This window comes from Telopea speciosissima, chromosome 5 (assembly GCF_018873765.1).
Source record: "Telopea speciosissima isolate NSW1024214 ecotype Mountain lineage chromosome 5, Tspe_v1, whole genome shotgun sequence".
Taxonomy (NCBI): domain Eukaryota; kingdom Viridiplantae; phylum Streptophyta; class Magnoliopsida; order Proteales; family Proteaceae; genus Telopea; species Telopea speciosissima.
This window is the reverse complement of record NC_057920.1, coordinates 64,736,546-64,808,634: the sequence shown is the minus strand read 5'-3', so window position 1 is coordinate 64,808,634 and position 72,089 is coordinate 64,736,546. Positions and strand designations below refer to the sequence as shown.

At 39.1% G+C, this 72,089-nt stretch overlaps 3 protein-coding genes across 3 annotated transcripts in view; 1 reads left to right on the top strand and 2 right to left on the bottom strand.

The window, feature by feature from the left end:
• Window positions 1–33,580: 33,580 nt before the first annotated feature.
• Window positions 33,581–45,964, bottom strand: LOC122663271. The gene is made up of 2 exons (XM_043858955.1): window positions 45,818–45,964; window positions 33,581–34,468 (listed from the first exon to the last, which is right to left on the bottom strand). The coding sequence occupies exon 2, from the start codon at window positions 34,463–34,465 to the stop codon at window positions 33,581–33,583; it is 885 nt and encodes a 294-aa protein (XP_043714890.1). The 5' UTR covers window positions 34,466–34,468; window positions 45,818–45,964.
• Window positions 39,011–39,406, top strand: LOC122663270. Its single transcript, XM_043858954.1, has one exon. It carries the CDS (start codon window positions 39,011–39,013, stop codon window positions 39,404–39,406), a length of 396 nt encoding a protein of 131 aa, XP_043714889.1.
• A 22,834-nt stretch (window positions 45,965–68,798) lies between the features above and the next one.
• Window positions 68,799–72,089, bottom strand: part of LOC122663268 — a 75,003-nt gene continuing 71,712 nt past the window's right edge. The window contains exon 7 of the mRNA XM_043858953.1: window positions 68,799–69,316. Within this exon, the coding sequence (XP_043714888.1) occupies window positions 68,799–69,316 (518 nt within the window). The remainder of the gene's footprint in view (window positions 69,317–72,089) is intronic.

Genomic DNA, 72,089 nt, shown 5'->3' with positions numbered 1-72,089 from the left:
AAAACAAAAAAATATAGCTTGTTAATAGACAATCATACACCCATGCATAAATACTGATAGAATAAGCATTCGACCAATATGTATACAATGTCGCTTATCTCTATCAACAATCGATTTGACCAACAAATACGGTCACTTGGCTTTACTTACCAATAGTTGGATTTATCATAATCCAATCAAAATAAATGCCTATTAATTGTGATCAACCAAGCATTCAATGATAATATATGACGATTATGGAAATATCTTAAACCTTACATCATAAACATGTGTTTAAAACATGTAGCACCATTCATATAAAATATGAAAATATGATGTAAATAATCCACAAATAAAATCATCAAAGCATTGAAACAAGATGTACAAAAAAGAGAAAAGAATATTAAATTCTTAACGTAGAGATTCTTAATTCTCTACACTTAAAAGTATTTGAATAAAATATCGACATCACATGCATTTTGCTTAACAAACCAATCACCAAAAAAACAATTCTGATGTTTGAAATAAGTTGCTAGATACTTTCAAGACCATTGCCACTCATGATCCAAAAACTCATTTAGTGATAGACATAAACAATTAAAAAGATTCACAACATCCCATATATATTCGGCCAGATCCAATGTATGCATCAAGACAAATATGCCAAAAATAAAAGAAAATAGTAAGCAACCCACAATCCCATTCATTCAAAAGAATCAAAAACACTGGACACATTTCTTCTGAATGGATTGCTATTCAAAGCACTTTAAGTATAATTAAAAGTATCCATCCCTGGCTATCCTTGGGAATTGTGTCTTTCAAGAGGCACAAAATCAAGATCGAAAAACACCAAAAGAAACCCAATGGTCATGATGAAAAGTCATGAAGAAAGTAGTCGTTCATGATATGCCATATGCCATGTGCCCCTTGCAAACTACATTGGACGGGTACGAGTATGCAACCCCCGGCACCTTGTGTATGCAAGCCCCGATGCCTTTCAAGTGTTGATCTAGTACACTTTTCTACTTTCAATGTAGAAATAGCAAGTGAACAATGTAGAATAAAAATTGAAATCCCATATGGTTTCATGGCAACCACTTAAGGCATCAGTCACTATTTCAAGAATAAAATGAAATCTCATGCGATGTATAATATTATAATACACCCATTACAAACATGCTTTGTGATCATGAAAAGTTGAGTCGGTCTTGAATGGATGCCGTTTCACATGAAAATGGAGGTCACCCTTTCAAACCGTTTCACATACCATGTTCTCACTCTCCATTACCACAACCAACAATGACTCGAATGTTGTTGTTGCTTCAGGCATAAAAGTATCCCTCACCATGCCTTGAGTGATTTTGACCCCTCTCACGGTAACTTGATCACATTATACGGGAACTTTCAAAGTCGTCCTCTGGTTTGTTATTGTGTGACCCAACCACTTGGTACTCATAATGTGAATTTTGCCTCTTCGTATCCCCATTTCCAGGCACATGATTTTGCTTGCTGCTATTGGGTTCTGGCCTGCACAAGGTGATTCCTGCTCCCTGTTAAAGCGACCATGGTGGTCTGCACAATCCAGAAGAGAACAGTCGCTCATGCTGAGTATCAACATTTACAGAACTGATTTCACTATTGTGAATAGAGACTTGGTTTGGGAAGACTGCATGCTCTTTGAATGAATCTACACCCTTCTTTTCTTTACTCATACTCAGCAGATAAATACTTGTTCCTAGTTCTGACATACTTTCAATAGGTTTGTCGTAATAATCAGAATTGCAAATAAAAGACAACTCGATAGTCTTATACTCAAATCTAAAAACCTTAAGATTGTAAGCGTAAAATATCATGGGCAGCAAGTATAAGACTAGAAATATTATAAACAAATAGTAAATACAAGACTTATCTGATTGGTATGGCAGATAATATCGCACCACATCAACAATACACGTCCTCTTGTGTAACTCGAACAATAATTGGTAGAGTTGAGTCGCATCAAACGATGCTCTCCTTAAGGTTTTTAGATGCCCCAATTCTGCAATCCAGGTTGACCATGCATCTATACCCCCAAGATAAAACAACTCTCTAATCACATAGATTGCAGTTCCAAATGTGATAACAAAGGGCGTCCAAAGGCTATATTCACTAACTCATCGACACTGATCGACTGTGGTGGGAAAGAAAACATAATATAAAATTGCTTCTAATTATGTTTTTCAAAACAATTGTTAGAGAATGAGCAAGACATCTCCTCTCTTTATATAGGAAAAGAAGAGACACCACTATGGGATGTCTCCAAAAGAAATGCTCCAAAACATGTGTCTTTTCCCATAAGGCTTGTTCATTGGCTATTTAGGTGTCTATAAGGAAAGACATAACCCTCCAACACATCCATCAAAAATGTGTTTTGAATCTTTAATTTTAAATACAATTAAAAATCCAACATATTGTTACTTTTTAATGATTGGGTAAGTTAAATAATCTTTAAATAACATTGAAATATTCAATTCGATTTGTTTTACCAAAAAAAAAAAAAAAATCCATTCGATTTGATTCAACCAAAATTAATTTTACACTAGCTGATCAAGTCTGGTTAGGTAAATATTTTTAATATAATAAAAATAGATAAAAACACCTGGAAGATAGTGTGGTCCCTGCACTCAAACACAAAGGGGCACGAAAATGTGCGTCCTACCCCATGAAAGGTGGAAATCCCACCCCTATTGATGCTTCTGCTAACATTCAAATGGCCCTCGAGCTAGGCAGGGGCCACGCTACCTTTCAAAGAACCCTCACCCTATCATAAATTACTGCTAAAAATTTAATTTCGTAAGAATTATGTGTATATATGGATTATTTTATATTATATAAGGGTATTGATTTTTAATATTCTAATCAGTGAGTGAAAATTTCATATTTTTTGATAAATGTTATTAATCAAAATTATAATGATTGTATCGTACAAACATTATAATTTTGAATTAGTAAAATTATATTATTATGAAAAATGCTCATATTGTGTGGAAATCCTTGATCTCCTCTTGTAATCCGTAGATGAATGGTTTAACTTGATTTTTGGTGAAATTTTACATGAAATAGCATTTGGTTAATGCAAAAATAGTATATTTTTTTAATTTCAATAATAATTAAAACTAGAATAAGATATAATTATATGAAAAATGTTTGCATTAAAATAGATTTTTTAATAAATACTTTAATCTATAATTATAATTTATTTCTCAAAATTAATTTTATGAAAATCATGTGTGCTTATGGATAATTTTATGGGAAAGTGTACTCTGAACATGAGGTGAAGGAAAGCCTATATTCACATGACATTTTTTTATTCATTTTTATGAGGAGAAAAAAAAATCTCATGTGAGTAGGCATTTCTTATACCTCATGTTCAATGTTCAATCTTGGTGTTAAGTTCTCGTATAAGTTCATCATCGTTCTCATCCTTGCACCAACTGCCGTCTTGGAGTCTCTCTTACCTTCACTTCTATCGTTCCTTCTTCTCACTTACGGAAAGCACGGACCAAAGCATTGGTGCCTTAACTCTCGGTTGAGACAAGAAGAGTTGCTCCTCGGCTCAAATTTCCGACTGGAAGAGAACAGGCCGCTTAATCTAGAAACTAAACCCACTTCATAGAAACTGTCACAACTAGTAATGGGTGGCCCAAAAGAAATTTTTTTAAGGACAAAGTTTTCAAAAATAAACTAGAACCTTTTCAACCATCATTTAATAAACAAATTCTCATTATTGGAGATTTTAACAAAAATAATTGAAGAGGGTGATAAATTTGAGGGTATTACAATCATTATTTCTTGACAAACTTTATCTCGAAAGAGGGATGGGCTCAAATTCATGGATGCTTATTTTCTCAAAGGCATCGACTTAGGTTCCCTCACCAAGTGGATCTGATCACAATCCCATCAATTCATTCCTTTAAAAAACTGAACCATTTCAAAGCTCATGAAATACTTACATAGATTTCTATTTTTTTTTTTCAAAAAATAAATGATTTTGCTATGTCTGGTTTTAAGTAATATCACATTGTTTCTTAGAAAATGAAATAAAACAGTATTTGTGCAACACTTGAAAAGAAATATTACTAATGTTATCAGTGTGGTGCTAGTATTTATATGCTTCAACCTAAAAGTTTTTTAACAAAAAACAAAAAGCACCTAAATGCCTTGTGATATCATTCATGGTATACTTGTTTTTGCTTTTAAAATATATATAATATCCCTAAATTTAATTGATCAAAGATTAGTTAAATAAATTATTGTAAGCACCGTGATCCTTCGGGACGAAGGTCATCCTCGGCCATTTTTGTTGGTCTATTGGTGACATAGGGTTTTGGGAGATACATGTGTGTGTGTATGGATGTGGATAACATTGTCAATATATGATAAATAGGGGATTGGGATCATGCATTAAAATATGTTAACCTAATGAGAAGTCGCCACCTAGGGTTAGGGCCTAGGACCCATTAAGTGTAGCCCTACCCGTGGTGAGCGGAATCGGGCTACGTGACTCCATATGGTCCAACCAAAGGTTCGGGTAAGGGGTCAGGTTACGAGTGTGGGAAGGTGTTAGGCACCCACCTCACCCGGCCGAAGCCGGTCTCTCTGTGTTAGATGCTACATAAGGACGAATGTTGTTTCTCTCTTATTTCGGGGATGGGGGATATTATGAACTACATTCAGATGCTATGAATTAAACTAAAGTATAATAAACTACATTATAAATGTGAAAAATGCAGATTAAAGCGGTAAAATATGAAAGGACTACATTGGATCAACAAAAATGCAATAATTATACCTGTATGGTTGTATGCCCCTGGCTCAGGGGAGATGGACTTATGGACCGACGCTGCTTCTTTCTCGGCAGAGTAACGGCTCTTTCGAGTGATTTGGAAAAGAGTAACCAGACAGAATAACGTCTGTAGCAAAGGAGTTTCGATGGTTATCCGTGCACGGACGGGATACCAAAGCCAAGGAGCCAAAACGCTCTATACTCAGAGGGACAATCGAAGGATCTGTCCGCCACAAGAAAACTTCAAGCACTCACACACTCATGAGAGAAGGAAGGGAAATGAGGGTGAAAAAGGGGAAAAAGATGCTAGGAATCACTTGGGGAGGGTCTCTCCACCCAAAATTCCTTGGGAAATGTGGGAGGGGACCCTCCTATTTATAGGGAGGGACCTTTTCTCTCTCCTGGCCAAAAAAGTCCTCCACGGCGCCATGGGTGACGTCAGCAGGCTGATGTCACACCCCCTCATGGCGCCGTGGAAATCTGGTACACATCCCCACGGTGCCGTGGGAAGGCGTCCACGGCGCCGTGGGAAGAGTCCATGGCGCCGTGGGCGCGCAATGCTATTTTTCCTTTTTTTTGGCCTAAAATGGATCATTTTGTGCTCAGCATGGTTCTTGGTCCCATGGGTCAGGTATCTTTGGATCTGAAAAGAGGGAGGGTGCGTCGTCCATCGTCCATGTCCTGTTGTCATCATCGCCAATTAGGGGGTGACAAAAAATCAGCGTCTACAGTTTGCCCCTCTTTGGCCGAGGCCTGTGCCAACAGCCGAAGGGTAAAGACAAAAAACCAACTAATTTTGTCACCAAGAGCATGTACTGCTGACGCTTTGCTCAAAGGCGGCAGAGTTGCTAAAAATAGGCGGTTAATCGCGATGAAATCTTTCGATAATCCTCAAAAGAAAAACTCGGAAGAACCAAATCTTTATCTTGTGAGCATTGCTCAAACAATTTTTGAGGGTGATAAGGCACCGCTCGACCAAAGACCTAGGTAAGGCACCACTTGGCCCACCAGATCGAGTATGAGGGACTCCACTGGGATAAAATTTTAAGGGTGATAAGGCACCACTCAACCGAAAATCTAAATAAGGCACCACTCGGCCCGAAGATCCGATTTGAGGGTGATAAGGCACCACTCGACCAAAAGTCAAACTTGGAGGGTTATAAGGTTCCACTCGACTGAAACCATCAAGTTTGGAGGGTGATAAGGCACCACTCGACCGCAGATCTAGATAAGGCACCACTCGGCCCGAAGATCCAATTTGAGGGTGATAAGGCACCACTCAACCAAAAGTCAGACTTGGATGGTTATAAGGTTCTACTCGACCGAAACCATTAAGTCTGGAGGGTGATAAGGCACCACTCGACCGAAGATCTAGATAAGGCACCACTCGGCCCGAAGATCCAATTTGAGGGTGATAAGGCACCACTCGACCAAAAGTCAGGCTTGGATGGTTATAAGGTTCCACTCGACCGAAACCATCAAGTCTGGAGGGTGATAAGGCACCACTCAATCAAAAGTCAAACTTGGGTGGTTATAAGGTGCCACTCGACCGAAACCATCAAGTTTGGAGGGTGACAAGGCACCACTCGATCGAAAGTTAGTATTGAGGGATTTCACTGGGGATTTTTTTTTTTTTTGGTCCACGGCACCGTGTGCGGGTCCGCACAGCCCCGTGTATGGGCGGCACCGTGCTTGCACGACCCCGTGTGCACGGCTCCATGCCAGACTTCACGGCTCCGTGGGCAATCCTCCACGACGCCGTGAGCCGCTGTTCCACGGGACCGTGGAGAATTCCACGGCGCCGTGGGCGCGATAGAGAATTTATAAATAGAGGGCTCCCTCCCTCATTCCTTCACTCTCATTTCTGCTGCGAAGCTCTACTGTTTTTGATTTTTGACTTCAAACCCTTTTTATTTGCTCACGCCATGTCTTTTCGTCGACGAGGACGCTAGTCTCACAGGGAGCCACTACTCGGTACCACTGCTCGCGATGCACGGGCTGCATGGTATCTTTCAGGGGTCATCCTGGCCGACACGGCTCGCCATGGTTGCCGCTCCATATGGGGCCAGGTCAGTATTCTTACTCTTTCCCTTTCAATTTATGCATTTATTTATATTAGCTTCATACCTCACCACATAGATTAGAGGTAATGCCCCTAGATTCTGCCCCAAGCTCCTAATGGCACGCAAAGGTAGGTAATGCCCCCAGATATCATCCTAGGCACCTAGTAGCACACAAATTTAAGCGAGGCCATCAGACAATACCCTAAGTGTCTTTTGGCATGCAAATCTAGGTAATGCCTCTAGATACCCTCCTAGGAACCCAGTGGCACGCAAATCAAAGCGAGACCATCAGACACCACCTTAAGTGTCCTTTGGCACGCAAGTCTAGGTAACGCCTCTAGATACCCTCCTAGGCACCTAGTGGCATGCAAATCAAAGCGAGGCCATCAGACACTACCCTAAGTGTCCTTTGGCACACGAATCTAGGTAACGCCTCTAGATACCCTCCTAGGCACCTAGTGGCACGCAAATCAAAGCGAGGCCATCAGACACTACCCTAAGTGTCCTTTGGCACGTGGATCTAGGTAACGCCTCTAGATACCCTCCTAGACACCTAGTGGCACGTAAATTAAAGTGAGGCCATCAAACACTACCTTAAGTGTCCTTTAGCACGCAAATCAAGGTAACGCCTTTAGATACCCTCCTAGGCACCTAGTGGCATGCAAATCAAAGCGAGGCCATCAGACTCCACCTTAAGTGTCATTTGGCACGCAAATCAAGGTAATGCCTCTAGATACCCTCCTAGGCACTTAGTGGCACACAAATCAAAGCGAGGCCATCAGATACTTTCCTAAGTATCTTTTGTCACGTAAATCTAGGTAACGCCTCTAGATACCCTCCTAGGCACCTAGTGGCATGCAAATCAAAGCGAGGCCATCAGACACCACCTTAAGTGTCCTTTGGCACGCAAATCAAAGTAATGCCTCTAGATACCCTCCTAGGCACCTAGTGGCACGCAAATTAAAGCGAGGCCATCAGACTCCACCTTAAGTGTTATTTGGCACACAAATCAAGGTAACGCCTCTAGATACCCTCCTAGGCACCTAGTGGCACGCAAATTAAAGTGAGGCCATCAGATACTTCCCTAAGTATCTTTTGTCACACAAATCTAGGTAACGCCTCTAGATACCCTCCTAGGCACCTAGTGGCACACAAATCAAAGCGAGGCCATCAGACACCACCTTAAGTGTCCTTTGGCACGTAAATTAAGGTAACACCTCTAGATACCCTCCTAGGCACCTAGTGACACGTAAATCAAAGCAAGGCCATCAGACTCCACCTTAAGTGTCATTTGGCACGTAAATCAAGGTAATGCCTCTAGATACCCTCCTAGGCACCTAGTGGCATGCAAATCAAAGCGAGGCCATCAGACACCACCTTAAGTGTCATTTGGCACGTAAATCTAGGTGACGCCCCCTTTTACAGCCTCTCCCTCTCTCTCTTTTTTTCTTCCTCTTTTTTCTTTTATTTTATTTTTATTTTTATTTTATTATTTTTTTTATTTGTTTAATTGTTGTCCTCATTATCTCGGCTAACCATTTGCCTTATTTTTCTTTGCAGGGCAACTCCCTTCCTTCGCCCAAGAAATATTGCGGGCTGGAGGATGTTTCAGAGTGGTACCGCACACTTTGCCTAGCGGTACAGTCGCGGGTTGTTCGAACTGGGCTGGGGCACATCGCCTCGTCCCTGGCTCGCGAGTTGGACAGTCCGACTGCGAGGGTTCTGATAGAGAGGTGGTGGCCGAGCACCCATACATTTCACCTTCCCTTCGGTGAGGCGACAGTCACCCCCCTAGATTTCTATATGATCACGGGACTGCCCTTTGGTGGATTACCCGTGACACTGACTCCGGAGGAGAGGATTATAGCCTCGGCAGAGCCATCAGAGCGCCTGGAGTACTACAGGCAGCAGTTGGGGATTGCCGTTACAGGGAGAGAGATCCCCGCGTCGGTCCTGAGGGGTAGCTGGGATGAGAAGGTCGTTACAGACCAGTCGCCGTCCGTCCTTCAGGATCAGCAGGCTCGATGCTTCCTCCTATTCTTACTGGCGGAGGTGATCTTCAGCGATATGACGGGTACGATGACAGCCGACGCCGCATATTTTCGTTTCTTTGAGCATTTTGACGTGGCCACGGGCTATGATTGGGGGGGCTAGGCGTACGCCTACTTCCTGGATATGTTAGATTATCTGGTTGTGGGGTCACCCAACCTAATCAGATGTTGCTATGTCTTATGGGTGAGTTCTCTCAACTTTGCCTTTTTCTCTTTTCCTTTTTTTGTTTTTATTTTATTCTTATTTTTTTGAGCTCATTTATGATTGCCTATTGCAGACGTGGAGCTATGAGATCCTTCGGTTTCGGGTCCCTACTTTCAGACCTGGGGATGACCCCGGAACCACCTTTCCTCGGACTACGCGATGGCGTAAGTCCTGCTTGCTCAGGAGCGGTCGCCATAAGGACCTTGGGTCCATTCGCGGCCTCCTGAACGAGCTACAGCCGACCGAGGTAAATTTAAAGTGGTTGTTTATCTTATTTTCTCTTTTCTTCTCTTCCTTTTTATTTTTGCATTGATCTTGACTCTTTCTTGACAGGCTTCTCTCCGTCCTTATTTGGGGGAGGTGATTTTAGAGCCGGACATGTTTGACAGGGCCTCAGCTCTCTCCACTCGTAGGGTCCTTTTTGAGGGCCCATGGGGGTTTGCTTTTTACTTGGGAGAGCGAGTGTCCCTGCAGTGGTCTGAGGCTCGCTTGGTGCCCTGCCCTCCTCCTGCTCGGGTCCATCAGCCAGCCTTAATGGATCGGGATGAAATCAGGCACTGGAGGGTTGGTGATCCCGCGATTGGGCTGGTGCTAGCCGAGACGGACTATACCGACTTCCTTCTTCGAGAGACAGTCTGCGTCCCCCTCACCCACGAGGGTCCTCAAGTAAGATTTCCTCCATTTTCCCCTCTTCTCCTTAGATTGTTAATCTATCTTTTATTCTGATGTGTTTCTCCTCTTGACAGTTTCCAGGTCGCCCCATGATTCCAGGGGTCTATGGTGGTGGGAGTTCTTCTCGCGCCTCCCGAGTAGGGGAGGTGGAGTCAGGTGTTGGGCCTTCTGGAGAGGTTCCAGCCTTGCGGATTGCTGGTCCAGACGACCACATCCCAGGGTATCGTTTGTGGTTCATTCGCCACCACGAGCCTGGGATGGTTGAGGTCATCTTACCACCCCCTCAGGCTGCAGATACGGACCTAGGCCTCCCTCTTCCTTATGACGGGGTAAGCACATCCGACTTTCCTAACTTCATCCATTATTTTTCAAACTCTTGACATCTTGGGTGGTTATCATGTTTAGGTGGATGCGAGCTGATACGCCGATATGAGGCGCATGATGGCGAGCATGGATGAGATGATCATCTCGTGTGTGGACGCGGGCCATAGTATGGTAATGCTTCGTCTCTTCCCCCCCCCCCCCCCTTCTTCTTTCTTTTTTTTTCTTTTTTTTTTTATTTCAATTTTTATTATTGTTATTTCTTGCTTATCTTTTGATTTTCCTCTCTCTCTCTTTCTCTCTCCTTTTTTAGAGGGTTGAGCTCGACCATTGTCGGAGAGAGATTGAGAGACTCAGGTTTGCAAATGATCAGCTGTAGTTCAACCTTACGCGGGCTGAGGTCGAGAAGGATGCCTTGATAGCATCCCAAAGCGGAGAGGGGGGAGGCTTGGATGTTGACGATTACTCCCCTGAGTCATGGCCGCTCCTCTTTTTTTTTTTTTTTTTTATTTGGAAATATTGTTACACTTATGTACATTTAATTTCCTTCCCTTCTCTTTTTTGTTTATACACTTTGGTATGGATACTGGTGCAATTTTTATGTACACGTTTCTCCTTCTTCTTTTTTTTTGTACACAAACGAATTGTCTATGAATTCATTGGATATTTCTTTCTTTGAAATGCACATGAGACTCCATCCCTTTCCTTAGAAGCACAGATTCCATTGGTAAATGGTCTATTACATGAGCAAGGACAGAGAAATTGAGAAAAGAAAGACAAACAAGTAAAGATAGGAACATCCAATTGATATCACTTATTTGTAACATTTTTCGGATAATAGCATCACCACTTCTTGTGTCACCTCTCTGAGGTTCTGAAATTTTCCATCTTAGGTTGTTCCTGCCTCGGAGATACTAAGGAAGTGATATAAAAACTGATGTGAGTTAAACCCATGAATCTCACATAATTGTTCCCTGATGTTTCTGATTTTTCTCTCTCGGCCTTCATCCAAGGGTAGTTCCACTGGATTTCTTGGACATCTCTCCTCCAAATATTTCTTCCAGTCTTGGACCTTGTGGAATTCTGACTTTTTCCTTTGTATTTGATAATGCATAGGCCGGAGGTGAGGACACGGAATTGGTGTGACCAATTTTAGTTTTTCCATCAACCACATTTGGAATACCGCCAGAGATCCATGAAGGAAATCTGTACCATATTTCTGAGACTGACTCATGGTATCAAACCCTTTGAATGTTTCTGCTAAAACGGTAGGAGCAATGTCGCATCCTTCTTCAATTTGCCTCACCACTTCTGCAATTATTGGGGACATGCCTTTTCCTGGAGATGCTAACAAGTACCTCCCAATCATACAGAATAAGTATGCCCACCTTCTGCGTCAGATCTGTCTTTCTTCTTCAAATCCATTGTTGTTGAAGATCTTCACAACTTTTAACGCATCCACCTTGTCATAATTGAGAACTTGCTTTAACTCCTTCTTATTCATGGCAAAGAAATCTCCCAAATTTTTGAAGAGCTGTTCTTTCTTCATAGTTGGGAGGAACGACTTTCCTCGAGGGGGTGATATCATGCAAGCCCGGAATTCTTCAATAGTCGGAGCCAACCAGACTTTTCCGAAGTGAAACGCGTGCAATTGGGGGTTCCAGCACTTCGACACTTCCCTTAGTAAATCATGATGGAGCTTGAAACAATCAATCCTTCCCAATACTATCAGATGGTGATCCTCTAGGAGTGTAGGCTCGTCCACATTCATCTGGAGAGTCCACTGACGCAACTGTTCGTCGAGTCCTTCTTTCTTTAATCCTCTCATGCTACCTGTATCAAGAATTGGGTTAGCATTTTGCGACACAGAATGAATAAATCCTTTGTTAATAACCAGCTCTAGATGACTTTCACTTATAAGCTAGGTTAAGGAATGGAAGGACAAATGGCGAGATTTATCCATATGTGCAAGGGACGCCGGTTGGCGAAATTTATAGGAGGAAACCGATACAATGCCTTCTCTTTTTTTTTTTTCTTCTCTCTTTTTTTCTTTTTTTTTTGAGACCGTACCCGAATACATCGAGTTGCCTACGTATCCCTTTGGAGGAATCAGGTCGAACGTAGTTCAAATTGCTTCACATATCTCAAACAAAATACTTCTTTAGCTGGTCCATATTGACCAGACCCCGAAGATCTTCTCCGTCAAGATCAAAGAGTTGGACCGTCTGTCCTGGCAATATGGTCTTGACTTTGTAGGGTCCACTCCAATTGGGTTGAAATTTTCCTCTTGGGTCGTGAATTGGAGCTCGCTGCTCTCTAAGGACCAAATCTCCTTCCTCAATGCTCCGAGTGCAGACACCTTTATTGAATGCCCTAGCCATTCTTTGCTGATATTTCTTGAGATTATCGATGGCCTTCATCCTTTTCTCATCCAAGAGATTGAGCTCTTCGTACCTGGCCCTTACCCATTCTCCTTCTGGCAATTGACTATCGAGTAAGACTCAAAGAGAAGGGACCTGAATTTCTACCGATAATACGGCTTCCATCCCATATACCAAAGAATACAGGGTAGCTCTGGTAGAGGTTTGGATAGATGTCCGATATGCCCATAAAGCTAGTGGAAGTTTCTCTGCCCAGTCATTGTGTGTTTCTGCCATCTTTTGCAATATGACCTTCATATTCTTGTTGGCTGCTTCTACTGCTCCATTAGTCTGTGGCCGGTAAGTAGTAGACTTATGCCTCTTAATGCCCAATTGGTTGCAGAGTTCTTCCACTTTTCCCCTAAAATGCAGGCCTTGATCTGAAATCAACTGTTGCGGCACACCATATCTGCAGATGAGATTCTCTTTTATGAACTTTGTCACCTTGGCGGAAGTTAGGACTGCATAAGATTGAGCCTCTACCCATTTTGAGAAATAGTCGATGGCGACTAACACGAATTGATGTCCATTTGAAGCCTTTGGAGTTATTTTTCCAACTACATCAATTCCCCAGGTAGAAAATGGCCAAGGGGCATTTAATGAGTGCAACTCTGTCGAAGGAACATGAATGATGTTGGCAAATATCTGGCATTTATGACATCGCCTTACGAAGGTGGCACACTCAGCTTCTATAGTGGCCCAATAGTATCCCATCCTAAGAATTTTCTTGGTCAACGTCCTTGCATTCATGTGTGGTCCACATATTCCTTGATGGATTTCTTCCATAATGATTTGAGCCTGATCCTCATCCACACATAATAGTTGGATACCATCATAAGACCTCTTATACAACAAGTTTCCTTGGAGGATGAATTGAGTGGTATATTTTTGTCAATGCCTCTTCTCTCTTTCTGAAAACTCTTCAGGATATCTTCTTTCCTTGATGTAGTCGACCACTGGAGCATGCCAAGGTCTTCTATCCTCGGTGAGCGTATTGACTGGTTCTCCATATGCTGGGCAAATCCTTCTTTCTATTAGGAAGGGCTGGATCTTGTCTCGAGTATCACATTCTACCATGGATGCCAAAGTGGCTAAAGCATCGGCAAACCAATTGCTATCCCTGGGCAGATACTCAAAAGAAACTTCCTTGAAGCATTACGTTAGTTGTTCCAGATAGACTTGGTAGGGCTTCAACTTCTCATCCTTAGTCTTCCACTTTCCTTGTGTTTGACAGATCACCACAGAGGAATCTCTGTAAATTTTAATTTTGTCAACTCCTACAGACAGAGCCATTTCTAACCCAATAGCACAAGCTTCATACTCTGCTATGTTATTGGTACAACTAAATTCCAATCTGAAGGTCATTGGCAAGTAAAAGTCCTCTGGGGTTATCAATAACACCCCTGCGCCAAATCCTTTTTGATTGGCGGCTCCATCAAAGTACAGTTGCCACCCCTTAGTTGGTCCGGCTTCTATGGAGTGCAAATCTTCATCTGGGAAGAGGTCCTCTATCACTTGGGAATCATCCTCAGTGGGAAATGCTGCTAGATGGTCAGAGATTGCTCGCCCTTTCACAAACTTTTGACTGACATAAGTTATGTCAAATTCTGATAATAGCAACAACCACCTAGCCATCCTCCCTGTCAATGCTGGTTTCTCAAAGAGGTACTTGATTGGATCCATACGAGAGATCAACCTGACGGGATGTGACACCATGTAGTGCCTCAGGCGCTTAGTTACCCAAACCAGAGATGTACATGTCTTTTCTACTGGGGCATATCGAGTTTCATATTCGATGAATTTCCTGCTCACATAGTAGATTGCATGCTCTTCTCCATCCGCCTTGCCAACTTGGGCCATCATTGATCCGACCGCTGTTTCTCCTACTGACAAATATAGGAGCAAAGGTTCACCGGACACTGGAGGGACAAGTATGGGAGGAGAAAGTAGATACTCTTTGATCTTCATAAAGGCATCTTGACATTTCTCGTTCCATTCTTTCGGCTCTTTCGTCCTTAGGAGTTTGAAGATAGGTTCACAAGTGGATGTCAATCGAGATATGAATCTGCTGATGTACTGGATGCATCCTAAAAACCCTCGTACCTCTTTTTCTATCCGAGGTGGTGGCATTTCCGTGATGGCTTTTATTTTGTCAGGGTCCACTTCTATCCCTCTTTCGCTGACAAGAAATCCCAGTAATTTTCCTGCTTTGGCCCCAAACACACACGTCTGAGGGTTCAGCCTTAGCTTGTATTCTTTGATTCTTTCAAAAAACTTTCTAAGAGCTGCAAAATGGCCTTGTCGGTCAATAGAGTTGACTATCATATCATCGACATATATCTCTACTTCTTTGTGTATCATGTCGTGTAGGATAACCGTGGCCGCTCTTTGATATGTTGCCCCAGCATTTTTCAACCCAAAAGGCATTACTTTGTAACAAAACGTGCCCCAGGGTGTGGTGAAGGTAGTTTTCTCCCTATCCTCCGGGCACATACTAATTTGGTTATATCCTGAGAAATCGTCCATGAAGGACAGTAGAGCGTGGCCTGCAGTATTGTCTACCAAAATGTCAATGTGGGGTAACGAAAAATCATCCTTCGGGCTGACCCTGTTTAGGTCACGAAAATCCACATACATTCTGACCTTCCCATCTTTCTTAGGGACTGGGACAATATTGGACAACCATTGAGGGTACTGGGTTACTTGAAGAAATCCTGCATTCCATTGCTTGATTACTTCTTCCCTGATCTTCTCACTCCATTCCGGTCGCATCCTTCTTAACTTCTGCTTGACTGGGCGAGCCTCCAGATATGTTGGTAATTAATGTTGCACAATCTTTGGATCGATGCCGGGCATATCCTTGTAGGACCAGGCGAAGACTTCCTCAAATTCCTTGAGGAGAGAGATCATTTGGGATGTTTCGTTATTGTTAAGAGAAGCACCAATTTTGATTATTCGAGGGCATTGATCGGTCCCTATATTTACGGGGTGGGTATCCTCTTGGACGGGTTGAGCTCTTCTTTGCTCCAATTGTTCTAACAGATTATGATGTTCTAAGACATTATCATCATCAGAAGAATAGGAAGAAGAAGAAGAAACATACTTAGAATCAGTAATTTCATTCATGATAAGGGGAAGAGTACAGACAGACCCAATGGACTAGACATTTCCACCGGACTCAGATACAGACTTAGATACAGACTTAGACAGGACTATGCTAGAGCTGGTTACAACTTCAGATTCATCAATATGGAAATCCTCCATCATTCTTGCCCAATTCGCTACGGATCCTTGGAGAGGTTGTATGAGAAGATGTGGTGCCGGTCCTTCTTCTTCTTCTTCAATGATCACTGCTACTTCGAACAGTTTGTCGATCCCTTGATCCCCTGTGACTTCCTTCTTGCTGGCTTGATCCAATTCCATGGCTATCCAGTCTACTTCGTTCTTAAAGAATATTTCAAGTCCTGGTAGACGTTCGCCCTGTTCTTGATCGAACCATGGTTCTGGATTTCCACAGTAAGGGAAGTCTTCTCCCTCTTTCACAAAGTACCCGTTCAGGGTCTTGAAATATGGCTCACCATTTGCCGTACTATTCATCTGTCCTGTGACTTTCTTCCTTGGGTTCTTCAGGTTAAACCCTAATCCACAACGGTTGGCATTGGCTGGTATCTCCAGGAACGCCGGTATCCCCTATTGGTTTTTACCCAATCCTAATCCAGGGAAATATTTCATCTTTCTCATAATCTTTACAGAGGCCTCGCTCCACATTGTCAGGAATTTCCCTAGACTCTGATCTTCTTCACTTGCAGAGGTAGTACAAATGTGGCCGATTTCAAATCCACCCAGCTGCACTTCTTGCGAGGATGAACAGCCTACTTCAATGTTGGCCAAAGTGTGTACCATTTTCGGGTCTCCAAAAATGGTAATCACTTTCTGATCATATATGAACTTCAGCTTTTGATGACGACTTGATGCTAGGGCTCCCGTTGAATGTAACCATGGTCTTCCAAGCAACATATTGAAGGATGCTTGAATGTCGATGACTTGGAAGTTTATGGTAAAGCAGGCTGGTCCAATCTTGACACTGGTGGTAAGAATCCCAATCACCTCCCTTCTGGAATTGTCGTATGCCCTGATGGTTTGACTGGACGACTTCATTTTGTCTAGAGATAAACCCATGCATCTGGCTGCTTTGAGGGGCATCACATTGAGGGCGAACCCATTGTCTATCAGAACCTGGGGGACCTGATTCTTATTACATTCCACTGTAATGTAAAGTGCCCGGTTGTGATTCTTTCCTCCTGGGGGTAAATCCTCTTCTGAGAAAAGAGTGACTGAATGGCATAAGTGGCCCCCACTATGTGAGATAATTCCTCAGGCCCCATTCCTATGGGCACTTGAACCTTGGTAAGAGCTTTCAGGACAGCTTCTCGGTGGGTTGGTGATGCCATTAATAAACCCCAGATTGAGATGTTGGCTTGGGCTTTCTTCAATTGGTCTAGTACTCGGTTTTCTGGCTCAACAACTGCCGTGGACTGGCTAGACCGATATTTTTCCACTGTCAACTCTCTATTCTTGAAGTTTTGGCCACTCCTGGTTTCCGCCACCTCTGACTCTCTTTCTTTAATGACCAACTGGACTGGGCAAAAGTCCCCATCTTCTTCGTCACTATCAGTGATGATAAGAGGACCCTTGGGATAAATTCGGGTTTTACCTCCTTCATCAGACAAGGCCACGATAGACTTCCGGGCTTGATTTAGGATTCCTGACAGGGTTTCTCGCTTTTCAACAACCTGCTGGACTGTATGGGGTTCTTCTGGTATCAATTGGCCAATGGCATGAAAGGCTTCCGAAGCCGCTTGGTACATCTTCCTTGCTTCCGCCAATGACTTATAGAAGCTGCGATCCTTCTTTTCTCCTTGAGAAACTGAACTTTCGAACCTCTTTTCTGGGGTTGAAATAACTGGGTGGATATTCCCTGTTGGGTCATTTACTGCTTCTCCCTCATTGACATGACACATATAGAAATCATCATGTGCTCTTGCCCATGTGCGGTATTCTCTGTTACCCTGATACGGAGACGGGGGAGGAGTCCCACACAGGTCTTGTGTCAAGGCCAAAGTTAACTTTACAGAGTTTTCCAAATGGCGAATTGCTTGAGGGAGCGCCCACTGTTGTCTAACAGATTCCAGCTGTTGAAGCTCCTCCTGGTACTTATCATCCAAGACCACCGTCCTCATGAGTGTTTCTTGGATTTTATCTACATCCCGGTGGATCTTGTTCACCCGGAATGATAATTCCCATGGTGCGGGTCCACAAATGTTCTCATACTTCTCCAGACGTGTCCTTGGTTGCCAAGGTTCCTCATCCTCCGTTTCTTCTTCCCCTTCAAACACTTTAACATTGGATTCCTCTGATGCAGATTCTTGCTTACTTTCATCTTCTTCAGATGATTGTTCTTCTTCCAACGGCTCTTCCCCTTCATCATCGATGTCCATAGGAAAGATACCTTTGGTGGGGTCAATCTAAAATTCCCTGAGGTTGATATCATTGATCCATGCGTCCCATGTTTCACTTCTTCGGGGCAGATCTGGATAGGAGAATGAATCTGAATACAAGACCAGGTCTTCTGGAGGAGTTCCGAACAGATCACAGGCCAAAGCATTGACTAACCAAGTCATATTTTTCAGCTCATGGAGGGTTCGAGCGAGTTCATCGCTCTCATTTGGCATCACCAAGCTCTCACAACGTGTTGCGAAGTTACTACACACCAGATCTGGAAATAGAGAAGTAGCCTTGTACAGGATCTCTTGAGTATGGGTGGAAACATCGAGTATATCTGCGACCTGATAGAAGGCGCTCATGTTCCAACGCTCGAAATCTTCTCTGGACACCGTCCAATCGCCTCTGGGAACCTCTGGAGATGATATCTCCTCATCATCTCTGCTTTCATACTCATCTGATGATACGGGTTGAATAAGGCTGGTAGGGTCATTATTATCATCGCTTCCGATGTTATTTACCCAATCCATCGCTTCCACTCCTTCGTCCTCCATCGTTGGACTTTGCTCAACATACTCTATCCATCCCTCGTGGATATCTTGATCGTCTTCCTCATCTGAGCTGTTGTCAATATCTCCCCTTTCATGGGCAAGAGAGACTTCTTTGGTCAGAGCTTGTCCAATAGCTAGTGCTGAGACTGCTTTAAGGAGCTGAGGTGTGACTCTGGTGATTTTAGTCCCTCCTTCTTCAGGAACCAGGTGAGATATTTCGGATGATGAGAAACCATACTTGCACAATGGTGTCATTATCTCAAGACCCTCTAATCCATACTCCAAGAAATCCAACTTTCGAAGCTGGTTGATGGATGTTATACCTCTACCTTGGTCACATGGTTGCCCGCCTGTTCGGATATTCCCGTCACAGTTGGTTCGAGCGCAATAAACGCAAATCTGCACCCTTTCTGCCCGTGCTTGCTGTGACTGCTCATCTCTTCCTGAATACCACGGGATGGGCTGGATCAATGTGGTAGGACCTTGGAATGGTGTCTCTTCCTGCAGCATGTTCACTGATCCTGTAGACGACTCTGGGGAATAGGTCCCCTTTACCAGTGGTTGTGAGATTTTCCATGCAGGTATCTGGTATTCTACCCATGTGGCACCTTCAGACTTTAGATGATAGAAAGGGGAATCGGGCCGATCCACTTCCTGAGACACCTCTTGTCGAATCTGTGGTTCTTTTTCCTCCTTAAGTTTCTTGGTCAACATTGCTATATAGACGTGTGCCTTCATTAGCTTCCTCTTCCTGACTGGATGAATCAAGGTGGTAGGATCTGCTTGCTCGGCATCCTCTTGAAGCATATTTACTCCATGGTTAGGTAGAGGATTTGTGGTGACATTTGGCGGCTACTTCTTCTGAAGTTCAATTTTACCCTCGTTAATCAAGTCCTGGATCGCATGTTTAAGAGCTAGGCATCTATTCGTATGATGGCCTTGTTGGTCGTGGTAATGACAGTACAGATTGGGCTTATACCAGGTAGGTGGATTGTTCAAGTCCACAGGCTTAGGAGGAACAGAATTGATCATTCCCTGTTTCTTGAGCATGGTGAATAACAATGAGGGCATCATTCCTTCAAAGTTGAAATTCCTCCTGGATGCTTCAGATTCAGTTTGGATCATAAGAGGGGTGGATCCTGTGGCTACCACCTGGACTTCTGCCGCCTGGCTGCTTGTCCCTACAGCATTTCCTCCTTTGGCTCCTGGGCTTTTCCTTGTCGAATAGCTTCCTGATGCTTCACGGGTCATACCCTGATTCTGCCTTTCTTTAAAGATCTTATCTTCAATCTTCTTCCCGATTGTCATAAGAGCATCGAATGTTTTGATGTGCTGGTAGTATATCTTCTCACGGTACTCCCCATACAGATTTTCTAACAATATCTCGACCTGCTCCTCCTCAGTAGGGCGGTTCCACATTTTTGCGGCCTTCTCCCTGAACCGCATGATGTAGTTTGAGAACTCTTCACTTGGTTCTTGCCTCAAGGTTTCCAATTCTCTTCGAGTAATATCCATCTCAGTGTTGTATGAATATTGCTTAGTGAAGGATTTAACCACAGAGGCCCATGACTGGGTTTGGGTGTGATCAAGCTGGGTTAACCACCTTAAAGCAAATCCGGCCAAAGAATATAAGAACGCCTGTCCCATTTGGTTTTCAGAAAGTCCCCATGATCTGGCAATGGTGGCAAAAATCTTGAGATGAGCCCTAGGATCTCCCGATCCGTCGAACTTATCCAATTTCCATTGGAAATCTTCGGGGATTTTCCCTTCGGGAAAGAACACCAGGTCTTCTTCATCTTTTTCTTTGACTTTGCCCTTGACAACCACTTCCAACTTTGCTACTTTTTCTCTCATTTTCTTCTCCCTTTCAGTCTCAGGAGGGTCCGTAGGGTGGCTATCTTCCCCTTCTTCTACTGGTATGATGATTGGAGTCTTGAGGGTTGCGGGGTTAGTTTTCTGGACTTCTTGCTCTGCTGGTCTAGCTATGGATCCACCCCTAGATAGTTCATTGACTGACTGAACTAGTTGTGCCATGAGTTGCCGCATTTCGGCCATGTCTACTTGCAGCCTATCCACTCGATCTTCGACGTGACTTTCAGACAAGTGATCCTCCGGAGGATTCATGTTACTCACAAGTGATATCTCAGAAGATGAACTAGAAGGAATCAGGGATCTTGAGGAGAATGGTGGGTTGGCTCGAGTCAACCTTCCGTCGTGTCGGACCCAGATGGATAAGGACGGAATCGTGCTTCTACGAAAGAGAGAAGAATACCTAGTTTAGACCCTAAGAAGGCTAAAGAAGAATTTTATTTTATTTATCTATTTTTTTTTGTTTATGATTTTTTTGTATTTTATAACATTTGTTTCATTTTATTATTTTATTCGACTCAAGTAATCGGAGTGGTCATCAGAGTTTCAGCAGACTCCTTCTGAGGCCAGACTTCGAATGCCGTCATTGCCCAAGCATTTTCGAACACAACAACAAAAAACAAACAAAAGAAAGATCCTAGTTACCGGGTCATTGATGATTATGTCTGGAGTCAAGATGAGATGCCTTCTTTTTTTTTTCTCGAGGGACATGTAAGGTTCCAATATATGGAAGGGAACTTCCATTTTTCTTTGAGGGACCATCGTGGGACTATGGAATTCCTTATCTTTGGTGGTATCTCATATCAAAATCAGGTTAATCGTCAAATGACCCTAAACTCGGTCTTTCTTACAGCTAACAAAGGTTAGTTTGTGTAGTACCCTAATCATATGTGGTCTATTTTCCTACATGATGCATGTAATGGGTAGGCTTTCATAGGACAGAACAAGGCCACCATTGACAGAACCGATATACCTATCGCTCGTGGTCGCGAATTGTAGGCACGTGGCTCTTTTGATATACTTGGAGAATAGGTCACACAAACTCAGAGTAATCGAGCTAGTGCCTTTTTTGAGTGGCAGAGCACTCCACAGCACACTAGTGAATACCCTCGCTGGTGATTCTAAACTCGTATAGTAAATATCAAGGGCTGTAGCTTCGCCGCGAATTACCCATGACTACTCATGGGGTCCAATGACTAATTACGGGGGTAAGAGGAGCTCCCATGCATTGTATGTGTGCAAGAAAGTGGTACAGGAAGCGACTATCATCCGATCTCAGAGTACTTAGCATGACGTGCCTCACCTCCCCAGGGGTAAAGGCACGACAGGGAGTACCCTCGCCGTTTGATTTCACTTCGAGCACTATGCATGATGCAGTTAGTACACACAAGGGTTAGCCAGACAAATGTATTATAGTATTTATTTATTCATTTATTTATTTTTTTGTATTTTGTTTTGTATATTTTTTTTATTATATTCTTTTATTATCATTTTTTTTTCTTTTTTTTTTTTATAAAAGTTTAGAGAGAACATTCTGTCATTTATTGATAGCACCTATTTAGAGAGTTTGACCTCGGGTGGACGTTTGTCCACCTATTCCCCAGTTGAGTCGCCACTGTAAGTACCGCGGTCCTTCGGGACGAAGGTCATCCTCGGCCCTTTTTGTTGGTGTATTGGTGACATAGGGTTTTGGGAGATACATGTGTGTGTGTGTATGGATGTGGATAACATTGTCATTATATGATAAATAGGGGATTGGGATCATGCATTAAAATATGTTAACCTAATGAGAAGTCGCCACCTAGGGTTAGGGCCTAGGACCCATTAAGTGTAGCCCTACCCGTGGTGAGCGGAATCGGGCTACGTGACTCCATATGGTCCAACCAAAGGTTCGGGTAAGGGGTCAGGTTACGAGTGTGGGAAGGTGTTAGGCACCCACCTCGCCCCGCTGAAGTCGGTCTCTCTGTGTTAGATGCTACATAAGGACGAATGTTGTTTCTCTCTTATTTCGGGGATGGGGGATATTATGAACTACATTCAGATGCTATGAATTAAACTAAAGTATAATAAACCACATTATATATGTGAAAAATGCAGACTAAAGCGGTAAAATAGGAAAGGACTACATTGGATCAACAAAAATGCAATAATTATACCTGTATGGTTGTATGCCCCTGGCTCAGGGGAGATGGACTTATGGACCGACGCTGCTTCTTTCTCGGCAGAGTAACGGCTCTTTCGAGTGATTTGGAAAAGAGTAACCAGACAGAATAACGTCTGTAGCAAAGGAGTTTCGATGGTTATCCGTGCACGGACGGGATACCAAAGCCAAAGAGCCAAAACGCTCTATACTTAGAGGGACAATCGAAGGATCTGTCCGCCACAAGAAAACTTCAAGCACTCACACACTCATGAGAGAAAGAAGGGAAATGAGGGTGAAAAAGGAGAAAAAGATGCTAGGAATCACTTGGGGAAGGTCTCTCCACCCAAAATTCCTTGGGAAATGTGGGAGGGGACCCTCCTATTTATAGGGAGGGATATTTTCTCTCTCCTGACCGAAAAAATCCACGGCGCCGTGGGGGACTTTTCCACGGCGCCGTGGGTGACGTCAGCAAGCTGATGTCACACCCCCTCATGGCGCCGTGGAAATTCGGTACACATCCCCACAGTGTCGTGGGAAGAGTCCACGGCGCCGTGGGTGCGCAGTGCTATTTCTCCTTTTTTTTGGCCTAAAATGGATCTTTTTGTGCTCAGCATGGTTCTTGGTCCCATGGGTCAGGTATCTTTGGATCTGAAAAGAGGGAGGGTGCGTCGTCCATCGTCCATGTCCTGTTGTCATCATCGCCAATTAGGGGGTGACAAAAAATCAGCGTCTACAGTTATGTTTAACAATTCCTAGATATGTTCCAAAGCAATTTTAAATCTTGATACGGGCTTAAAATAGTTTGTTGGACAAGCTCAAAGCCAAGGCCAGGACAGGCCTAGGCTGCCCATTTCCTCTTAATACTTGTTTGTATAATGTGTCTGTATACCCATGGTTACCTGGTGGTGTAGGACCCATGAAATCCTCTTTGGGTATCTCCATGAAAGATTCATAGAGATGTTAACAACATCAATGAACAACAACAACAAAAAAAATCACTATTGGAAACCCACTAAATCACAAACAAACTCGTACCTCTTTGGAAGAGAGAATACAATAGTTCAATCAGTCAATTCAAGCAAGTCCCAAATTTAAACTAAAGGCCCTAGTAAATAAATTTCGGAGCTGCCAAATTATCTCTGTAAATCCATGATTTTACTTTCTCTGTTTTTAAAACAAAGGAAGTGGTTGCTAAAGCATCAACATAACAATTGTGCCCTTGTTGGTTTTGTTCGAAGAACACACTGACAAGAGCATTCTTGCGAAAAGTACCAGAGGCTTTTGTTATTTTCCCCATAAAACAGAACTCATTGAACGTGAAAGCACAGTCATTGCCTAGAGCTTCATTCACAATCCAGGTAGGATATTGCTCCCCAAAATTTGGTGTTGCCGGGGGTAAATAAACTTCTCGTTGTACGATATCTGTTGTAGGCGTATTCACATCAAATTGCACCAACTTAAAAGGATCAAACATTCCACCATCCTTATTATAATAACGAACTCTACTATCACGAAAAACCCGTGGTCCTGAAAACTTGGCAGAAATAAAATCAAACTTGAGATATGTCCCATCCTCGTTGATGAAGGTTCGATTCATCCTACGGAAAAACTCGACAAAGTTGGTCCAATCACCCAAGAACCGAGAAGGGGAGAATTTGACATCTTCTAGCATTAAAGGCTCCTCCTCCTTTTCAAATATACACGCACCGTTGGCTTTCACAAACCAAAACCTCCTTTTATCATTAATAAGGTTATGTTTGCTGCCTACATGTAATTTCACGATGATCTCATCCGGCAAGTTAAAATGAACTCTCGTCAAAACACCCTTGAACATCCCCATCGTCGGAATGTTGAAATACCCATAGAAGATGGAATTTCCATCGATGTTATCGATTGATTTCGTACCTATCTCCTTCTGCTTTAGCTCAGCCACACCTACTGCAGAATCCCGAAAGATTACAGGGAGGTCCTCCTCATTCATCAGACGAAAATCCCTGACTATCACACTGCCATCAATAAAGAAGTGGGAATCCATAAAGCCTCTTAAGGTAAGTAGATTCTTTATGAGTTGGGTTGCAGTCGAACTATTCGTTTCCATGCCTATGCTTAAGCCAGTGCGCTTGTCAAATATACTTGCAATCGAGGCAAGTATTCCATTAGCGGATACTAAGAAAGTGGCACCGAATTCTTGATGAAGGATTAGATCATGTAACATCTCGAGAAACTTCAACACAGATTCTGGATCTCCACTTGCCGGTGGCTCAAGACCAAAGTCAACAAACACTCTCTTCATTGAGTTTGTGATTGCAACAATATTCAGTCGGCCGAGCTGTTCAGGATTCCAATCCTGATCAATCTTATGCTTTATTAATTCAGTAAACGCATCATTCTTCTTCGCCAATTCATCCTTCGTACTGTCTAGAAGGCTTTGCAATTCATTAAGTGCATCATTTTTGTTTTCCAACTCCGCCTTGGTATTATTGAAGAGGTTTTGCAATTCATTAAGCTCAACATTCTTCTTCTCCAATTCAGCCTTGGTAGTTTTTTAGGATGCTTTGCGATTCGTTCACAGCTTGAGACTTCAATAATGGTTTTCCAAAAGTGTCCAATGGTACCACTGTTTCAAGAATGAAGGAATCATATTGACAATCAAAGAATTCACCATCGTCGTCACACTTCATTAATTCATTAAGCACATCATTCTTCTTTGCCAATTCAACCTCAGTATTGTCCAGGAGGCTCTGCAATTCATTAGGCTCGTCATTCTTCTTTGTTAATTCAGCTTTGGTATTGTCCAAGAAGCTTTGCAATTTGTTCACCTCTTGCGGCTTCGACAATTGTATGTTTTGGAAACCAAAAGAGCCCAACGGTACCACCATTTCTAGAACGAAGTTGTCATACTCACCTTCAAGGAATTCACCATCATCGTCACGCTTTTGAATGTGCACAATAACCTTTCCCTGACGGTTTACTTGAAAGTTCTTAGACCGCAAGAACCTCTTGAAATGTTCACCCTTCGGCCCGTCGTAGATGACAGCTTTGCATCGTGTCAATTCTAATGGTTCAGAAAAGAGGTCGACTGCAAAGACCTCTAACTTTGAGCTCACAAAAAAATCATCACTTGACGACCAACTCATTTCCTATTAAAAAGTAAACACAATGAGCAAATCACAAAGCAATGGGATTGAGATACTAAAAATAATGCTTAAACAATATGAACCAATGTGCTTTGAAGTGGTGTGGGGAAGGCAACTATCGTGCAAAATAACAGGCCACTTGGTTCAAACCCAAGACCAGGTAATATAAATTATTCTTTTGTAATAGGCACATGGTGCAACAACTTGTGACTCTTACATGGGATTGTTTAAAACAATGAATATGATTTGTGGATGATTAAAACAAATTATTTTCAATTAAATGATTGTTAATGACCTTCACATGATAATTTATGCACTTTCCATGTTTAGATGTTTACAAAGTAAAGAACAACGATCAGAATGGGGAAGAGAACTGAATGTTCAGATCAATCAAGGAAATATATTAATATTGTTAACCAGTAGTAGGGCCAAGTTGACTCATAATTCCATAATATTTCAACAACACACACACACACATATCCAAGATGGAGAATGAGATTAGTGAGATTCATATCATTACAGATCCGGTCGAATGCCTTCATTGTAGACGAGGAACTAGAGAACTTGATGCGGATCTGGGGTTCCGATACCCATTCGGATCGCTTCTGGTCTCACTCAAGTAATTAAGTAATAGATAGCTCAAATCTAAGATGCTGTAGCACAATTGTACATAACTAGAATTTTCAGGGGTTTACTAGGTAAGTTGAGAGAAAGGGATATGATAGGGATTGTTATTTATTGTCTAGAGACGAACTTGGAAGGGTATGCAAAATTAGGATAACCTAGGATAATGGTATTGGTAGATGTGAGGGGTATTAATGGAAATTAAAAGAACAAAATAAGAGTAAAAAAAAAATTTCATGGAGAAAAGGGAAAGAGACTTCCGTCTTCAACCTCTTTAACACCCAAAACCAGAGACGTTAAAAAAAAGGCGGAAAGGTTTAGAAGAAGAACTCCTTCGATCAAGCAGTATTCTACTTAAGATTTCAGTTGAACAATCCTTCGTTCCTTATGTCATGAAGATCCATTGCTATTTACCCAAAAGATTAGGTAACAACAGAGAACCAGCAACCTGAAACTGCAATTGACAGTAACTTGCAGAATCAGTGTGGAACCCTGGTTCGTTATCACAGCAGGGAAACGATTTAGTTCCCAGAATTTGAAATTGATAGGATCAGAAACTAGAGAGTTCCAAGAACAGGGATCGATCAGAGAAGAACAAGAACGAACAGTCCAAGTGACTCAGCTTAGTTCCAGGCTCAACAAGTCTTATCTTAGTGAATTGTAAATATGAGATGTAATTTAAAAATAAACCAACAGAGCCACTTAAACAGAGACATAAACAAAGAAGAGAGATGGAATCGTACCTTTACTGTTCCTGCGTCTGAAACCAAAATCTCCAACCAACTTGTTTGCAGACAACTAGAGAGAGAAGAGCAGGAGATGAGGAAGAGGAGATGACAAGAATAAGAGGCAGAGAGGGTTTGTGCGGGAAGTGTAGGAGTGGAGAGATATTACCAGAGGGAGGACAGAGGAGGGTTTGAAGCGATCGGAGGAGGATTTTGCTTTTCGGTCGATCTTGCGGGAAATGAAACCTTGGAAGGCAAGTAAAGTAATGCCTTTAGTCACATAAAAAAAAAAGTAACGCCTTTAGTGGATAAATATACTTTTAATGAAAATGGAAAAATAAAAGATGGGAAAAAGACATACTTCTGTCCTGTCGTCCCTCGGGAAAGCATTTTGCTGTTACACTTGTAGCAGGAATGAAAAACTACCAGCAAAGGAAATGGAAAACCAATTTCCCTTTGGGTTCATAAATATTCTTCTAGGTTATGGTGTTTTCGAAAATACCTTTTAAGATCTCATTTTCTTGGCTATCAGCCTTGTAGCAAGAACTTTTGGGATAGAACGAAATTTTGCTGCTACACCTGTAGCAAGAATGTTCCTTGGAAAAACAGAAATCCCATCCAGATTGATGCTTATGTGAATGATCTGATTGTTTTATCAGAAAAAAAAAAGGTGAATGTTCTTATTGGCTACTGCATGCATGTAAACTCTAGAGGACTAGGCAGCATTCTCTCGCCCATAAAAGGTCTACAATACTATTGGGGAAAATGTTAATATTGTGTGGAAATCCTTGATCTCCTCTTTTCATATGCAAATGAATGGTTTAACTTGAATTTTGGTGAAATTTTACAATTTAAATTAAATAGTATACTTGTGAATTTATAAAAATAGGATAAGATAATTATATGGAAAAAATGGTTATATTAAAATAGTTTTTGGTAAATATTGCAATCTATAATTATAAATTGTGAGTTGATCGTAGATCAAAGAAGCAACGGTACTCGTAGATCAGCTAGTGTGTTTTTTCATCGCTTGGTTCTTCGCTTGATTTCAATCTCAACAAAGAAATGAAAGCATAACTCTTTGCTTATTGTCCCCTTACTCTTTTAGCCTACCTTATGGAGATCTCTTTGGTGTCTGCAGGAGATACGATCAGTCTCAAGAGAATCTCCGATCTTCCATTAAAAAAAGGTGTCATAACGACCAAATCTCCGGGCTTCCGCTGCTTAAATGATGGTGTCATTGAAATAGAACCTCCTAAGAAACCTGTGGTCACTTCAAATTCGATATGCAGTAGGAGATCAAAATATGACTACTATACATTAATTTTTTATTCATGCGATGGCTGATGTTCATCGACTTGATCACTAAGTGGATACCAACTAGATATATGCGACCTATGGATTAAAATTAGGAGACAAGAAGGTACAATGGAGATTGTGCAACAAAATTATCTTAGGGGTATCAACTGGCTCAAAATGCACTAGCACACATGGGAAGGCCATGTGAAAAGTGCAACAAAATTATTTGTTTGAGGTTTGAGGACTATATGATTTCCACTTTATTCTATAGTATGTATTATCTACTATTATTATATTTATGTATGCAATTTGCTTGAAAATGTAAGTAAATTGATACTTTAATAAATAAAAAAATTTGTCTCTCATGGTGTTATGCAAATATTAGGATAATATGGAACAAAGGACACACTGCTATTTCCATGTAACATTAACTAAATCTCGTAAATCAATTACAATAAAATGGTGTTTAATTCTATAGTGGTCTAACCAACTAATTTTGTGAAATTATGTGACATGGCGAATTTTGGTTATGAAAATGATGGAATACATTGTTATTTGTTATGTGATTGTGTCTGTAGTCACCCACATAATTCTATAGTGCCATTTTCATTTTTGTTTTTTGTTTTTTTTTTGTTTAACAAAAGAAATTTCTAGGGTTTTTCGATTTATTTTAAACATTTCTTGCACTTTAGCTTTAAGTATTTTAATTTGTATTTTAAAAATTTTCTGATATTCAAATACATATTTTTCTGAAATTTTAGGCATTTTTACCAATTTTTTACACAAGTATTGTACTTGGCTTATTAAAATGATAAATGTTTTACAGTTTTTTAGTATTAAAAAATATACTTAATTATTCTTTTGAGTTTATTCAAAAAAAATAATAAATAAATGATTTTCCTATATCTGATTCTAAATAGTGTCACATTGTTACTTTAAAAAATCAAATAAAGTGGTGTCTGAGCAACACTTTTTTTTTTATTGAAGTGAACCAACTCAAGATGTCGGAGACGAATTAGCACAAGTGGAACTGATCGAAACTTAAAAATATGTTAGAAGCAGAAGAAATGTTTTGGATGTAGCAATCTATAGATCAATATATCAGAGAGGGAGGTAGATACACCAGGTTTCAATGGTTAGGTGTACATTAGAAGAAATAGATAAGCAATTGACTCAAAGATCCGAATGGGGGAGGGGGGGGGGTTGTGTTTCTATTTCCAGGTAAAGTTTGTAAAGAAATTGATTCACTACAATCCAAAATTTGGTGGTGTCATACTAGGAAACCATGCATAAGCCTAAAAACAAGGGGGGATTTGGTTTTCAAAAGACCATCATACACGTCAAATCCTTGCCCTTAAGGCTAGGTTGGAGATGAGTCCGGATCCTCTCCAGCGCGCTAGTGAATGCAGGGCGCATCGGACAACTGGAGCTGTCTGGCACATGCCCCAAGGACAGCTCCAACGCTGTCTGGCACATGCCCCAAGGACAGCTCCAACGGTTCGTTGTGCACTGCACTCACTGGTGCGCGAGAGAGAATTCTTTTGAATTGGAGACTGGCTTATAACTCATCTCAGTTATGGGCTCATATTTAAAGCAAAATACTTCCAGAATCATAATTTCATTGATAATTTCAAAATCCAAAGAGATTTTTGGATTTGAAACAATTTGCTTAACTTAAAGGAAACAACATTAGAGAATTACGAAATAAAATTTTGGTAGGATCCATGGATCAATCCCACATTAGAGAATTGCAAAATTCCTAAACAGATTAACCGTAGTCCATGTTTAAAATTTGGTAATGAATTCATTGACAACAATATAGGGGTTGAAATCTGTAACTACTACAAAGTATTGTGCCTCTTGATACTGTTAATAAAATAATTAATTAAAAATTTATTAGTGCACCAAAAATAATTAAATAAAATTATTTGTTACATCTTTTTTAGGACCAAATTAGTTCATTTAATGAAATAATTAAAAATAAATTTATCTGTTACAACTTTTATAGGACGATACCTGGAATGCCAGCTTCTGGCAAGAACACCTAGTTCCTATCCTTGTTCAAAGTTAAGGAGGCTAAAATTAAATTCAAATTTCAACATATTATGGTAGTTGCTTTAAATGAGGTTCTGCCTACTAGAGCTCTTCTTAATGTGTTTATTTGGACTTTGGCTTGGTGAATCCGACACAGTGAGATCTTGAGCTTATCAAGCAACAATGTGCCACTAGATATCCGCACAATCCTTCTTCATTCAAGACTTTCTATGAGTTTCCAAGGCTTTTAGTTGAAAAAGGACTACCATCCCCAAAGTTGAAACATGAAGTCTTTGTCCAAGTTCTTTGATCGGATTCATGGGTAGAGAGTGCAGAACCCACTAAAACACAATCAAATTTATACCTCCTAGGAAGAAACAATACAAATAGTGCGACCAGTCTATTCAAGCTAGCCACAATGTTTACACAATCTAACAAAACTTAAACAGACTAAAATAAAATAAAACATACATAAAAATAAAAAAAAAACTATCCATAGACCCTATTAAATAAATTCCAGAGCCTTCTTTTCACCATTGTTCCAAGACTTTATTTTCTCTGTTTTTAAAACAAAGAAAGTTGTTGCTAGAGCATCGACATAACAATTCTCCTTGTGTTGGTTATTTTCGAAGAATACACTGACCAAAGCATTATTGCGAAAAGTACCGGAGACTTTTGTTGTTGTCCCAATAAACCAGATACCCTTCAATGTGAAAACACAGTTATTACCCGGAGCTTCATTTACAATCCAGGAGGCGTTTTTCTCACTATTATCCGTCCATGAATTATGCATTGAAACCTTCCATTCTACAATATTGGTTGCACTTTCATTCGCATCAAATTGCACCCACTTAAAAGGACTAAGCAATGCAAAATCCTTGTCAAAATAGTAAAAGATATTGCCCTCCTTCACTGTTGAACCCTTGGTTGCAATAAAATCAAACTTGAGATATTTCCCCTTCTTGTTAACGAAGGTTTGATTCATCTTAAGCATAAACCCTAAAAAGTCGGTCTCGCCACCTAAGATCCGAGAAAGGGGGAATTTGACATCCTCTAGCTTATTGTCTACCGTCAATTCAGGAGGACTTAGTGGCTCCTTTTGAAATATACCTGACCCATTGGCATAGACAAACCAAAACCTTTTATCATTAAGGTTATGTTTGCCTACTCTAAGTTTCACCATGATCTCATCCGGCAGGTTCACATGACCTCTCGTCAAAACACCTTTGAACACCCCCACCATTGGAATATTGAAATACCCATAGAAGATGGAGTTTCCGTCGATGTTATCGATTAATTTCGTACCTATCTCCTTCTGCTTCAGCTCAGGCACACCGCTGCTTAAATGATGGTGTCATGGAAATAGAACCTCCTAAGCAACCTTTGGTCACCTCAAATCCGGCATGCAATAGGAGATCAAAATATTAACTACTATATATTAATTTTTTATTCATACAAAATAGATGGCTGATATTCATCAACCTGATTAATAAGTGGATACAAACTAGATATATGCGACCTATGAATGGAAATTAGGAGACAAGAGGGTACAATGCAGGTTGTGAAACACAAAATTATCTTAGGGGGTATCAACTTGCTCAAAATGCACTAGCTAGCACACAAAATTATTTGCTTGAGGTTTGATTATATGATTTCCACGTTATTCTATAATACGTATTCTCTACTAGTATTATATTTATGTATGCAATTTGCATTTCTTCTTCATTCAAGACTTTCTATGAGTTTCCAAGGCTTCAATTGGAAAAGGACTTCCATCCCTAAAGGTGAAAATGAAGTCTTCCTCGTAACCGATTTAAGATGGTTTTGATGAACCATACGTTACTTTTTCTCCAAGTTGTCTGATCGGATTCATGGGTAGAGTGTGTAGAAGCGACAGAACCCACTAAAGCACAATCAAATTGGTACCTACTAGGAAGAGACAATACAAATAGTGTGACCAATCCATTCAAGCTAGACTAAGAATTTAAACAATTTAACAAAACATAAATAGACTAAAACAAACCATATAGAGGCCCCATATTAAATAAATTCCACAACCATCTTTTTATCACTGACCCAAGAACGTAATTTCTCTGTTTTTAAAACAAAGAAAGTAGTTGCTAGAGCATCGACATAACAATTCTCCCCGTGTTGGTTATGTTCGAAGAAGACGTTGACCAGAGCATTATTGCGGAAAGTACCGGAGACTTTTGTTATTTTCCCAACAAAACAAATACCTTTCAATATGAATAAACAGTCGTTACCCAAAGCTTCATTTACAATCCTGGAGGCATATTTCTCACTCTGACCCGTCCATGACCCATGCATTGAAACCTGTCGTTCTGACATATTGGTTGCACTTTCATTCACATCAAATTGCACCAACTTAAAAGGATCAACCAATCCAAAATCCTTGTCAAAATAGTGAACGATATTGTCGGTCACCTCTATTGGACTCTTGATTGCAATAAAATCAAACTTGAGATATTTCCCCTCCTTGTTAACGAAGGTTCGATTCATCTTAAGCAAAAAGCCTAAGAAGTCAGTCTCGCCACCTAAGATCCGAGAAATGGGGAATTTAACATCTTCTAGCTTATTGTCTACTATCGATTCAGAAGGACTTAATGGCTCCTTTTGAAATATACCTGATCCGTTGGCATAGACAAACCAAAACCTTTTATCATTAAGGTTATGTTTGCCTACTCTAAGTTTCACCATGATTTCATCCGGCAGGTTCACATGAACTCTCGTCAAAACACCTTTGAACATCCCCACCGTTGGAATGTTGAAATACCCATAGAAGATGGAATTTCCGTTGGTGTTATCGATTGATTTCGTACCTATCTCCTTCTGCTTCAGCTCAGCCACACCTACTGCAGAATCTCGAAAGATTATTGGGAGGTCCTCCTCGTTCATCAGACGGAAATCCCTGACTATCACACTGCCATCAATAAAGAAGTGGGAATCCATAAAGCCTCTTAAGGTAAGTAGATTCTTTATGAATTGGGCTGCAGTCGAATCATTTGTTTCCATGCCAATGCTTAAGCCAGTGCGTTTTTCAAATATACTTGCAATCGAGGCTAGTATCCCATTCGCGGACACTAAGAAAGTGACACCAAATTCTTGGTGAAGGATCGATCATGTAACATCTCGAGAAACTTCAAAGCGGTCTCGGATCTCCACTTGCCGGTGGTTCAAGACCAAAGTCAACAAACACTCTCTTCACCGAGTTTGTGATCGCAACGGTATTCAGTCGGCCGAACTGTTCAGGATTCCAATCCTGATCAATCTTATGCTTCATTAATTCAGTAAACGCATCATTCTTCTTCGCCAATTCATGAAGTGGATCATTTTTGTTTTCCAACTCCGCCTTGGTATTATTAAAGAGGCTTTGCAATTCATTAAGTTCATCGTTCTTCTTCGCCAATTCAGCCTTGGTATTGTTTAGGATGCTTTGCAATTTGTTCACAGCTTGCGACTTCGGTAATGGTACATTCTGGAAACCAAAAGTGTCCAATGGTACCACCGTTTCAAGAATGAAGGAATCATCCTGACAATCAAAGAATTCACCATCGTCGTCACACTTCATTAATTCATTAAGCAAATCATTCTTCTTCGCCAATTCAACCTCAGTATTGTCCAGGAGGCTCTGCAATTCATTAGGCTCGTCATTCTTCTTTGCTAATTCAGCTTTGGTATTGTCCAAGAGGCTTTGCAATTCGTTCACCTCTTGCGGCTTCGACAATTGTATGTTTTGGAAACCAAAAGGACCCAACGGTACCACCATTTCTAGAACGAAGTTGTCATACTCACCTTCAAGGAATTCACCATCGTCGTCACGCTTTTGAACACGTACAATAACCTTTCCCTGACGGTTTACTCGAAAGTTCTTAGACCGCAAGAACCTCTTGAAATCTTCACCCTTCGGCCCGTCGTAGATGACAGCTTTGCATCGTGTCAATTCTACTGGTTCAGAAAAGAGGTCGACTGCAAAGACCTCTAACTTTGAGCTCACAAAAAAATCATCATTTGACGACCAACTCATTTCCTACTCAAAAATAAACACAATAAGCAAATCACAAAACAATGGGATTGAGATACTAAAAATAATGCTAAAACAATATGAACCAATGTGCTTTGAAGTGGTGTGGGGAAGGCAACTATCCTGCAAAATAACAGGCCACTTGGTAGATAATTTGTTGGCATATCAATTATTCTTTTGCAATAGGCACATGGTGCAACAACTTGTGACTCTTATATGGGATTGTTTAAAACATTGAATATGATTTGTGGATGATTAAAACAAATTATTTTCAATTAAATGATTGTGGATGACCTTCACATGATAATCTATGCATTTTCCATGTTTAAATATTTACAAAGTAAAGAATAACGATCAGAATGGGGAAGAGAACTGAATGTTCAGATCAATCAAGGAAATATATTAATATTGTTAACCAGTAGTAGGGCCACATAATTCCATAATATTTCAACAACAACACACACACATCCAAGATGGAGAATGAGATTAGTGAGATTCATATCATTACAGATCCGGTCGAATGCCTTCATTGTAGACGAAGAATTAGAGAACTTGATGCGGATCCTGGGTTCTGATACCCATTCGGATCGCTTCTGGTCCCACTCAAATAATAGACGAAATAGACAGCTCAAATCTAATAGGCTGTGGCACAATTGTAAATAACTAGAATTTTCAGGGGTTTACTAGGTCAGTTGAGAGAAAGGGATATGATAGGGATTGTCATTTATTGTCTAGAGAAGAACTTGGAAAGGTATGCAAATTTAAGATAAGATAATGGTATTCGTAGATGTGAAGGGTATTAATGGAAATTAAAAGAACAAAATAAGTTTAAAAAAACAAAAAAATTCATGGAGAAAAGGGAAGAGACTTCCGTCTTCAATCTCTTTAACACCCAAAACCAGAGACGGAAAAAACAAGCGGAAAGATCAAGCAGTATTCGACTTAAGATTTCAGTCGAACAATCCTTCGTTCCTTATGTCATGAAGATCTACTGGTATTTACCCAAAAGATTAGGCAACGACAGAGAACTAGCAACCTTAAACTGCAATTGACAGTAACTTGCAGAATCAGTGTGGAACCCTGGTTCGTTATCACAGTAGGGAAACGATATAGTTCCCAGAATTTGATATCGATAGCATCAGAAACTAGAGAGTTCCAAGAACAGGGATCGATCAGAGAAGAACAAGAACGAACAGTCCAAGTGACTCAGCTTAGTTCCAGGCTTAGCAAGTCTTATCTTAGTGAATTGTAAATATGAGATGTAATTTAAAAATAAACCAACAGATCCACTAAACAGAGACATCTAAACAAAGAAGAGAGCTGGAATCGTACCTTTACTGTTCCTGCGTCTGGAACCAAAATCTCCAACCAACTTGTTTGCAGACAACTAGAGACAGAAGAGCAGGAGATGAGGAAGAGGAGATGATAAGAATAAGAGGCAGAGAGGGTTCGTGCGGGAAGTGTAGGAGTAGAGAGATATTATCGCAGGGAGGACAGAGGGGGTTTGCAGCGATCGGAGGAGGATTTTGCTTTTTGATCGATCTTGCGGGAACTAAGTTCTCCTTTGGGTTCGTAGAATTTTTATCCTCTCAATTACACTATTCGTACTTGACCTAGAAGCACATCTAATAGAGGGAGTTGGAACCCACCTCGAGCAATGTGTTCGGGCAGGGAGTAGGATAGTCATTTTTTTCTTCTCTGTTAGATGTACTTGACTTAAGTACGATCACTGTAATTGAGAGGATAAAGATCCGGGTTCATAAATATCCTTCTAGGTAATAGTATTTTCTAAAATACCTTTTAAGATCTCATTTCCTTTGCTGTCAGCCTTGTAGCAAGAACATTCGGGATAGAACGAAATTTTGCTACTACACCTGTAACAGGAATGTTCCTTGGAAAAGCAAAAATCCCATCCAGATTGATGCTTACGTGAATGTTCTGATTGTTTTATCAAAAACAAAAAAGGTGAATGTTCTTATTGGCTAGCACATGCATGTAAACTCTAGAGGACTAGGTAGCGTTGTCTCGCCCATAAAAGGTCTACAATACTATTGGGAAACATGTTAATATTGTGTGGAAATCCTTGATCTCCTCTTCTAATAGGTAGATGAATGGTTTAACTTGATTTTTGGTGAAATTTTACAATTTAAATTAAATAGTATATTTATGAATTTATAAAAATAATTAAAAATAGGATAAGATATTTATATGGAAAAAATGGTTATATCAAAATAGTTTTTGGTAAATATTGCAATCTATAATTATAAATTGTGAGTTGATCGTAGACCAAAGAAACAACGGTACTCGTAGATCAGCTAGTATGTTTTTTTGTTGTTTGGTTCTTCGTTTGATTTCAATCTCAACAAAGAAATGAAAGCATAATTCTTGGCTTATTGTCCACTTACTCTTTTAACCTATCTTATGGAGATCTCTTTGGTGTCTGCAAGAGATACGATTAGTCTCAAGAGAATCTCCGATCTTCCACTAAAAAAAGATATCATCACGACCAAATCTCGAGGCTCCCGCTACTTAAATGATGGTGTCATTGAAATAGAACGTCCTAAGCAACCTGTGGTCAGCTCAAATTCGATATGCAGTAGGAGATCAAAATATTACTGCTATATATTAATTTTTTATTTATGCTAAATAGATGGCTGATGTTCATCGACTTGATCAGTAAGTGGATACCAACTAGATATATGCGACCTATGGATGGAAATTAGGAGACAACAAGGTACAATGCAGATTGTGCAACAAAAGTATCTTAGGGGTATCACCGGGCTCAAAATGCACTAGCACACATGGTAGGTCATGCGAAAAGTGCAACAAAATTATTTGTTTGAGGTTTGAGGACTATATGATTTCCACTTTATTCTATAGTATGTATTATCTACTATTATTATATTTATGTATGCAATTTGCTTGAAAAGTGTAAGTAAATTGATACTTTAATAAATTAAATAATTTGTCTCTCATGGTGTTATGCAAATATTAGGATAATATGGAACAAAGGACACACTTGCTATTTTCATGTAACATTAACTTTTTTTCTATCGTTTGATCAATGCAGGATTTTCAACCAAGGATATTCTATCGAAATGGATCCAGATTGACTCCACATGTTCTCTTTGTGAGAATGGTGTTGAATCCCTATGGCACCTATTCCTTTCTTGTGATTGGGTCAAACGAATATGGGTTGCAGGACCACTGGGTTTAAGGCCCGACCGTCTAGGGTTTGCTAGTTTCAATAGGTTTTGTATTTACTTTTACTATCAGCTTCGATCTGATAAAATTATGTTGTCCTAGTTTTTTAGTGTTTTCATAATTACTTGCTATTTTATTTGGTCTGTTAGAAACAAGGTTGTGGTTGGTTCAGTTCAGCCCGACCCCTGGGGGGTTTTGAAGGCTATTCAAAGATGGATTGAAGACTTGAATCTGGTTTCGGCATCTTTCTCTGTGTTGGATTCTATGCCAGCTCCTGCTGATTCACAATTCGTATTAAGTCCATTAGCTTTTCAAACACCTTATTATGACTACCCTATTTTAATTTATGCAGGTTTCTGTTCCTCCGGACTAACTAGGGCTGGCTGGGGCTTTCTCATCTTGATTCAGAGACAATTTAGGTTTTTTGATGCAGGGGCAATACTGCTAACGATGGAACATAAGCATTATATTTGTGCACTTCGTTTTGGATTAACCTGGGCTGCCTCCATTGGGTTGAGGATAAAAGAAATTTGGTGTGATAACCCAAATATCACTAAATCTCTTTCATCCCCAACCAAATGTCTATGGCCATGGTTCTTGTTTGATAGTTATCTTTATATAGCAATCTTAACACATGATGTACAGTTTAGGCTTATCACTCATGGGTTCTCTATGACTTTAGCCAAAAATCTGGCAAAACATGCTTGTACATATTCTATGTAGTTTGTTTCTTTTTGTTTTCATATAAAAAAAAATGGTGTTCAATTCTACAGTGGTATAACCAATTAATTTTGTGAAATTCTGTGACATGGCGAATTTTGGTTATGAAAATAATGGAATGCATTGTTATTTGTTATGTGATTGCGTATGTAGTCACCCACATAATTCTATAGTGCTATTTTCATTTTTGTGTTTTTTTTGTTTAACAAAAAAAAATGTCTAGGTTTTTTCGATTTATTTTAAATATTTCTTGCACTTTAGCTTTAAGTATTTTAATCTGTAATTTAAAATTTTTTGATATTCAAATACATATTTCTCTGAAATTTACGCATTTTTACCAATTTTTTACACAAATATTGTACTTGGCCTATTAAAATGATAAATGTTTTACAGTTTTCTGGAATACAAAAAAATACTTCTTAATTTTTTGATTCTTTTGAGTTTTTTTAATAAATTTTCAGCTGATTCATTGTGGATAGGTCATATCTGCTCCAGTGTGAAGCACCCATTCCAGTGTATTGGTGCCCCCCCTTGAGTTGGGTGAAGTTAAATATTGACGGCGCGAGCAAGGGTAACCCAGGGCCAAGTGGAGGTGGGGGAATTGTGCGGGGAGCCAATGGTAATATGCTGATTGCTTTCTCCAACTTTTACGGGGTCTGTTCTATAGCAGTGGCGGAATTGAGGGCCCTCCGAGATGGCCTTAAATTATGTGCTGATATAGGTCTTGCTGGTTGCCAAGTCAGCTCTGACTCTGCAACCACGGTGCAGTTTATCACTCACAAAGCATGTAGCTTGTGGAACTGTTGCTTCCTTTTCCAAGAGGTCATGGACTTGGTTGAATCCCTAGGGGTTAATATTTGCTTCACTTATAGGGAGAGTAATAGAGCAGCAGATTTCTTGGCAAATTTGGCTTGCTCAAGGACTGAAAACTCTGTGTTTCGCTCAGGGGATGTTATTCCACAGGAACTCCAGAGGATCATGAGAGAGGATAGAGCGGGTCTCCTTGTGTTGCGTATGTAGGGCTTTGCTGATTATTGTTTATTGTGGGAGGGGTTATAGTTTAATTGAGAATAGAGTATTGAGAGAGTGTTCTCCTTTGGGCAGGGGTAAGGCTATGTCCCCCCCTCTTGTATTTTTTTTTATTGGTTTATCCTTAATAAAATCTTAGGGGCTGGCCCGGGTCCCAGGTGAAGTTCGGGTTATAAAAAAAAAAAAAGAAAAAAAAAAAAGGTCATATCTTCTCCATTAGCCCATCTAGACCATTGAACAGAATCTTCAACCGATTTAGATAAAAGCCACCAAACCCACCAAAATTTGAGGGTATTAAAGTTATTATTAATTCCAATCCAGCAAGTAAATTTAGAGATTTTATGCATGACTTTGTTTCTGGAAGAAATCCAACTTAAGACCATGGTTTACATGGTCAAATAAACAAAGGGCTCCATATAGGATTGATGAACACCTCGACAGAGGGATGGGCTCAAACCCATGAATGCTTATCTCCCAAAGGCATCGATTAAGGTTCTGCCATCAAGTGGATCTAATCACAATCCCTTACTCGTAGACACACTATCCTATCGATTCATTCCTTTAAAAAGCTGATCCATTTCCAAGCTTCTTGGAAAACTTACCTAGATTTTTCCTTCTTTTTTTTTTTTCAAAAAATGATTTTCCTATATCTGATTCTAAATAGTATCACATTGTTACTTAAAAAAATCAAATAAAGTGGTGTTTGAGCAACACTCTTTTTTTTTGTATTGAAGTGAACCAACTCAAGATGTCGGAGATGAATTAGCACAAGTGGAACTGATCGAAACTTAAAAATATGTTCGAAGCAGAAGAAATGTTTTGGATGCAGAAATATATAGAACAATATATCAGAGAGGGAGGTAGATACACTAGGTTTTAACATACAATGGCTAGGTGCAACATTAGAAGAAATAGATAATCAATGGAGTCAAAGAAGATCCAAATGGGGGGGAGGGGTTCCAGGTAAAGTTTGTAAAGAAATTGAGTCACTACAATCCATAATCTAGTTGTGTCATACTAGGAAACCATGTCTAAGCCTTAAAACAAGAGGGGAGTTGGTTTACAAAAGACCATCATACATGTCAAATCCTTGCCCTTAGGCTAGGTTGGAGACGAGTCCGGTTCCACTCCAGCGCGCCAGTGAGTGCAGAGCACATCGGACAGCTAGAGCTGTCTGGCACATGCCCCAAGGACAGCTCCAACGGGCCCATGCGCACTGCACTCACTGTTGCGCTGGTGAGAATTCTTTTGAGTTGGAGACTGGCTTATAACTCATCTCATCTCAGTTATGGGCAGATATTTAAAGCAAAATACTTCCAAAATCATAATTTCAAAATCAAAAGAGGTTTTTGGATTTGAAACAGTTTGCTTAACTTAAAGGAAGAATTAACAACATTAGAGAATTACGAAATAAAATTTTGGGAGGATCCATGGATCAATCCCATATTAGAGAATTGCAAAATTCCTAAACAGATTAACCCTAGTCCGTGTTTACAATTTGGTAATGAATTCATTGACAACAATATAGGGGTTGAAATGTGTAACTACTACAAAGTATTGTGCCTCTTGATACTGTTAATAAAATAATTAATTAAAAAATTATTAGTGCACCAAATATAATTAAAATAAAATTATTTATTACATATTTTTTAGGACCAAATTAGTTCACTTAATGAAATAATTAAATATAAAATTATCTGTTACAACTTTTTTTTGGGTGGAATCTGTTACAACTTTTATAGGACGATACCTGGAATGCCAACTTCTGGCAAGAACACCTAGTTCCTATCCTTGTTCAAAGTTAACGAGGCTAAAATTAAATTCAAATTTCAACATATGCTGGTAGTTGCTTTTAAATGAGGTTGTGCCTACTAGAGCTGTTCTTAATGTGTACGTTTATTTGTACTCTGGCTTAGTGAATCCGACACAATGAGATTTGAGCTTATCAAGCAACAATGTATCACCCGTTTGCCACTAGATATCCGCACAACACTTCTTCATTCAAGACTTTCTATGGGTTTCCAAGGCTTTCAGTTGAAAAAGGACTTCCATCCCCAAAGGTGAAAAATGAAGTCCTTCTCCAAGTTGTTTGATTGGCTTCATGAGTAGAGAGTGCAGAACCCACTAAAACACAATCAAATTTATACCTCCTAGGAAGAGACAATACAAATAGTGCGACCGCTCCGCTATTCAAGCCAGCCACAAAGTTTACACAATTTAACAAAACTTAAACGGACTAAAATAAAATAAAACACACACAAAAAAAAACTATCCATAGACCCTGTTAAATAAATTCCAGAGCCTTCTTTTCACCATTGTTCCAAGAAGTTATTTTCTCTGTTTTTAAAACAAAGAAAGTTGTTGCTAGAGCATCGACATAACAATTCTCCCGTGTTGGTTATGTTCAAGAATACACTGACCAGAGCATTACTACGAAAAGAACCGAGGTTTTTGTTATTTTCCCAATAAACAGATACCCTTCAACGTGAAAGCACTATCATTACCCAAACCTTCATTTACAATCCAGGAGGCATATTTATCACTATTATTCACCATGAATCCATGATGTAGGGCTGAAAACTTCCGTTCTATGATATCGATTGCACTTTCATTCACATCAAATTGCACCAACCTAAAAGGTTTAATCAATGCAAAATCCTTGTCCAAATAGTAAAGATATTGTCATTCACCACTTTGAACTCTTGGTTGCAATAAAATCAAACTTGAGATATGTCCCTCCTTGTTAACGAATGTTCGATTCATCTTAAGCAAAACCCTAAGAAGTCGGTCTCGCCACCTAAGATCCAAGAAATGGGGAATTTGACATCCTCAAGCTTATTGTCTACCATCGATTCAGGAGGACATAAAGGCTCCTTTTGAAATATACCGACTCATTGGCATAGACAAACCAAAACCTTTTATCTTAAGGTTATGTTTGCCTACTCTAAGTTTCACCATGATCTCATCCGACAGTTCACATGAACTCTCGTCAAAACACCTTTGAACACCCCACCATTGGAATATTGAAATACCCATAGAAGATGGAGTTTTCGTCGATGTTATCGATTAATTTCGTACTTGTCTCCTTCTACTTCACTCAGGCACACCTATTGCGGAATCCCAAAGATTACTGGGAGGTCCTCCTCGTTCATCAGACGGAAATCCTTGACTATCACACTGCCATCAATAAAGAAGTGAGAATCCATAAAGCTTCTTAAGGTAAGTAGATTCTTTATGAGTTGGGCTGCAGTCGAACTATTGGTTTCCATGCCAATGCTTAAGCCGGTGCGTTTGTCAAATATACTTGCAATTGAGGCCAGTATTCCATTCGCGGATACTAAGAAAGTGGCACCGATGCGTTTGTCAAATATACTTGCAATTGAGGCCAGTATTCCATTCGCGGATACTAAGAAAGTGGCACCGAATTCTTGGTGAAGGATCAAATCATGTAACATCTCGATAAACTTTAGCATAGATTCTGGATCTCCACTTGCCGGTTGTTGAAGACCAAAGTCAACAAACACTCTCTTCACTAAGTTCGTGATCGCAACAGTATTCAGCCTACTAAAATGTTCAGGATTCCAATCTTGATCAATCTTCTGCTTCATTAATTCATTAAGAGTATCATTCTTCTTCGCTAATTCATCTTTGGTATTGTCCAAGAGGCTTTGCAATTCATTAAGTGCATCATTTTTCTTTACAACTCTGCCTTGGTATTATCCAGGACGCTTTGCATTTCATTAAGCTCATCATTCTTCTTCGCCAATTCAGCCTTGGTATTGTCTAGGACGCTTTGCAATTCGTTCATGGATTGTGGCTTCGATAACGGTACATTCAGAAAACCAAAAGGACCCAATGGTACCACCGTTTCTAGAACGAAGGTATCATACTCACCTTCAAGGAATTCACCATCGTCGTCATGCTTTTGGACACATACAATAGCCTTTCCTTGACGGTTTACTCTAAAGTTCTTAAACCGCAAGAACCTCTTGAAATCATCACCCTTTGGCCCATCATAGACGACCACTTTGCACCGTGTCAGTTCTAATGGTTCAGAATAGAGGTCAACCGCGAAAACCTTTAACTTTGAGCTCACAAAAAAATCATCACTCGATGACCAACTCATTTCCTACTCAAAAATAAACACAGACAAACAATCACAAAGCAATGGGATTGAGATACTCAAACCAATGCTTAACCATTGTGAAACTATGTACTTTGAAATGAAGTGTGGGAAAGACATTCTTATATATAGCAGCCAAAGGAGGAATAAAACCAGCATGCAAAATTACAATGGGTCAGTTGGTTTTGGTAAATGTACGTAATCTTGTGCCAACCCAAGAACTGGTATTGGTAGATAATTTGTCACTTAGGCTATGTTTGGATGCTAAGAAAAGAAAAGAAAAGAAAAACATAATCAGACAAAAATTATGATGATGTAGTGATTGATTTATCTATCTATCTCTTTGTCAAGTTGTTTTTTTTTTCTTTTCTTTTCTTGGCATCCAAACCTAGCCTTAGTTTCTTGGCACATGAATTATTCTTTTGTAATAGGCACATGGTGCCAAACATTTGTGATTGTTACATGGGATTGTTTAGAACATTGAATATGACTTATATATTTACCCAAAAAAAAAAAAAAAATGACTTATGAATGATTAAAACAGATTATTTTCAATTAATTGATTGTGGATGACCTTCACATGATATTCTATCAATAATTTCCAACCATGTTACATGTATTAAAAGCAATGATGATAGGGTACTAATAAGGAAGAGAACATTAAGGAGAGATGGAAAGAGAATTTATACAGCTTGTGATGTTGTAGTTGTGCACTTGAGAGTGAGTTCTTGTGACACCAACGAGTAAGGGGCATCGTAAACTACACATTTAGATGGATCCTTCTTTATTCATATCAGTGTTGAGCGTCAAAGATGCTCTTTTATTTCAGAAGGCCTGTCTCAAGGATACTTTTTTTTTGGTAAATGTCTCAAGGATACTTACTTCCTTGTTTCCTTTCAACTTGGTTATTTAAACTTGGAGAAGACTAATTAAGAAAGCAGCCAACAAAATCTTATTGACAGGTCTATGATTACTAAAGGCAGTCCAGCCATCGGCCACTTGCCATTTGTTGTTCATACTTAGATCTATTGCAAGGCTCTGAATAGGTAATTGTGATATCTCAGATGTACTCTAAGATGCTTTGAGGCAGATTAGTGAGATTCCCATCATTGTAGGGCTGGTCCAGTGGACACAGCGGTTGAAAGGACGGAGAAGCAGTGAGGGTTGTAATCAGGTCAATAACTGCAAAGGGATTTTATCTTCGGAAAGGATGGAGGTAGAGAACAAGTTCCATCTTGTAGACAGAAGCAAGTATTCAGGCCAAGAGATCAGAGAGATGGGCTTTGTACACTAAAATCAATGAAATAAATAAAGCATACAAAATAGCTGTATAGGTATGGGAAGATAGCCTATGGAGAGTAGTCATTGCTCACAAATAAGGAGTAAGGACTTCTTAACTAGGAAATCCTCCATGTGAGATCCACCTGTGGTCCTGGAATGTGTAATAACATTGTAAAGCACATAGACTCCTTTCTTAAGAGTGGCACTAGTTCACCAACAATTCAGATGTTTAGGTTTCTCATTTTAATAGAATAATAGATTATTTACTATGCTTTTGCCAATTTAGCATCAATCATGAACATAAGAAGAAATATTTCAAAATATCAATAACAATTAATATATAAATATTTCGAAAAAGAAAAAAAAAGCATCTAAGAATATTATGATAAGATTCATGCATTCTAGAGAATCGAATCTGATCTAGATTTCTTGTGTGTTTAGTGCATCAATCCACATCACTTTTAGAATTGACCTTGTGTTGGACTTTTCTTTTGTTCATGCTAAGAGATAGAGTTGCACTCCATAGTAATGCAGGGGAGTCTATCATAATTCTTCAATACTTCACTAAACGAGACAAATAGAAGTTTGAGTGGGTGTATCAACGTGGATCAAATGTTAGGTAGGGACAAATGGTTGACAGGCCAAAGAAACTCCCACAAGTATATTTCAAGAACTAGTTGGGGCTTATGGGTACCATGCTGTGGCACCAATCCATCAGAAATTTTCTGATAGTTTAGAATAAAATTATAGGTGAGCAACAGAAATCAGAATATTGCTAAACTTTCACTTCATCTTCTAACATTTTCCCCAACAGATGTTAAAGAATCGTCACTGGATAAACAGTTCAGTTTTCTGCAAATGAAGCCATAATTCACAAGTGATGCCAGACTATGCTCTTAAAAGATATTTTCCCCTAAAGGGGAAAGCTGGATCCTTCTTCAAATCCCTTACTCAGAGACAAAAGCAAGGTATGACGAACAAGATGAGATCTGTCTTACCTTGCTACTTTTTCTTGCTATCGACTAATGTAATAGAAAGATCACTTGAAAGTTCTTTTCTCTACAATGAGACTTGTGATTGAAGGTGAAAATATGATCTGCTCATAAAGTCCACACGCAGTACAAACTTGTGCAGATTCCCCTCCTTCAGCTGTCCAATTGGGAAAGAATAGTAAATGTCTCTTCAATACTAGGACAGCTCTAGGTAATGAACTAACCGATTATGACAACCACACCCTTCTTTTATCTTTTCTGAATATTTTTCTGAAATTCTAGTTTTCTGCTTTCGAAATCAAACTGAGACTCTTGACCTATTCTAGTTGATCAATCCATTCAATGAGCTGAGGAGTAGAAGACTACTAAAACCAAATGACTCACCATTAGATCCAGGCTTAGCAAGTCCTATCTTAGTGAATTGTAAATACGAAATGTAATTTAATAAAAATAAACCAACAGAGACACTTAAACAGAGACAGATATAGTAATAAGATCAATGTCTTCATATGTTACAAATCAACAGAGATTCATCCACAGAGACAGATAAACAAAGAAGAGAGATAGAATCATACCTTTACTGTTCGTGTCTTTACTACCAAAATCCCTGACCAGCGTGTTTGCAGACAACTGGAGAGAGAAGAGAGAAGGAGATGAGGAAGAGGAACTGATAAGAAGAAGAGCAGAGAGAGTTCGTGCGGGAAAGTGACAGAGTAGGTTTTTCACGGGAATAAAAACGGTTATGTGGTGGAAGGGGGGCGCGTCAGATAGATATTACCGGCGGTAAGGTAGCGCCTTACTCTTTAGTGGAGAATATACTTTTAGACAGGTCTTTCCTTTTCCTTTTTTTGTTTTTTTTTTTTTTAATTCATAAAACCAGACAGGATCGGGTTTTCAAAACCATCGGAATAGGTAACACTAAAGTTCTCTAGTCCCTTTTCTTTCTTTTGTTTGGAAAAATTTCACGAACACCCCCTTAAGTATGCAAAATATCACAGATGTGCCAAACTTGGGCAAAATATCATAGAAACCCTTTATTTTTTTATTTTATTTCTATTTAATCCACTCCGTTAGATCTCTACAGTTAAGTCTCTGTTAATTCTTTTATAATGATAAAATTACCCTCACCATAGGGTGAACCCAAAGTTAAAATTGATCGAACACTCTTTCCCTTTCGCGATCGAACTCTCTGAATCCTAGTTGGATCTCAGCGGCGCCTTCATTTTCTTCGATGAAGTTATTGGTAATGGCTAGCAACACAGCCTTGAACATCTGAACTAGTTCTGAAAAAGCTTCTCCGTTGGTCGTCTCTCCCTTCAGGAATGTCAGAAGGAAGCTATATAGAAAGAAGCGTTCTTCTTCCGCAAGCCCATCAGGTGAGGGTGTTTACTCTGCTTTATGCTGCCCCTCACATTGGATTCGATGGTTAATCCTCAGACAAGAAACCTTAAGAGTCCTGATTTCTCTTACGGTGCTTTGAAAGTTCAAATAGAGAACAACGATTTTTTCTCAAGGGAATGCAATGTCCACATGGATATTTCATGAACGCTTTCGTTCCTTTTCTTTGTTTCTGGGAAGAGAAATAAAGGCAGAAGGAGCTTCTAATTATTCCATTTGGTTTCCAACATTTGGTAGTTGTTAAGCTTTTAAGTCGCCTTAGCCTTTCATAAATTTGTTCAAATAGGTTTTGTATTGGAAATTCGATGTCTTCTGTTTGAGGTCCAGATAAAGCTATTTACCTTTATTATTGGAAGGTCAAAGACAAATAGTTGAACATTCGATAGAATCAAATCGAATGGCGGGTTTCTACAATTCTAAACAACAGGAAAAACATTTATATTCTCTGCTGTAATGCAGAACTAATGTCCGACAATTGAATCATCCATTTTTGCAGTTTTTTGTTTCAGTTCATGATCTTCTTGTTTGGAGTGGGTGTAAAATTGTTTTATGGGTATAAGAACTGAATATTTAGTCTAAACAAAAAAAAAAAAAAAAACCCTGTTTTCAACCATGTTGAGGACTATAATTTCTATTTGTTGGTGCAGTAGTTCATTTGTGTTGGAAATAGATCTCTGTGGGATTGAGCTCCTCTTCCGTGCGGGATGATGTCCAGTGCACATCGTCCGACTAGGGAGGCCTCGATCCACATGCCACTACACCGGGATGCATGCAATGGTGTGGATCGGAGCCCCCCAACCGCACGATATGCGTTGAACACCGTCCGACGCACAAGTGCGTTGGAGAGGAGCCAGATCCATCTCTATGTGCCTCTTTTATTTTTGTTTTGTTGTTTTTTTTTGGGTTAATTATCAGCTAGATCAATGATTTGTGTCAATGGAGCAATGGAAAAAGGGTCTTGGCTAAGTGAAAAAAGGGATTTGGCTGGGTTTTGAAGAAGCAGCGGAGAAGAAGCAAAAGCAGAGAAGAAGAACAATAAGCAGAAAAATTACAGTGATAGATTTATCGAAGAAGAGATCCATGGATCTCCATTACTTTACGGCGTCGCTTATTGGCACCCCTGGTTTGGGCCCTGGGGTTACAAATTCCACCATGGGAGCTTCAGAGTTACAGAACTGCAGAAGGCTCTGACCCTTCACTGGATCGATGATGGTGAAGAAGAACAGAGTGGGGTAAAATGGAGATTTTAACTTTGGGTGCTAACTGAGCTTAACATCAGGGGGAAGGTTGATATTTTGCCCACGTTTGACATGTCTGTGAAATTTTGCATACTTAGAGAGGGGGGGTCCGTGAAATTTACCTTTTATTAAAAATGGCTTCCCCCAACCCCTAGTGTAGAGGAAGGGGAAAATTTATTTATCATTCAACAAGAAGAGCTCATGGAAGAGTGTCAAGAGACTACATACATCTCAACAATTCATGGATCAGAGTTAGGTAAAATTGTTCGACTCGTTACCAACAGTGCTTAATCTCCCTTGGTACATGGTTGAAAACACAAGATATGAATAAAGAAGACATGTAGTAACTGTCCTCCAAAATGGGACGTAAAGATAGGGATGAGGCTAAGTTATGGTTCTGTAACAGATTTACAAATTAAAAAAAAAGGGCTTTTAAGGATGGTTTTATATGAGCACCGTCTGCCATTAGAAAGATCTCACCTTCATTTCATATTTCTAATTAGAAAATTAAGATTATAGGTAAAAGTGTCAATCTGTATGGCATCAGTTATTCAGTACGGTTTCAATTCACTTTACAAAAGATACAAAATAGATACTGAAACTGTTCCGTACCCAGAATATTATTGTATATTCTCAAGAGTACTGAATTAATCTCCTTATTTCAGTTCTTATTGTTGTTTTTTAATGATTGGGTAAGTTAAATAATATTTAAATAACATTCAAATATTCAATTGGGTTTGATTCAACCAAAATTAATTTTACACTAGCCGATCAAGTCTGGTTACACTACTTACATTTACACGTAGTGGGTAAATATTTTTAATATAATATAAATAGATAAAAACACCTGGAAGACAGTGTGGTCCCTGCACTGAGACACAGAGGGGCATGAAAATGTCCATCCTACCTCATGAAATGTGGAAATCCCACCCCTATTGATGCTTCTGCTAACGTTCGCATTGGCCTCGAGCTAAGCAGGGGCCACACTGCCTTTCAAGGAACTCTCTCCCTATCATAAATTACTGCTAAAAATTTAATTTCGTAAGAATCATGTGTATATATGGATTATTTTATGTTATATCAGGGTATTGATTGTTAATATTCCAATTAGTGAGTGAAAAATTAATATTTTTGGATAAATGTTATTAATCAAAATTATATTATTGTGAAAAATGCTCATATTGTGTGGAAATCCTTGATCTCCTCTTGTAATCCCATGGTGTTATGCAAATATTGGGATACTATGAAACAAAAGACACACTGCTATTTTCATGTAACATTAACTAAATCTCGTAAATCAATTACAATAAAATGGTGTTTAATTCTATAGTGGTATAACCAATTAATTTTGTGAAATTATGTGACATTGCGAAATTTGATTATGAAAATGATGGAATGCATTGTTATTTGTTATGTGATTGCGTATGTAGTCACCCACATAATTCTATACTGCTATTTTTATTTTTGGTTTTTTTTTTTGTTTAACAAAAACAAATTTCTAGGTTTTTATTTTAAACATTTCTTGCACTTTAGCTTTAAGTATTTTAATTTGTATTTTAAAGTTTTTTTTGATATTCAAATACATATTTTTCTGAAATTTTAGGCATTTTTACCAATTTGTGCTTGGCCTATTAAAATGATATATGTTTTACAGTTTTTTGGTATTAAAAAATGGGTAAAGCTGTTTGTAACCAGCCCGGTTACAACTCATTGTTGTAATCGGACTTATTTGCCCATCCCACATCATTTTTCATCTTTTTATGATAGGGTGGTTTTTTGTAATTTTCCCTTCATCCTCCTCTTTTCCTTCCCTTTCTTTGTCTCTGACTCGGCTCACCTGCGCCCTCCCTCTCCCCTAGCTACCTTGTCGGCTCCGGCTCTCTCCCCCTCCCTCTCTGCTCCCTCATGCAGCTCCCTGCATCCACCCCAAACTCACTGACCTGCAACTTATCCCCTTAAATGACAATCTTATATGAACCCTGTCCTCACCAGTATCTTGAAGCGATTATGTATACCATCGAACCCCTACGCCAAGGTATTCCCACTAAGGATTCTGACCTCCAAAAACTCAATATAAAACTTTCCCATGTTGCAATCTCTCATGATCGACCTACATAGTGTAAGCTAGGGGTGTCAACCGGTCGGGTTCGGTCGGTCTCGGTCGGGCCTAGACGGGCCTCACCAATTTTATAGGCTGCACCGTGTCCGACCGTTTAGGTGTTCGGGCTTGCATTGGGCGGACATGGTACTGTTTAATTTCGGTCGGTCGGTGTTCGGTCTTTAATCGGGACAGCCTTATTCAAGGTAAACGGGTCTTAAACGGGCCTCGGTCGGGCTAATGGCCTATTTAACTCTAAATGGGCACTAAACGGTGTGAAAAGTAATATCAGTCCCATTTCCCATGTCCACAAACTATAACGTCCCATGTCCCATGTCCTATTTAAAAAAAAAAAGGTAACAAAATATAAAAGTAATATAGGAAAGTCTCATGTCCCATTTCCTATGTCCCATGTCCACAAACTATAACGTCAAAAGTAACAAAATATAAAGTAATATCAGTCCCATGTCCCATGTCTACAAAGCACAGACATAAGAATCAAAATGAAACATTAGCTTGTAACATCACATTTCACAAGCATTCTCGGATCTCGGTAACCCAAACAAAATGGTTGGCCTCTCGGAGTCCAACGATTGTTGCCTTTGTTCCGTCTTTCTTCTTCTTCTTTTCTCCCTTTGCCGTGTGACTCTGTGAGATTCCAAGACTGAAATTTTGACTTTGCAAGACTGAATAGAAAAAAGGAAAAAAGAAGTGCAATTTTGCCGTGTGACTGTGTGAGACTCAAAGACTGAAATTTTGATTTTGTGAGATTGAATAGAAAAAAGAAAAAAAGAGGTGGAATTTGGAAGGTTAGTTAGGGTTAATGGTTTTTTTTTTGGGTAAATAATTAGGGTTAATGGTTAGTCATTTAGGAGGGTTAGGTTACCTGGGTTGTTACTTGTTAGGGAGTTGGAAGTTGGAACGTGTTTACGTTTGGGAATTTTCTCTAGGGTTGGGGGTAAAATAGGTAATAATAATCGGGCTTAGGGGTCGGGTTTAAACGGGCAAAGGGGGTCGGGCTTGGTCGGCCTTTAAACGGGCGGGTCGGTTTCGGCACCCGACGTGTTACTTCCAAAGACGGGAACGACTCGCTTATAAACGGGTCGGGCTGAAGCCCGACACGTTTATTAATCGGGTCAGGCCGGTTCGGTCTTTAAACGGCCGGGTGGGGTCGGGTTTGCCGGTGCGGGCCTGGCATTGACACCCCTAGTGTAGGCACGAGATGGAGAGAGAAAGACGACAAAAAATGGAAATTAATCAAGAAGAGATGATTGAGTTAAGAGTGTGGCAAATTGTCTTCAGTATTTCACTCGATTTCGTCTGAAGTTTGCTCTCTTCGTATTCATAAAATGAAACAATCAATTAAATGCACAGATTAAAATGACTAGAGACTCATCATTTCCTTTTAACGGAAACACGCTAATCTGTAAATTTCTTTCTCATAGTTAAATAAGTTCTTGAGATCACTGAGATTACAATAGGAACAAAACCCATTCTCGCTCCCACCCTCACTGACATATCATTCCCTAATAAATAAAAAGTAAAAAATTAGAAGGGAACTGAATACAACCTCTTAACATCAAACATCCACGGAAGAATAGAACCTTCTCGCTCCCACCCTCACTGACATATCATTCCCTAATAAAAAAAAATAAAAAAATTAGAAGGGAACTGGATACAACCTCTTTACAACAAACATCCACGGAAGAATAGAACCTTCTCGTTTGGAGGTAAAGATTCAATCCTTTTTATGATGGGCACATCAGTGAAAGCCATAACAGGGACAATGAAAGAGTAAGGCATTTCACGCCGGCGATGGAACTAGGAGGAAGAAAAACGAAAAAAAGTAAAGGATTAACATGTAAGTGTGAAATTACATTAACTGCCCCTCAATCAATGAAAAAGTACATTAACTTGGGGACAAATAAAGTCCGGTTACAAGTTCTGTTTGTAACCTTCTTGGTTACAAACAGACGCACCCTTCAAAAATATACTTTTTCTTAATTTTTTATTATTTTTTCAGCTGATTAATTGTGGATAGGTCATATCTTCTCCATTAGCCCATCTAGACCATTGAACCGAATCTTCAACCGGTCTAGATAAAAGTCACCAAACCCAACAAAATTTGAGGGTATTAAAGTTATTATTAATTCCAATCCAGCAAGTAAATTTAGAAATTTGATGACTGACTTTGTTTCTAGAAGATATCCAACTTAGGACCATGGTTTACATGGTCAAATACACAAAGGGCTCCATATAGGATTGATGAACACCTCAACAGAGGGATGGGCTCAAATCCATGGATGCTTATCTCCCAAAGGCATAGATTAAGGTTCTCCCATCCAGTGGATCTAATCACAATCCCTTACTCTTAGACATACTATCCTATCGATTCCTTTAAAAAAGCTGATCCATTTCCAAGCTTCTTGGAAAACTTACCTAGGTTTTTCTTCTTTTTAAAAAAAAAAATTTGATTTTCCTATATCTGATTCTAAATACTATCACATTGTTACTTAAAAAAAAAATCAAATAAAATGGTGTTTGAGCAACACTTTTTTTTTTTAATTGAAGTGAGCCAACTCAAGATGTCGGAGATGAATTAGCACAAGTGGAACTGATCAAAACTTAAAAATATGTTAGAAGCAGAAGAAATGTTTTGGATGCAAAAATCTATAGAACAATATATGAGAGAGGGAGGTAGATACACTAGGTGCTAACATACAACGGCTAGGTGCAACATTAGAAGAAATAGATAATCAATGGAGTCAAAGATCCGAATGGGGGAGGGGGGGTGGTTGTGTTTCTATTTCCAGGTAAAGTTTGTAAAGAAATTGATTCACTACAATCCAAAATCTGGTGGTGTCATACTAGGAAACCATGTGTAAGCCTAAAAACAAGGGGGGATTTGGTTTTCAAAAGATCATCATACACGTCAAATCCTTGCCCTTAAGGCTAGGTTGGAGATGAGTTTGGATCCTCTCCAGCGCGCTAGTGAGTGGCGGGCGCATCGGACAGCTGGAGCTATTTGGCACATGCCCCAAGGACAGCTCCAGCCGTTCGATGCGCACTGCACTCACTGGTACGCTAGAGAGAATTCTTTTGAGTTGGAGACTGGCTTATAACTCATCTCAGTTATGGGTCGATATTTAAGGCAAAATACTTCCAGAATCATAATTTATCGATAATTTCAAAATCAAAAGAGGTTTTTGGATTTGAAACAGTTTGCTTAACTTAAAGGAAGAATTAACAATATTAGAGAATTACGAAATAAAATTTTGGTAGGATTCATGGATCAATCCCACATTAGAGAATTGCAAAATTCCTAAACAGATTAACCCTAGTCCATGTTTACAATTTGGTAATGAATTCATTGACAATAATATAGGGGTTGAAATGTGTAACTACTACAAAGTATTGTGCCTCTTGATATTGTTAATAAAATAATTAATTAAAAAATTTATTATTGCACCAAAAATAATTAAAATGATTTTTTTTGTTACATCTTTTTTAGGACCAAATTAGTTCATTTAATGAAATAATTAAAAATAAAATTATATATTACAATTTTTATTGGACGATACCTGGAATGCCAGCTTCTGGCAAGGACACCTAGTTCCTATCCTTGTTCAAAGTTATGGAGGCTAAAATAACATTCAAATTTCAAAATATTTTGGTAATTGCTTTTAAACCAGGCTGTGCCTACTAGAGGTGTTTTTATTTGGAGTTTGGCTCAGTGAATCTGACACAGTGAGATCTTGAGCTTATCAAGCAACTACATATCGATCTCCTGTTTGCCACTAGATATCCGCACAATCCTTCTTCATTCAATACTTTCTATGAGTTTCCAAGGCTTCAGTTGGAAAAGGACTTCCATCCCCAAAGGTGAAAATGAAGTCTTTCTCCAAGTTAATTGTTTGATCGGATTCATGGGTTGAGAGTGCAGAACCCACTAAAAACACAATCAAATTTATACCTCCTAGGAATAGACAATACAAATAGTGTGACCAGTCTATTCAAGCTAGCCACAGAGTTTACACAATTTAACAAAACTTAAAACAGAGTAAAATAAAATAATACACAAAATAAACTATATATAGACCCTATTAAATAAATTCCAGAGCCTTCTTTTTACCATTGTTCCAAGAAGTTATTTTCTTTGTTTCTAAAACAAAGAAAGTTGTTGCTAGAGCATCGACATAACAATTCTTCTCATGTTGGTTATGTTCGAAGAATACACTGACCAGAGCATTATTGCGGAAGGTATCGGAGGCTTCTGTTATTTTCCCAATAAAACATAAACCCTTCAACGTGAAAGCACAGTCGTTATCCAAAGCTTCATTTACAATCCAGGAGGCATATTTCTCACTCGTACCCATCCATGACCCATGGTTTAAAACCTTTCGTTCTATGATATCGGTTGCACTTTCATTCACATCAAATTGCACCAACTTAAAAGGATCACGCAATCCAAAATCCTTGTCAAAATAGTAAAGGTTCTTTTGCTTCACTCCTATTGAACTCTTGGTTGCAATAAAATCAAACCTGAGATATCTGCCCTTCTTGTTAACGAAAGTTTGATTCATCCTAAGCAAAAACCCTAAGAAGTCGGTCTCACCACCTACGATCCGAGAAAGGGGGAATTTGACATCTTCAAGCTTATTGTCTACCGTCGATTCAGGAGGACTTAAAGGATCCTTTTGAAATATACCTATCCCGTTGGCATAGACAAACCAAAACCTTTTATCATTAAGGTTATGCTTGCCTACTCTAAGTTTCACCATGATCTCATCCGACAGGTTGAAATAAACTCTTGTCAAAATACCTTTGAACATTCCCACCGTTGGAATGTTGATATACCCATAGAAGATGGAGTTTTCGTCAATGTTATCAATTGATTTCATACCTATGTCCTTCTTCAGCTCAGCCACACCTGCTACAGAATCCTGTAAGATTACTGGGAGGTCCTCCTCATTCATCAGACGAAAATCCCTGACTATCACACTGCCATCAATAAAGAAGTGGGAATCCATAAAGTCTCCTAAGGTAAGTAGATTCTTTATGAGTTGGGTTGCAGTCGAACTATTCGTTTCCATGCCTATGATTAAGCCAGTGCGCTTGTCAAATATACTTGTAATCGAGGTCAGTATCCCATTCGTGGATACTAAGAAAGTGGCACCGAATTCTTGGTGAAGGATCAGATCATGTAACATCTCAACAAACTTCAGCATAGATTTTGGATCTCCACTTGCCGGTGATTGAAGACCAAAGTCAACAAACACTCTCTTCACTAAGTTTGTGATCGCAACGGTATTCAGTTTGCTGAACAATTCAGGTTTCCAGTCCTAATCAATCTTTTGCTTCATTAATTCATTAAGAGCACCATTCTTCTTCGCAAATTCATCCTTGGTATTGTCCAGGAGGCTTTGCAATTCATTAAGTGCATAATTTTTCTTTGCCAACTCTGCATTGGTATTATCCGAGAGGCTTCGCAATTCATTAAGCTCATCATTCTTCTTCGCTAATTCATCCTTGGTATTGTCTAGGAGGCTTTGCAATTCATTAAGTGCATCATTTTTCTTTGCCAACTCCGCCTTGGTATTATCCAGGAGGCTTTGCAATCCATTAAGCTCATCATTCTTTTTCGCCAATTCAACCTTGGTATTGTCTAGGAAGCTTTGCAATTCGTTCACAGCTTGTGGCTTCGATAATGGTATATTCTGGAAACCAAAAGGGCCCAATGGTACCACCGTTTCTAGAACAAAGGTATCATACTCACCTTCAAGGAATTCACCATCATCGTCGCGCTTTTGGACACGTACAATAGCCTTTCCCTGACGGTTTACTCGAAAGTTCTTAGACCGCAAGAACCTCTTGAAATCATCACCCTTCGGCCCATCTTAGACGACAGCTTTGCACCGTGTCAATTCTAATGGTTCGGAAAAGAGGTCCACCGTGAAAAGCTCCAACTTTGAGCTCACAAAAAAATCATCACTCGACGACCAACTCATTTCCTATTAAAAAATAAACACAGATAAACAATCAAAAAACAATGGGATTGAGATACTCAAAACAATGCTAATATATTGTGAAACAATGTGTTTTGAAGTGAAGTTTGGGGATGACATTCTCATATATAGCAGCCTAAGGAGGAATAAAACCACCATGCAAAACAATGGGTCAGTTGGTTTTGGTAAATGTAAGTAAAGTAATCTTGTACAAACCCAAGAACTAATCTTGTACAAACCCAAGAACTGGTATCGGTAGGTAATTTGTCAATTACTATGTTTGAATGCCAAGAAAAAAAAAGAAAAAACATAATGAGACAAAAATCATGATGATGCACTGATTGATTTGTGTCTATCTCTCTCCTCAAATTTTTTTTTTGAATTTCTTCTTTTTTCTTTTCTTGAAATCCAAACATAGCCTTAATTTCTTGGCACATCAAAATTTCTTTTGTAATAGGCACATGGTTCCAACCATTTGTGGCCGTTACATGGGATTGAGAGCCTTGAATATGACTTGTGGATGATTAAAACGGATTCTTTTCAATTAACTGATTGTGGATGACCTTCACATGATATTCTATCAATTATTTCCGACCATCTTACATGTATTTAAAGTGATGATGAGAGAGTACTAATAAGGACGAGAAACTTAAGGAGAGATGGAAAGAGTATTTCTACAGCTTGTAATTGGTGGTTATGTTGTGGTTGTTCAGACGGATCCTTCTTTATTCATATCAGTGTTGGGTGTCAAAGATGCTCTTTTATTTCAGAAGGCCTGTCTCAAGGATACTTACTTCCATGTTTCCTTTCATCTTGGTTATTTAAACTTGGAGAAGACTAATTAAGAAAGCAGCTAACAAAATCTTATTGACAGGTCTATGATTCATAAATGCAGTCCAGCCATCACCCGCTTGCCATTTGTTGTTCATACTTAGATCTATTGTGAGGCTCTAATTAAATAGGTAATCATGATATCTCAGATGTACTCTAAGATGCTTTGAGGCAGATTAGTGAGATTCCCATCATTATAGATCTGGTCCAATGGCTTCATTGTAGATGAGTATTTTGGACAGTGGACATAGTGGTTGAAAGGATGGAGAAGTAGTTTGAGGGTTGTAAATCAGGTCAATAACTGCCAAGGGATTTTATCTTCGAAAAGGATGGAATTAGAGAACAAGTTCCATCTTGTAGACCGGAAGCAAGTATTCAAACCAAGAGATGAGAGAGATGGGCTTTGTACACTAAAATCAATGAAATAAATAAAGCATACAAAATAGCTGTATAGGTAGGGGAAGATAGCCTATGGAGAGCAGTCATTGCTCACAAATAAGGAGTAAGGACTTCTTAACTAGGCAATCCTCCATGTGAGATCCACCTGTGGTCCTGGAATGTGTAAGAACATTGTAAAGCGCATAGACTCCTTTCTTAAGAGTGGCAGTAGTTCAGCAACAATTCAGTTGTTTAGGTTTTTCATATTAATAGATTATTTACTATGCTTTTGCCATATTAACATCAATCATGAACATAAGAAGAAATAATTCAAAATATCAATAACAACTAAAATATAATTTCAATAAATAAAAATACATCTAAGAGCATTATGATAAGATTCAGGCATTCTAGAGAATCGAATCTGATCTAGATTTATTGTGTGTTTGGTGCCTTGATCCACATCACTTTTAGAATTGACCTTGTGTTGGACTTTCCTATTGTTTATGCTAAGAGATAGAGTTGCATTTCCATAGTAATGCAGGGGAGTCTATCATAATTCTTCAATACTTCACTAAACAAGACAAATAGAAGTTTGAGTGGGTGTATCAACGTGGATCAAATGTTAGGTAGGGACAAATGGTTGACAGGCCAAAGAACCTCCCATAAGTATATTTCAAGAAGTAATTGGGGCTTATGGGTACCATACTGTGGCACCAATCCATCAGAAATTTGCTTGTTGTCCTCTTACTCTTTTAGCCTACCTTATGGAGGTCTCTCGTGTGTTTACGGGAGATCCGATCAATCTCAAGAGAATTTTCGATCTTCCACTAAGAATGGTATCATCATGACCAAATCTTGGGGCTGCCGCTGCTTAAATGATGGTGTCATGGAAATAGAACCTCCTAAGCAACCTTTGGTCACCTCAAATCCGGCATGCAATAGGAGATCAAAATATTAACTACTATATATTAATTTTTTATTCAAACAAAATAGATGGCTGATATTCATCAACCTGATTAATAAGTGGATACAAACTAGATATATGCGACCTATGAATGGAAATTAGGAGACAAGAGGGTACAATGCAGGTTGTGAAACACAAAATTATCTTAGGGGGTATCAACTTGCTCAAAATGCACTAGCTAGCACACAAAATTATTTGTTTGAGGTTTGATTATATGATTTCCACGTTATTCTATAATACGTATTCTCTACTAGTATTATATTTATGTATGCAATTTGCATTTCTTCTTCATTCAAGACTTTCTATGAGTTTCCAAGGCTTCAATTGGAAAAGGACTTCCATCCCTAAAGGTGAAAATGAAGTCTTCCTCGTAACCGATTTAAGATGGTTTTGATGAACCATACGTTACTTTTTCTCCAAGTTGTCTGATCGGATTCATGGGTAGAGTGTGTAGAAGCGACAGAACCCACTAAAGCACAATCAAATTGGTACCTACTAGGAAGAGACAATACAAATAGTGTGACCAATCCATTCAAGCTAGACTAAGAATTTAAACAATTTAACAAAACATAAATAGACTAAAACAAACCATATAGAGGCCCCATATTAAATAAATTCCACAACCATCTTTTTATCACTGACCCAAGAACGTAATTTCTCTGTTTTTAAAACAAAGAAAGTAGTTGCTAGAGCATCGACATAACAATTCTCCCCGTGTTGGTTATGTTCGAAGAAGACGTTGACCAGAGCATTATTGCGGAAAGTACCGGAGACTTTTGTTATTTTCCCAACAAAACAAATACCCTTCAATATGAATAAACAGTCGTTACCCAAAGCTTCATTTACAATCCTGGAGGCATATTTCTCACTTTGACCCGTCTATGACCCATGCATTGAAACCTGTCGTTCTGACATATTGGTTGCACTTTCATTCACATCAAATTGCACCAACTTAAAAGGATCAACCAATCCAAAATCCTTGTCAAAATAGTGAACGATATTGTCGGTCACCTCTATTGGACTCTTGATTGCAATAAAATCAAACTTGAGATATTTCCCCTCCTTGTTAACGAAGGTTCGATTCATCTTAAGCAAAAAGCCTAAGAAGTCAGTCTCGCCACCTAAGATCCGAGAAATGGGGAATTTAACATCTTCTAGCTTATTGTCTACTATCGATTCAGAAGGACTTAATGGCTCCTTTTGAAATATACCTGATCCGTTGGCATAGACAAACCAAAACCTTTTATCATTAAGGTTATGTTTGCCTACTCTAAGTTTCACCATGATTTCATCCGGCAGGTTCACATGAACTCTCGTCAAAACACCTTTGAACATCCCCACCGTTGGAATGTTGAAATACCCATAGAAGATGGAATTTCCATTGGTGTTATCGATTGATTTCGTACCTATCTCCTTCTGCTTCAGCTCAGCCACACCTACTGCAGAATCCCGAAAGATTATTGGGAGGTCCTCCTCGTTCATCAGACGGAAATCCCTGACTATCACACTGCCATCAATAAAGAAGTGGGAATCCATAAAGCCTCTTAAGGTAAGTAGATTCTTTATGAATTGGGCTGCAGTCGAATCATTTGTTTCCATGCCAATGCTTAAGCCAGTGCGTTTTTCAAATATACTTGCAATTGAGGCTAGTATCCCATTCGCGGACACTAAGAAAGTGACACCAAATTCTTGGTGAAGGATCAGATCATGTAACATCTCGAGAAACTTCAAAGCAGATTCTGGATCTCCACTTGCCGGTGGTTCAAGACCAAAGTCAACAAACACTCTCTTCACTGAGTTTGTGATCGCAACGGTATTCAGTCGGCCGAACTGTTCAGGATTCCAATCCTGATCAATCTTATGCTTCATTAATTCAGTAAACGCATCATTCTTCTTCGCCAATTCATGAAGTGGATCATTTTTGTTTTCCAACTCCGCCTTGGTATTATTAAAGAGGCTTTGCAATTCATTAAGTTCATCGTTCTTCTTCGCCAATTCAGCCTTGGTATTGTTTAGGATGCTTTGCAATTTGTTCACAGCTTGCGACTTCGGTAATGGTACATTCTGGAAACCAAAAGTGTCCAATGGTACCACCGTTTCAAGAATGAAGGAATCATCGTGACAATCAAAGAATTCACCATCGTCGTCACACTTCATTAATTCATTAAGAAAATCATTCTTCTTCGCCAATTCAACCTCAGTATTGTCCAGGAGGCTCTGCAATTCATTAGGCTCGTCATTCTTCTTTGCTAATTCAGCTTTGGTATTGTCCAAGAGGCTTTGCAATTCGTTCACCTCTTGCGGCTTCGACAATTGTATGTTTTGGAAACCAAAAGGACCCAACGGTACCACCATTTCTAGAACGAAGTTGTCATACTCACCTTCAAGGAATTCACCATCGTCGTCACGTTTTTGAACACGTACAATAACCTTTCCCTGACGGTTTACTCGAAAGTTCTTAGACCGCAAGAACCTCTTGAAATCTTCACCCTTCGGCCCGTCGTAGATGGCAGCTTTGCATCGTGTCAATTCTAATGGTTCAGAAAAGAGGTCGACTGCAAAGACCTCTAACTTTGAGCTCACAAAAAAATCATCATTTGACGACCAACTCATTTCCTACTCAAAAATAAACACAATAAGCAAATCACAAAACAATGGGATTGAGATACTAAACATAATGCTAAAACAATATGAACCAATGTGCTTTGAAGTGGTGTGGGGAAGGCAACTATCCTGCAAAATAACAGGCCACTTGGTTCAAACCCAAGACCAGGTATTGGTAGATAATTTGTTGGCATATCAATTATTCTTTTGTAATAGGCACATGGTGCAACAACTTGTGACTCTTTGGGATTGTTTAAAACATTGAATATGATTTGTGGATGATTAAAACAAATTATTTTCAATTAAATGATTGTGGATGACCTTCACATGATAATCTATGCACTTTCCATGTTTAAATATTTACAAAGTAAAGAATAACGATCAGAATGGGGAAGAGAACTGAATGTTCAGATCAATCAAGGAAATATATTAATATTGTTAACCAGTAGTAGGGCCACATAATTCCATAATATTTCAACAAAACACACACATCCAAGATGGAGAATGAGATTAGTGAGATTCATATCATTACAGATCCGGTCGAATGCCTTCATTGTAGACGAAGAATTAGAGAACTTGATGCGGATCCTGGGTTCTGATACCCATTCGGATCGCTTCTGGTCCCACTCAAATAATAGACGAAATAGACAGCTCAAATCTAATAGGCTGTGGCACAATTGTAAATAACTAGAATTTTCAGGGGTTTACTAGGTCAGTTGAGAGAAAGGGTTATGATAGGGATTGTCATTTATTGTCTAGAGAAGAACTTGGAAAGGTATGCAAATTTAAGATAAGATAATGGTATTCGTAGATGTGAAGGGTATTAATGGAAATTAAAAGAACAAAATAAGTTTAAAAAAACAAAAAAATTCATGGAGAAAAGGGAAAGAGACTTCCGTCTTCAATCTCTTTAACACCCAAAACCAGAGACGGAAAAAACAAGCGGAAAGATCAAGCAGTATTCGACTTAAGATTTCAGTCGAACAATCCTTCGTTCCTTATGTCATGAAGATCTACTGGTATTTACCCAAAAGATTAGGCAACGACAGAGAACTAGCAACCTTAAACTGCAATTGACAGTAACTTGCAGAATCAATGTGGAACCCTGGTTCGTTATCATAGTAGGGAAACGATATAGTTCCCAGAATTTGAAATCGATAGCATCAGAAACTAGAGAGTTCCAAGAACAGGGATCGATCAGAGAAGAACAAGAACGAACAGTCCAAGTGACTCAGCTTAGTTCCAGGCTTAGCAAGTCTTATCTTAGTGAATTGTAAATATGAGATGTAATTTAAAAATAAACCAACAGATCCACTAAACAGAGACATCTAAACAAAGAAGAGAGCTGGAATCGTACCTTTACTGTTCCTGCGTCTGGAACCAAAATCTCCAACCAACTTGTTTGCAGACAACTAGAGACAGAAGAGCAGGAGATGAGGAAGAGGAGATGATAAGAATAAGAGGCAGAGAGGGTTCGTGCGGGAAGTGTAGGAGTAGAGAGATATTATCGGAGGGAGGACAGAGGGGGTTTGCAGCGATCGGAGGAGGATTTTGCTTTTTGATCGATCTTGCGGGAAATGAAACCTTGGAAAGTAAGTAAAGTAATGCCTTTAGTCACATCCAAAAAACAGTAACGCCTTTAGTGGATAAATATACTTTTAAAGAAAATGGAAAAATAAAAGATGGGAATAAGACACAGTTCTGTCCTGTCGTCCCTCGGGAAAACATTTGTAGCAGGAATGTAAAACTACCAGCAAAGGAAATGGAATAACTAAGTTTTCCTTTGGGTTCGTAGAATTTTTATGCTCTCGATTACACTATTCGTACTTGACCTAGAAGCACATCTAATAGAGGGAGTTGGAACCCACCTCGAGCAATGTGTTCGGGCAGGGAGTAGGATAGTCATTTTTGTCTCCTCTGTTAGATGTACTTGACTCAAGTACGATCAGTGTAATTGAGAGGATAAAGATCCGGGTTCATAAATATCCTTCTAGGTAATAGTATTTTCTAAAACACCTTTTAAGATCTCATTTCCTTGGCTGTCAGCCTTGTAGCAAGAACATTCGGGATAGAACGAAATTTTGCTACTACACCTGTAACAGGAATGTTCCTTGGAAAAGCAAAAATCCCATCTAGATTGATGCTTACGTGAATGTTCTGATTGTTTTATCAAAAACAAAAAAGGTGAATGTTCTTATTGGCTAGCACATGCATGTAAACTCTAGAGGACTAGGTAGCATTGTCTCGCCCATAAAAGGTCTACAATACTATTGGGAAACATGTTAATATTGTGTGGAAATCCTTGATCTCCTCTTCTAATAGGTAGATGAATGGTTTAACTTGATTTTTGGTGAAATTTTACAATTTAAATTAAATAGTATATTTATGAATTTATAAAAATAATTAAAAATAGGATAAGATATTTATATGGAAAAAATGGTTATATCAAAATAGTTTTTGGTAAATATTACAATCTATAATTATAAATTGTGAGTTGATCGTAGACCAAAGAAACAACGGTACTCGTAGATCAGCTAGTGTGTTTTTTTGTTGTTTGGTTCTTCGTTTGATTTCAATCTCAACAAAGAAATGAAAGCATAATTCTTGGCTTATTGTCCACTTACTCTTTTAACCTATCTTATGGAGATCTCTTTGGTGTCTGCAAGAGATACGATTTGTCTCAAGAGAATCTCCGATCTTCCACTAAAAAAAGATATCATCACGACCAAATCTCGAGGCTCCCGCTACTTAAATGATGGTGTCATTGAAATAGAACGTCCTAAGCAACCTGTGGTCAGCTCAAATTCGATATGCAGTAGGAGATCAAAATATTACTGCTATATATTAATTTTTTATTTATGCTAAATAGATGGCTGATGTTCATCGACTTGATCAGTAAGTGGATACCAACTAGATATATGCGACCTATGGATGGAAATTAGGAGACAACAAGGTACAATGCAGATTGTGCAACAAAAGTATCTTAGGGGTATCACCGGGCTCAAAATGCACTAGCACACATGGTAGGTCATGCGAAAAGTGCAACAAAATTATTTGTTTGAGGTTTGAGGACTATATGATTTTCACTTTATTCTATAGTATGTATTATCTACTATTATTATATTTATGTATGCAATTTGCTTGAAAAGTGTAAGTAAATTGATACTTTAATAAATTAAATAATTTGTCTCTCATGGTGTTATGCAAATATTAGGATAATATGGAACAAAGGACACACTGCTATTTTCATGTAACATTAACTTTTTTTCTATCGTTTGATCAATGCAGGATTTTCAACCAAGGATATTCTATCGAAATGGATCCAGATTGACTCCACATGTTCTCTTTGTGAGAATGGTGTTGAATCCCTATGGCACCTATTCCTTTCTTGTGATTGGGTCAAACGAATATGGGTTGCAGGACCACTGGGTTTAAGGCCCGACCGTCTAGGGTTTGCTAGTTTCAATAGGTTTTGTATTTACTTTTACTATCAGCTTCGATCTGATAAAATTATGTTGTCCTAGTTTTTTAGTGTTTTCATAATTACTTGCTATTTTATTTGGTCTGTTAGAAACAAGGTTGTGGTTGGTTCAGTTCAGCCCGACCCCTGGGGGGTTTTGAAGGCTGTTCAAAGATGGATTGAAGACTTGAATCTGGTTTCGCCGTCTTTCTCTGTGTTGGATTCTATGCCAGCTCCTGCTGATTCACAATTCGTATTAAGTCCATTAGCTTTTCAAACACCTTATTATGACTACCCTATTTTAATTTATGCAGGTTTCTGTTCCTCCGGACTAACTAGGGCTGGCTGGGGCTTTCTCATCTTGATTCAGAGACAATTTAGGTTTTTTGATGCGGGGGCAATCGCTAACGATGGAACATAAGCATTATATTTGTGCGCTTCGTTTTGGATTAACTCTGGCTGCCTCCATTGGGTTGAGGATAAAAGAAATTTGGTGTGATAACCCAAATATCACTAAATCTCTTTCATCCCCAACCAAATGTCTATGGCCATGGTTCTTGTTTGATAGTTATCTTTATATAGCAATCTTAACACATGATGTACAGTTTAGGCTTATCACTCATGGGTTCTCTATGACTTTAGCCAAAAATCTGGCAAAACATGCTTGTACATATTCTATGTAGTTTGTTTCTTTTTGTTTTCATATAAAAAAAAATGGTGTTCAATTCTACAGTGGTATAACCAATTAATTTTGTGAAATTCTGTGACATGGCGAATTTTGGTTATGAAAATAATGGAATGCATTGTTATTTGTTATGTGATTGCGTATGTAGTCACCCACATAATTCTATAGTGCTATTTTCATTTTTGTGTTTTTTTTGTTTAACAAAAAAAAAATGTCTAGGTTTTTTCGATTTATTTTAAATATTTCTTGCACTTTAGCTTTAAGTATTTTAATCTGTAATTTAAAATTTTTTGATATTCAAATACATATTTCTCTGAAATTTAGGCATTTTTACCAATTTTTTACACAAATATTGTACTTGGCCTATTAAAATGATAAATGTTTTACAGTTTTTTGGAATACAAAAAAATACTTCTTAATTTTTTGATTCTTTTGAGTTTTTTTAATAAATTTTCAGCTGATTCATTGTGGATAGGTCATATCTGCTCCAGTGTGAAGCACCCATTCCAGTGTACTGGTGGCCCCCCTTGAGTTGGGTGAAGTTAAATATTGACGGCGCGAGCAAGGGTAACCCAGGGCCAAGTGGAGGTGGGGGAATTGTGCGGGGAGCCAATGGTAATATGCTGATTGCTTTCTCCAACTTTTACGGGGTCTGTTCTATAGCAGTGGCGGAATTGAGGGCCCTCCGAGATGGCCTTAAATTATGTGCTGATATAGGTCTTGCTGGTTGCCAAGTCAGCTCTAACTCTGCAACCACGGTGCAGTTTATCACTCACAAAGCATGTAGCTTGTGGAACTGTTGGTTCCTTTTCCAAGAGGTCATGGACTTGGTTGAATCCCTAGGGGTTAATATTTGCTTCACTTATAGGGAGAGTAATAGAGCAGCAGATTTCTTGGCAAATTTGGCTTGCTCAAGGACTGAAAACTCTGTGTTTCGCTCAGGGGATGTTATTCCACAGGAACTCCAGAGGATCATGAGAGAGGATAGAGCGGGTCTCCTTGTGTTGCGTATGTAGGGCTTTGCTGATTATTGTTTATTGTGGGAGGGGTTATAGTTTAATTGAGAATAGAGTATTGAGAGAGTGTTCTCCTTTGGGCAGGGGTAAGGCTATGTCCCCCCCTCTTGTATTTTTTTTTATTGGTTTATCCTTAATAAAATCTTAGGGGCTGGCCCGGGTCCCAGGTGAAGTTCGGGTTATAAAAAAATAATAAAAAAAAAAAGAAAAAAAAAAAGGTCATATCTTCTCCATTAGCCCATCTAGACCATTGAACCGAATCTTCAACCGATTTAGATAAAAGCCACCAAACCCACCAAAATTTGAGGGTATTAAAGTTATTATTTATTCCAATCCAGCAAGTAAATTTAGAGATTTTATACATGACTTTGTTTCTGGAAGAAATCCAACTTAAGACCATGGTTTACATGGTCAAATAAACAAAGGGCTCCATATAGGATTGATGAACACCTCGACAGAGGGATGGGCTCAAATCCATGAATGCTTATCTCCCGAAGGCATCGATTAAGGTTCTGCCATCAAGTGGATCTAATCACAATCCCTTACTCGTAGACACACTATCCTATCGATTCATTCCTTTAAAAAGCTGATCCATTTCCAAGCTTCTTGGAAAACTTACCTAGATTTTTCCTTCTTTTTTTTTTTTTCAAAAAATGATTTTCCTATATCTGATTCTAAATAGTATCACATTGTTACTTAAAAAAATCAAATAAAGTGGTGTTTGAGCAACACTCTTTTTTTTTGTATTGAAGTGAACCAACTCAAGATGTCGGAGATGAATTAGCACAAGTGGAGCTGATCGAAACTTAAAAATATGTTCGAAGCAGAAGAAATGTTTTGGATGCAGAAATCTATAGAACAATATATCAGAGAGGGAGGTAGATACACTAGGTTTTAACATACAATGGCTAGGTGCAACATTAGAAGAAATAGATAATCAATGGAGTCAAAGAAGATCCAAATGGGGGGGAGGGGTTCCAGGTAAAGTTTGTAAAGAAATTGAGTCACTACAATCCATAATCTAGTTGTGTCATACTAGGAAACCATGTCTAAGCCTTAAAACAAGAGGGGAGTTGGTTTACAAAAGACCATCATACATGTCAAATCCTTGCCCTTAGGCTAGGTTGGAGACGAGTCCGGTTCCACTCCAGCGCGCCAGTGAGTGCAGAGCACATCGGACAGCTAGAGCTGTCTGGCACATGCCCCAAGGACAGCTCCAACGGGCCCATGCGCACTGCACTCACTGTTGCGCTGGTGAGAATTCTTTTGAGTTGGAGACTGGCTTATAACTCATCTCATCTCAGTTATGGGCAGATATTTAAAGCAAAATACTTCCAAAATCATAATTTCAAAATCAAAAGAGGTTTTTGGATTTGAAACAGTTTGCTTAACTTAAAGGAAGAATTAACAACATTAGAGAATTACGAAATAAAATTTTGGGAGGATCCATGGATCAATCCCATATTAGAGAATTGCAAAATTCCTAAACAGATTAACCCTAGTCCGTGTTTACAATTTGGTAATGAATTCATTGACAACAATATAGGGGTTGAAATGTGTAACTACTACAAAGTATTGTGCCTCTTGATACTGTTAATAAAATAATTAATTAAAAAATTATTAGTGCACCAAATATAATTAAAATAAAATTATTTATTACATATTTTTTAGGACCAAATTAGTTCACTTAATGAAATAATTAAATATAAAATTATCTGTTACAACTTTTTTTTGGGTGGAATCTGTTACAACTTTTATAGGACGATACCTGGAATGCCAACTTCTGGCAAGAACACCTAGTTCCTATCCTTGTTCAAAGTTAACGAGGCTAAAATTAAATTCAAATTTCAACATATCTTTGGTAGTTGCTTTTAAATGAGGTTGTGCCTACTAGAGCTGTTCTTAATGTGTACGTTTATTTGTACTCTGGCTTAGTGAATCCGACACAATGAGATTTGAGCTTATCAAGCAACAATGTATCACCCGTTTGCCACTAGATATCCGCACAACACTTCTTCATTCAAGACTTTCTATGGGTTTCCAAGGCTTTCAGTTGAAAAAGGACTTCCATCCCCAAAGGTGAAAAATGAAGTCCTTCTCCAAGTTGTTTGATTGGCTTCATGAGTAGAGAGTGCAGAACCCACTAAAACACAATCAAATTTATACCTCCTAGGAAGAGACAATACAAATAGTGCGACCAGTCTCCAGTCTATTCAAGCCAGCCACAAAGTTTACACAATTTAACAAAACTTAAACGGACTAAAATAAAATAAAACACACACAAAAAAAAACTATCCATAGACCCTGTTAAATAAATTCCAGAGCCTTCTTTTCACCATTGTTCCAAGAAGTTATTTTCTCTGTTTTTAAAACAAAGAAAGTTGTTGCTAGAGCATCGACATAACAATTCTCCCTGTGTTGGTTATGTTCGAAGAATACACTGACCAGAGCATTACTACGAAAAGAACCAGAGGTTTTTGTTATTTTTCCAATAAAACAGATACCCTTCAACGTGAAAGCACTATCATTACCCAAACCTTCATTTACAATCCAGGAGGCATATTTATCACTCGTACCACCTGTCCATGATGTAGGGGCTGAAAACTTCCGTTCTATGATATCGATTGCACTTTCATTCACATCAAATTGCACCAACCTAAAAGGTTTAATCAATGCAAAATCCTTGTCCAAATAGTAAAGGATATTGTCATTCACCACTGTTGAACTCTTGGTTGCAATAAAATCAAACTTGAGATATGTCCCCTCCTTGTTAACGAATGTTCGATTCATCTTAAGCAAAAACCCTAAGAAGTCGGTCTCGCCACCTAAGATCCAAGAAATGGGGAATTTGACATCCTCAAGCTTATTGTCTACCATCGATTCAGGAGGACATAAAGGCTCCTTTTGAAATATACCGGACCCGTTGGCATAGACAAACCAAAACCTTTTATCTTTAAGGTTATGTTTGCCTACTCTAAGTTTCACCATGATCTCATCCGACAGGTTCACATGAACTCTCGTCAAAACACCTTTGAACACCCCCACCATTGGAATATTGAAATACCCGTAGAAGATGGAGTTTTCGTCGATGTTATCGATTAATTTCGTACCTGTCTCCTTCTGCTTCAGCTCAGGCACACCTACTGTAGAATCCCAAAAGATTACTGGGAGGTCCTCCTCGTTCATCAGACGGAAATCCTTGACTATCACACTGCCATCAATAAAGAAGTGAGAATCCATAAAGCTTCTTAAGGTAAGTAGATTCTTTATGAGTTGGGCTGCAGTCGAACTATTTGTTTCCATGCCAATGCTTAAGCCGGTGCGTTTGTCAAATATACTTGCAATTGAGGCCAGTATTCCATTCGCGGATACTAAGAAAGTGGCACCGAATTCTTGGTGAAGGATCAAATCATGTAACATCTCGATAAACTTTAGCATAGATTCTGGATCTCCACTTGCCGGTTGTTCAAGACCAAAGTCAACAAACACTCTCTTCACTAAGTTTGTGATCGCAATAGTATTTAGTCTACTAAACTGTTCAGGATTCCAATCTTGATCTATCTTCTGGTTCATCAATTCATTAAGAGTATCATTCTTCTTCGCTAATTCATCTTTGGTATTGTCCAAGAGGCTTTGCAATTCATTAAGTGCATCATTTTTCTTTGCCAACTCCGCCTTGGTATTATCCAGCAGGCTTTGCATTTCATTAAGCTCATCATTCTTCTTCGCCAATTCAGCCTTGGTATTGACTAAGGAGGCTTTCCAATTCGTTCATGGCTTGTGGCTTCGATAACGGTACATTCTGGAAACCAAAAGGACCCAATGGTACCACTGTTTCTAGAACGAAAGTATCATACTCACCTTCAAGGAATTCACCATCGTCGTCACGCTTTTGGACACGTACAATAGCCTTTCCTTGACGATTTACTCGAAAGTTCTTAAACCGCAAGAACCTCTTGAAATCATCACCCTTCGGCCCATCATAGACGACCGCTTTGCACCGTGTCAATTCTAATGGTTCAGAATAGAGGTCAACTGCGAAAACCTCTAACTTTGAGCTCACAAAAAAATCATCACTTGACGACCAACTCATTTCCTATTCAAAAATAAACACAGACAAACAATCACAAAGCAATGGGATTGAGATACTCAAACCAATGCTTAACCACTGTGAAACAATGTGCTTTGAAGTGAAGTGTGGGAAAGACATTCTTATATATAGCATCCAGAGGAGGAATAAAACCAGCATGCAAAATTACAATGGGTCAGTTGGTTTTGGTAAATGTACGTAATCTTGTGCAAACCCAAGAACTGGTATCAGTAGATATTTGGATGCTAAGAAAAGAAAAGAAAAGAAAAACATAATCAGACAAAAATTGTGATGATGCAGTGATTGATTTATCTATCTATCTCTTCGTCAAGTTCTTTTTTTTTTTTTTGTCTTTTCTTTTCTTGGCATCCAAACCTAGCCTTAATTTCTTGGCACATGAATTATTCTTTTGTAACAGGCACACGGGGCCAAACATTTGTGATTGTTACATGGGATTGTTTAGAACATTCAATATGACTTATATGTTTACCAAACAAAAAAAAAAGAATGACTTATGAATGATTAAAACAGATTATTTCCAATTAATTGATTGTGGATGACCTTCACATGATATTCTATCAATAATTTCCAACCATGTTACATGTATTAAAAGCGATGATGATAGAGTACTAATAAGGAAGAGAACATTGAGGAGAGATGGAAAGAGTATTTATACAGCTTGTGATTTGGTTGTTATGTTGTAGTTGTGCACTTGAGTGTGAGTTCTTGTGACGCCAACGAGTGAGGGGCATCATAAACTACACATTTAGATGGATCCTTCTTTATTCATATCAGTGTTGAGCGTCAAAGATGCTCTTTTATTTCAGAAGGCCTGTCTCAAGGATGCTTACTTCCATGTTTCCTTTCAACTTGGTTATTAAACTTGGAGAAGACTAATTAAGAAAGCAGCTAACAAAATCTTACTGACAGGTCTATGATTACTAAAGGCAGTCCAGCCATCAGCCACTTGCCATTTGTTGTTCACACTTAGATCTATTGCGAGGCTCTGAATAGGTAATTGTGAATCTCAGATGTACTCTAAGATGCTTTGAGGCAGATTAGTGAGATTCCCATCATCGTAGATCTGGTCCAATGCCTTGTAGACGAGTGTGTTGGACAGTGAACACAGTGGTTGCGAAAGGATGGAGAAGCAGTTTGAGGGCTGGTAATCAGGTCAATAACTGCAAAGGGATTTTACCTTCGGAAAGGATGGAAGTAGAGAACAAGTTCCATATTGTAGACTGGAAGCAAGTACTCAAACCAAGAGATCAGAGGGATGGGCTTTGGACACTAAAATCAAAATAGCTGTATAGGCAGGGGAAGATAGTCTATGGAGAGCAATCATTGTTCACAAGTAAGGAGTAAGGCCTTCTTAACTAGGAAATCTCCATGTGAGGTCTATTTGTGGTCCTGGAATGTGTAAGAACATTGTAAAGCGCATTAATATAAATTTTGAACTTACGAAGAAATATTTCAAAATATCAATAACAACTAAAATATAATTTCAG

Coding starts and splice junctions, on each gene's coding strand:
- LOC122663271 (XM_043858955.1), bottom strand. CDS start 34,465: ATGAGTTGGTCGTCAAATGATGATTTTTTTGTGAGCTCAAAGTTAGAG.
- LOC122663270 (XM_043858954.1), top strand. CDS start 39,011: ATGCTGATTGCTTTCTCCAACTTTTACGGGGTCTGTTCTATAGCAGTG.